The 72,089-nt window shown below is 45.9% G+C and overlaps 1 protein-coding gene across 1 annotated transcript; it reads left to right on the top strand.

Moving 5' to 3' along the window:
• The first annotated feature begins 47,635 nt into the window (after positions 1 to 47,635).
• Positions 47,636 to 70,312, top strand: ARF1 (ARF GTPase 1). Its single transcript, XM_084621732.1, has 5 exons — positions 47,636 to 47,785; positions 64,484 to 64,668; positions 65,844 to 65,954; positions 66,766 to 66,890; positions 68,811 to 70,312. The coding sequence occupies exons 2-5, from the start codon at positions 64,521 to 64,523 to the stop codon at positions 68,970 to 68,972; spliced, it is 546 nt and encodes a 181-aa protein (XP_084477858.1). The 5' UTR covers positions 47,636 to 47,785; positions 64,484 to 64,520; the 3' UTR covers positions 68,973 to 70,312.
• The last annotated feature ends 1,777 nt before the right edge of the window (positions 70,313 to 72,089 follow it).

The raw sequence follows: 72,089 nt of genomic DNA, 5'->3' as shown, positions 1-72,089 counted from the left end.
TCAGCCTAACGTCACTACCTGGAAAGCTACTGGAACAAACTATTAAACAATCAATTTGTAAGCACCTACAGGTTAATATGATTATAAGGAATAGCCAACACAGATTTGTCAAGAACAAAACATGCCAAACCAATCTAATCTTCTTCTTTGACTGGGTTACTGACCTAGTGAATGGGGGAAGCTGTAGACAAATTTGCAGATGACACTATGCTGGAAGGACAGGATTAGAATTCAAAACAACCTTGACAAATTGGAGAATTGATCTGAAATCGACAAGATGAAGTTCAATAAAGACAAGTGCAAAGTACTGTACTAAGGAAGGAAAAAATCAAATGTACAAATACAAAATAGGAGATAACTGGCTAGGCAACAGTACTGCTGAAAAGGATCAGGGTTTTACCACGGCTCACAAATTCCACATGAGTCAACAATGGGATGCAGTTGCAAAAAAAGCTAATATTATTCTGAGGTGTATTAACAGAAGTGTCATATGTAAGACACCAGAGATCATTGTCCCGCTCTACTTGGCACTGGTGAGGCCTCAGCTGGAGAACTGTGTCCAGTTCCGGGTGCCACAGGTTAGGAAACATGTGAACAAACTGGAGAGAGTTCAAAGGAAAGCAACAAAAACGATGAAAGGTTTAGAAAACCCAACCTATAAGGAAAGGTTCAAAAAATGGGGCGTGTTTAGTCTTGAGAAAAGAAGAGTGAGGGAGGACCTGATAAAAGTCTTCAAATATGGTGAAGCTTGTTATAAAAAGGATGCTCGTCAATTGTTCTCCATGTCCACTAACGATCGGACAAGGAATAATGGACTTTATCTGAAGCAAACAAGATTTAGATTAAAAGAAAAGGAGTACTTGTGGCACCTTAGAGACTAACCAATTTATTTGAGCATGAAGTGCATCCGATGAAGTGAGCTGTAGCTCACGAAAGCTTATGCTCAAATAAATTGGTTAGTCTCTAAGGTGCCACAAGTACTCCTTTTCTTTTTGCGAATACAGACTAACACGGCTGCTACTCTGAAACCCGAGATTTAGGTTGGATATTAGAAAAAAAAACTTTCTAACTATAAGGGTAGTTAATCTCTGGAATAGGCTTTCAAAGGAGGTCGTGGAATCCACATCATTGGAGGTTTCAGAGAACAGATTGGGCAAGCACCTGTCAAGGATGGTTTAGGTTTACGTGGTCCTGCCAGAGGACTGATCTGATGACATCTCAGGTCCCTTCCAGCCCTACATGTCTATGATTTTCTGTTTACCCGTGATAACTGGCTGAGCAATAACCATCTGTTTAAGGCTCCTATGGAAGGGGCTCCTAAGCACCACACAAGTCCATTTATTTTGGGCCAGATTCCTTGACATGAAGGCCCCTTTACACCACTCTGGAAGCATTTACACCCACTGTTTACCATGCTGACAAAACAAAAGGGACGTATGGTCTGTGTAAATGCTTCCAGGGAGGTGTAAAAGAGGCCTATGTGTTAATGAGAATCTGGCCCTTGGTGTTCAGCACGTCCATGTTTGATCTCAGCTGTCCAAGCTGGTTTTGTTCCCCAGCAGTCTCTCACCATCCCCATTGGAAGATGGCCACGTGGGGCGTTGTCACAGGAGAAAGCTATAGCACTGCGGTTCTCAAACCTTCAGCCCTAGTGTCCCGCATCTGACAGCCATACTTTGGTGTTCCACCTTCCCCGCAGTCATTCGAATGAACTGATTCTTTTCCGTAGAACCAACCCACACACTCGGTATCACTGTCTGAATACTGCTGCTCTTGATCTGAATATCCTGGCCTTGATGTGACAAAGATGCAGGAGGCAGATTGGGTCCTGCTCAGCTTTCAGATCCCAGGCTGAGTTTCCAGGCCTGGCTCTTAGAAAAGGCATCTGCTGCCCTGCAAACGGAGCAGGAAGACATGGACAGAGACTAAATCCACAGCTACACAATGTCACAGTCACACTCCTGCATATGAAGTAGGCAGGAGTTTGGCCATTGATTTCCTCACTGCCAAGTTGTGTCCCTATAACTACATTTTAATGCAGGCACTTTAGACCTGTGATGGGACCAACCCCATTTCCCCCCAGGAGTTCAATATGCAGCATGGAAAGGCGCAGAGGGTGCTCCTCCCCTTCTGTAATCAAGGCTCCATGAAAGAAGAGGAAAGATGGTCCAGTGCTGATGGGACGTGGGAGACTTACCACCAATTCCCTGCCCTGCCACAGACTTACTGTGTGATGTTGGGCAAGTCACTTAGTCTCTCTGCCACCCGTAACGTGGGGATAATAGCACTTCCCCACCTCCAGGGGTGCTCTCAGGACAAATCCATGACAGATTGTGAGGTGCTCAGATGCTATGGTGGTGGGAGGCATCGAAGTATCTAAGGACATGAGATAGACACAGGTAGCCCAATGCACTGCATCACGCCATTCCGATCCATTGAACCAGGGTCAGATGACATCAAGATCACTTGCTGCACATGCACAAGGCTTAAGAAGGCCCATGAGCATTTCCCCCAGGGCATTAGCTTCATGGAGGTTTAAGTGTGTCAACTCGAGGAAGGAGGCCCTAAGCCATGCATGAAAAGGGTCCCTTCAATGCTTTAATCAGGCCTTGTAATGAGACAGACACATGGCCATGCCGATTTAGGCTACAGTTTGCCAAGCTTATATAGACATTACAGCCTAATCCAAACTAGATCCCGATCATGTGGATTACCAGGGATCGCTAGTGGGTCTATTTTGTATCCTCTAAATTACAGTAACCTGGTAGGTCCTGATCCTATAATTGGATCCACACAGGCAGACCTTCATATGCCCTGATCCAGCAAAGCATTGAAGCATGCTGGTCATTCACTAATGTCAATGACTCACGTGCTTTTCTGGATCTGGGCCACAGTCGCATGGAATCCCAGCGAAGTCAGATGGGCTCCACACCCATAGGGAATTACCCACACGGCTTCACTGGGGAGCGAGAGGGAGACAAGACCTGTAGCTACTCACTATTCTGCACTGCCGAATATATTCATGCCTTGCTTGATCAATACTTTCCCTAGGTGATAGCTGTGCTTTTGTGCAAGGAGGAGGGAGGAGGGAGGCAGAAATTAAATTTACCACAAGCCTCAGCTTGTAAATAAAAGAACGATATGAACATCTACAAAAAGAACAGGAGTACTTGTGGCATCTTAGAGACTAACCAATTTATTAGAGCATGAGCTTTCGTGAGCTACAGCTCACTTCATCGGATGCATACAGTGGAATATTTGTTCATTTCTAAGGTGCCACAAGTCCTCCTTTTCTTTTTACAGATACAGACTAACACAGCTGCTACTCTGAAACATGAACATCTACAGATTCTCTGATCCCATCGTGTCCAATATGTTAAAAATCATATTAATATAAACGTTTCCTGAAAAGAAACAGTGCCTATTGTCTGTGCTTTGCCAAGAACATTTTCATATCAGGTCATGCTCCGACATCAGTTCGCTGCCGGACGATAACAGCAACTGTCTAGAAACTTAAATTAACTTCATCAGAAACAAAACTGTCCGGGAGAGGAACTCAAATGCCTTCAACTGGGATGGAGGATTGGCTCTCCTGCCTCAGCTGAATGTCTGTATTGTGTATGCACAGCCTTATCTTGAAGCTGGGACGATGTATATGAGCACACAGCCCAGGGGACACCTGCAGACTGAGGCTAAGCCTGCACCAAATAAGATTTCTCCCCTGATCTGATAAAATACTACCTGTCCGCATCTCTTCCTACTTTCAACTACTGCTGGGTGAAAGCAAACCTGCCTTAGATACTGTACCGAGCAGAGGCTCCCCCATTTTTAGTTTGGAGCAAGGCTATTGTTGGGACTAAGGAAATGGCTTGCGACTCAGAAGATCTGGGGTCAATGCTCTGCCACAGACTGCCTGGGTGACCTTGGGAAAGTTACTTCTACCTCTCCAGGCCTCAGTTCCCCCACTACAAAATGGGGATAATAATATTTCTCTCTCCCACCCTTTTTCTTGCCTGTTCAGGCTGCAAGCCCTTCCGGGACTGTCTCAGACCATGTGTGAGTCTAGAGCCTCACACAATGGGGTCCCACTCCCAGTCTCATTTGGGGGCTCCAGGCACTATCATAATTAGGGCCCTACCAAATGCATAGCCATGAAAAATGCGTCGCGGACCGTGAAATCTGGTCTTTGGTGTGCTTTTACCCTATACTATACAGATTTCACAGGGGAGACCAGCGTTTCTCAAACTGGGGGTCCTGCCCCAAAAGGGAGTTGCAGGGGAGTCACAAGGTTATTTTAAGGGGGGGGTATTGCCACCCTTACTTCTGCACTGCCTTCAGAGCTGGGCGGCTGCAGAGCGGCAGCTGCTGCCTGGGTGCCCAGCTCTGAAGGCAGCACCCTGCCAGCAGCGGTGTAGAAGTAAGGGTGGCAATACCATGCCATGCCACCCTTACTTCTGCGCTGCTGCTGGCGGGGGCTCTGCCTTCAGAGCTGGGCTCCTGGCCGGCAGCCGCCGCTCTGCAGCCGCCCAGCTCTGACGTCAGAGCCACCGCCAACAGCATTGCAGAAGTAAGGGTAGCAGTACCGCAACCCCCCCCCTACAATAACCTTGCAAACCCCTCCCACACACACACACACACACTCCCTTTTGGGTCAGGACCCCTCCAATTACAACAGCGTGAAATTTCAGATTCAATTATCTGAAATGAAATATACAATTTTTAAAATCCTACGACCGTGAAATTGACCAAAATGGACCATGGATTTGGTAGGGCCCTAATCATAATGCAAGTCGTTTTCAGAGACATTTCTACTGCCGTAGTATCTGTATTATATAAAAAGACCCTAGGCCCAAACAACAGTTCTTTGCCACCAGCCCCAGCCCTGGGTTCACTCCCTGTTGATACGGAGTGGAAGGGGAGACTCATCTAACCCTCACGGGAACCTCCCGTGTGGGGCCCCTAAATAAAACCAGTACCCACACTGGACCTCCAGCTCAGACCAATACTGCACTGCCCCAGGCCTTTTACTTCACCCCTCCCTGGGGCTTTCTACAGCCTGCCTCCTGACAAGCTCTCCTGTATGAACTCTAGCTGTCTTGACAAAGCCGCACTACCAGCCTATCCCTCCTTCCAGGGCCGGCCTTAGACCAAATGGTGCCTAAGGCGAGGAGCGTCTTCGGCATTGTCCTTCCTTTTGTTAAACTTTCGAATACCTTATATTTTATTGCATTTGTAGCCCATTTCACACCTTTGATGCACGATTTGCATTCATGATTTATCCCTGTCATAGAAGATGATAAATTTGCAGGCTAGGATCTGTAAATCTGTATGTATTCATGCCATATATGAGCAAATAAAAATAATTGTTTCCTCTGAGCTTACAGAAACTTTTTAATTTTAAGAATAATTGAAATATAGTAACATCAAGGAACTGAACTGGGCACCAACATTGGGTGGACCAGTATTAAATCAAGTTACAGTAGGTGACAGCCTCAGAATGTTAACCCCGGTCCTTTAGTTCCAAAGGGCGTTTTTCTTGACTTTGCCCTTGCGATCTGAAGCACAGTGTCAGAGAGACCCAAAGGCTGGCCAATGGCATTTTCAAGTGATAAAATAGCAAGCCATGTCAGTCTCTTGTCGGCCATCATCAATCAAAGATATGTTTTAATGAGCCTGAGCTTCGAAAAGCTACGCTCACCACTTGCGATTGTGACCTGCAGCGTGAGCAGAATCCGCAAAGCTATCCACACATTAGGAAAAGTGTCCTTCAGCTCTGCATCATGAATTGGAGAACTTCGAATGGAGAGTGCTTCCTGTGTTGCAAAATGTGATGGATGTTGTCCAATTCAACAGACGTCTTTACGTCTTTATCATTGACGCCCAAACATTCTCCATGTGTCGATGTCTGGTGAAGGTCCGTACAATTGTTCAAGGGTGTTTTCCTGTCCTCCAGCACCTTTCTAAGGTCAGACAACAACCCTCAGGTCTTTTTGTAGTGCTTCATTTGTCCAAATCTTTCTTTGATGGACACTCAAGCCATGTCAATGAACGAGCAAAAAACTCCCTCTTGAATTTTTTTTCCGAGCTTCCCATTACCTCATCTCTGCCCTCCTAACCACACTGTCTCTTCTTTCAATGAATATGAGTTTCCCTGAAGACAGGCTCAACTCCTAAGTTTTCCACCATTTCTTTTGCAGCAGTGATGGCATGTACAAATCAGTTGTCTCTATAGGCCACAACGAGATCAAATCAGCTTCTCATCTAAGCAGAAGTGGGCGTGATGTCCATCCACTGAGTTTGTAAGTCCTTGCTTAAAATGTTTCCTTGGAACAGGATATTGGGCCAAACCACAACTGAGACCAGAAATTTGAAGTCAGTGATCTGATTTGCCAGGCTTTGCACCTCGTGTCAGATTCTAGCCTCGGCTTTATTTGACTGCACCAGTTCCATCAGGGTATTGTAAACCTCAGTCACTTGGTACCTCACTGGCCTTATGCTGTTAGTGCGGCTCTCCCAGCGAGTGTCACTTAATGGCATTATGGTCAGATTTGTAACATTGTCCGTGACGATCTTCCACCTGATAGTTGATGCTGGAAACAGGATATATATCCTTTGCAGTACTCCGAAGAGAGATACTGACTCTAAAGAAGATGACTCTGCATCTGACACAGCCAGATTGACGGAATGGCAGCCACAAGGTATGAAGAAATCTCTTGGATGCAGCGCAAGGATCCTTGCCTGGACGCTGCTGTTTCTTCCCTTCGTGTTCTCCCTGTTGTCATGGCCTTGGCCACAGCAGTCCTGAAGCTTTATTTTATTCCCATTCAAAACGTTCAGAAACCGTTCTGTGAGGCCTTCTCCAGTACAGTCGTCCACAGGCCGGAACCAGATAAAGTGCTCCTCTGCTTGGAGACAGCCATCCTCGTCATCAACAAATCTTACTATAAATGACATCTTTTCACTGTGACTAATGTCGGGAGTGCAGGCCATTATTATGGCGTAGTACTTTGCTTTGCTGAGCCGCATCAATATGTTATCAGGCGCCTTCCTTGCCATAAAGTCAGTCAATTCGTTTTGAATTCTTTTGCTGCAGTGGTGGTCCACAGCTTCTTTATGAACTATTCGACATCAGTGCTCACGCATGACATTGTCATGTTTCCCAAGGAGCTCTGCCAAACTGAGGAAATTACCATTATGTTCAGTGAACAACTTATCCGATAAGCCCCGGCAAGCCACATTATTCTTTGCAAGGAAGAGGGTGATTGAGATTGGACGCCCAAGCACGTTCCTCCAATGCTGGGTTTCTACATTAATAATGCGCTGGTTTTCTGCGGCTATGCATGCATTCAACTGGAGCCCGGACTCGACCTCCATCCATTTGGAGCAGGCTGTAAAATGGCTGGGTGACTTTTTTGCTTCAGAGCATCAGCTCAGTTATGCCAGTAATTGTACCCGGACAGTGCTGGCAACGATTTGGCATCCTTGTCAAATATTTTGCAACAAAACCAGAACACTTTGTCAGTTGATTTCAAGTAATCTAGCCAATGCCGTGTCAGTGTCTCACGGATCCCGAGCACTCTTTCACAGTGTGACTTTTTAAGAAGTGTCACTTCTGCTCATTTACTGGAACCGTCATAGCCTCGATTTTTCCCAGCCCATTCCAAATTGTACAGTCAATACTGGCAGAGTTTAGGATCACCGGCCATAAAGCAGGATCTGATGTAACAATTTGTGGCGTGCAATTTTTCTCACTGCTGTTTCTGTCATCATGCGGGGCTGATTCTTCTTTATCGTTTCACTTTTTACATGACCTTTTCATGTAAACCAGATTTTTCTTTGTCATTACTCTCCTTTTTCTTGTAAGCCACATTCTCCTTTATCATCACTCCCCTTTACACCACCAGGAAAACTGGACGATCCTCCATCACTTTCCTCACATTTCCATTCCTCATCTTCAGGTATATCTGCTAATAGGACTTCCATCATTTACACTTCGCCCCTCAATTTCTTCTGCACTGGCATGATCACTACTGCTTAAAGCCCAGTCTATGTTGTTCCATTTCAGATGGATCTTGGTTCCTGTGAACACTCACGGTGCAGAGCAGATCAGGTAAGTTCCCTTGCAGAGTTTCCTTCCCATTATTCCTTTGGGAAGGTGGAACACAGGGTCTTCCTTCCCCTTCACCAAGGAATGAGCTGTGAGTCCCTGAACCCCCTCCCCAGATTCTCAACCCCCTCCCAGCCCATTTGTCCATTTCACCCACTTGTCATGTCCTCTCTGATGAACCATCGAGGGCTCTTTGTTAACTGGCTGTACAGCACCTAGCGCAATTGGATCCTACCCCCAATGGAATTCCTAGGCGCTCCCATGGTACAAAACAATAAATAACAATGGCCAGTTCTGGAATAACTTACCCATAGAAATGTCTTCCTAAGCCCTGAAGCATGAGGGTTTGCATCCCTGACAAAAATTCTCCCAACAGGCAATTTCTATGGAACTTGTCGCTAAAATGTCAGAGTGTCTCAGGGGTGGGAGCTCGTTTACATGGCAATTTAGGGGGAGCCAGCGTGTAAAATCGACAACGCACTAGCTTGCCATGCACTAAGTTGCTGTGTAGACTCTGCTACCACACACTGAAAGTTCCCATTGTGCACTTGGAAATGGCAGTCTGTCAACGTGCACTAGAGAACTCTTGCGTCTACACTGCAATGAACGACCTGCAGCCTGGCCACAGCTAGCCCGGGTCAGCTGACACAGTCTTGCGGGGCTCAGGCTGCAGGATTAAAAAGCGGTGTAGGTGATCGGGCTGGGACCGGAGGCTGGTCTCTGTGGGTATGTCTACACTGCAGTTAAACACCCCTGGCTAGCCCGTGTTGCCCAACTTGGGCTGGTGGGCTGCCGGGCTATAAAACTGCAGTGTAGACATTCCAGCTTGTGCTGCAGCCCGAGCGCCCTCCCACTTCGCAGCATCCTAGAGCCCAGGCTCCAGCCTGAGCCCAGATGTTTACACTGCAATTAAACAGCCCCACAAATGAGCCCCGGGAGCCCAGCCATGTGTTTCAATTGCAGCATAGACATACCCAGAGTGCGCAATAGCAGGGTCTACATGGCCAGAGAGTGCACGGCAAGCCCTATACCTTAGCAGCTCCCCAGTGCTGTACGTCCGTAATATTATCCCCATTTTACAGACGAGAAAGCCAAAGCACAGAAAGGTGAGGTGACCTGCCCATGGCCACACAGAATCAGAGAATACAACCCAGATCTCCTGACTCCTATTCCTGGGCCTTCAGCACAGCCTCTCATCCCTCCTCCCCTACCATTCCATCCCCCCCACCCCACACAGATCTTCTATGGTAACTCTATAGAGTGTCCTAACCCTGTCTTGGGAAGTTGGCTGGTATTTGGGGACTCTATCCGTGACCTGTGAAGGTCCATGTGAGAGCATGAGCCACACGTAGCACTGTGAAATGTCCCAGCACATGCTCTGCACTCAGACTGGACACGGCCCTAGGGCTGAGTAACTTCAGTACTGCCCCAGTGCCGTCAACACCCTCCACCATCGGGCTGAGGTGCGTTATCCTCCTCTACAACGGTGAGCAGCATTAAGGAGCCCTCTGTCAAAACACTGGCAGGTTGAAAGTAAAAGGGGCCCTGTGACACTTGCCTCCCCCTTGGGCCCTGTCCAAATTCTGCTGCTCAGTTGAGTTCTGTCACGCTAGGGGAAGGCCTGGGCACTTGAGGGAAGCACTAATTGGCTCCTAGATACTCCAGTGTTAGGTGTGATGGAGAACCAGAGATGGGGAGATGGTTCCTAAGCAAGCCACGTAAGTCAAGGCAAACCCCAGGAGAGTGTGTTATCCTACAGTCTCAGTGAGGGCAGTTATTGGTACCATAGCTCCTAAGACTGAGCAACAAAATGAGTGATTGGGCAACAAAATGGCAGATGAAATTCAATGTTGATAAATGCAAAGTAATGCACATTGGAAAACATCATCTCAACTATACATATAAAATGATGGGGTCTAAATGAGGTGTTACCACTCAAGAAAGAGATCTTGGAATCATTGTGGATAATTCTCTGAAAACATCCACTCAATGTGTAGCGGCCGACAAAAAAGCTAAGAGAATGCTGGGAACCATTAAGAAAGGGATATATAAGAAGACAGAAAATATCATATTGCCTCTATATAAATCCAGGGTATGTCCACATCTTGAATACTGCATGCAGATGTGGTCGCCCCATCTCAAAAAAGATCTATTGGAATTGGAAAAGGTTCAAAAAAGGGCAACAAAAATGATTAGGGGTATGGAACAGCTTCCTTATGAGGAGAGATTAATAAGGCTGGGACTTTTCAGCTTGGAAAAGAGACAACTAAGGGGAGATATGATAGAGGTCTATAAAATCATGGCTGGTGTGGAGAAAGTAAATATGGAAGTGTTATTTACTCCTTCTCATAACGCAAGAACTAGGGGTCACCAAATGAAATTAATAGGCATCACATTTAAAACAAACAAAAGGAAGTATTTCTTCACATAACACACAGTCAACCTGTGGAACACTTTGCCGGAGGATGTTGTGAAGGCCAAGACTATAACAGGGTTCAAAAAAAAAAGAACTAGATAAATTCATGGAGGACAAGTCCATCAATGGCTATTAGCCATGATGGGCAGGGATGGTGTCCCTAGCCTCTGCTTGCCAGAAACTGGGAATGGCTCACTTGATGATTACCTGTTCTGTTCATTCCCTCTGATGCACCTGGCATTGGCCATCGTTGGAAGACAGGCTTCTGGGCTGGATGGACCTTTGGTCTGACGCAGTGTGGCAATTCTTATGTTTTAGGAGCCACAAACATAGACCAGGACCCCGGTGTGCTAGGCTCTGTACTACGGTATGAGCAGGCAGGTTATCCTGCAGCCCCTGGTGGTGGGATGGATGATTGGTTGGTTGAAGAATGGGTTTCTTTTGGTCCTTGAGCTCCCTCCTGGGGACCAGAGACTGGGCCTCTGCCTGATTGCTGCTTGTCTCCCCTAGTTAATGTAGGTGATCCAGGGAGGAAGCAGCTTCCCCCTGAGCAGTTGTGGGAGTTAGGGAAGGAGAATCAGGACTCCAGGATTCCTCCTGGCCTCCATTCTTCAGACTCCAAGCTGGGGCTGGGCAGGCAATTGCCAGCTCAGGGATTCCCAGGCTGGCCCTGCCACTGCCCTTACCTCCACTCATGTGCTCTGGAGCCGCCAGCGGGATGGGGGTGCAGGGTTGCAGGGGCTGCATGGTGCATTCCTGGTGAGAGATGCAGAAAGGGGGCGCTCTCTAATGCCCCACTTCACCCACTGAGGCCCCTCTCCCTGTGCACAGCCACAACTCACTGCGTGGCTTACACTGTGCAAGAAACCCTAACCTAGCCCTCAGTTCCACAGTGAATTTCATCCATAGACAGTGAACTTCATTGTCATAAATGAACTATTCGCTTAGTTCTGGCACAGCATATGTCTACACTGCAATGTGAGCCCAGGGTTTGAACTCAGGCTGATCCCAAACCCCCTTTCCGTCTACACACAAATCGTGCTAAGCCAGGGCTTGGGCCCAGAGGCCCAGGACTCTGCAGAAGGTTGGACTCGGGCCCGCATAATGCAGTGTAGACAGTGGAGGCCCAGGCTGGGACCTAAGGTTCAACAATTCCTGACCTGGGGTATGTCTACACAGCAAGGAAAACCCTGTGGCTGGCCCATGCCAGCTGACTCAGGCTCATGGGGCCTGGGCTGCGGGGCTGTTTCATTGTTATGTAGACGTTCTGACTCAGGCTGGAGCCCGAGGTCTGGGGTCCCACCTTGCAGGGTCCTAGAACCTGGGCTCCAGCCCGAGCCCAGCAATGAAACAGCCCCACAGCCCGAGCCCCACAAGCCCTAGTCGACTGGCATGGGCCAGCCACTCATGTCTAGTTGTGTAGACAAACAACTAGAGGCCCGAATCAAGATCAAAGGTACTCTGTGCTAGGTGATGTACAGGTAAACATTCAGGGGCAATAATGTCCTGAAGAACTTTCAATCTAAATGGAAAAAAGGAATCAAACAAATGAATCCATAAGTAGATTCATCAGACACCTGATCACGTACACCATGATCCACTGGATCGACGGTTGCCTACAAAGAAGGAACTGAAGCACAGACAGATTAAGAGACTTTCTCAAGATCACAGAGAGAGGCATTGAACCTAGATATCCTGACTTGCACACCTGTGCCTTAACCCCAATGCTCTCCTTCCTGCCAAGGTGTAAAATGCTTAGCAAAGCTTGGCACTGCAGAGAAGGAAATCCAAAACAATTCTAAATCGGCGATCTTCCACCCTGAGATTTGTCAGTCATTTCTACTTTCAGAGTCCAGCACACGGCTCTCTCCTGGGATCTGAGTCAGGCATCCTGCACTGTCCCGACCTAGACACCTGCTGCCCTAGGAATTGTGGGCCCGATCCACAATTGGTGTAAATTAGCCTTTACTCCACTGAAGTTAATGGAGCAACATCCCCCTCCCCCAATTGAGGGTCTAAATATCCCTTTGCTCGGGCACACGCCACATTTGTGCTGGTAGCAGACAAAGGGAAGTGGCACACGGCAGGAGGGCTTCAGGCAGCAGCAAAATAGCTAGAACCAGACCTCGAGAAATGCCAGACATTTCACTGCAGCTCAGAGTCAAACCTTATGTAGCTCTTATCTGCTCCGGGCAGGGCTGCATTCAAAATCTCCTTGACTGGGGGTGAGAGGTGTGACGCCCTCCCATGCTGATGCGCTAGCCCACTGATCCTTGAGTGTCTACAAGAAAACACACCCTGGCCCTGGCCCTAGCTGATGTTTGCGGTGTAGTGGATGCTGCATGGGATTGGTTCAAATTTAACTATAGTGACCAGGCGTTATTACGGCGTGACGGCTGTTCGATCTCAGTCCAAGTACTTCCTCCAGCCGTCTCCGGGACACAAGACCACTCCCCACATCTGGCACCCTGGAGGAAGGTCTCAGCTTGCCACGGAATGACCCCCTGCAGACGCCCCTCTAAAGGTGATCAGGGTTAAAGTGCGTTGGTGGGGCTTGAAGTCTGAGTGAGGTTGAACTGTTTGTTGCACCTTGTTCTGTAGTCAGAGGAGTTGTCCTGTTTCCAGGGCTGTCAGTCCAGCGTCCTGTATACTCACCACCATTTTTTGTTAAACCCCTCATGCTTTGTCGATTTTTAAGTCGTGTAAAAACTTGGCTATGTTTCATTAAAGCCACTGTCAACAGGTGCTTCAGGTTTGCTGTAATTTGCCCTCTTAGTGACAATGGGCAATTATGTACCTGCAGAACGTCTGTGGCATCACAGTTGAGATTTGCTTGCTTCAGACTGGGCTGTCTCCCTACACAGCTGTGCTGACAGCTGGAATACCTGCCAGGTGCTGCCTTTTCAGCAACTAAAACTCATTGCTGCCCCCTGCCGGACAGAGGTGTAATCAAAATGAAAGCCTTGACGTTACTGAGCCAAAGAGCCATTGTCCAAAGAATAAAATATTTGGTTTTGTTGTTGCCACTCACAATTAGTTTCTATATGCTAAATCGGACCGTGTATATAAAATTCATTCAGAACATGGGACACTTCTCTGCTAAGGAAAGCACACTTCAGGGATCAAGGTGGTGGTTTTGTCCTTGACAAATCATTTCCAGGGCTGCTGAGAAGTGCACTGGACCCCTGAAAGCAACACAACTAATATTCTTTATCTATTCACTTCTAAAGCAAAGCTTCTTCTTATTGTCACAGATCCGGGAGGTACTGACGTAAAGGTCTAACATCGTAGGTGGAGAGGAAGGAGATGTCTCTGCTTTGGTTACACTCAGGTCATATTTTGAAGGTTTTCTCTGCCGCCATAACAGGTAGAGACTTATTTTTAAATGAAAACTGAGAGTGGAGAGGCCTGTGCATGTCACCGCATAGTTAGTCCTTCAGCACTCCCCACAGGAGTGCACCCTACACTTTGGGAAGCCTTTTGGCGCAGGTAGATGTGAGTTCTGCCCCGCTGTCCTCATGATGTTCTAAGTGACCGGGGAGTGCAGCCCAGAGATAACCATGATGAACCTGCTCTAGGAGGCCACAGATTTGTTCCAACCCTTACTCACCTGCTGCTTCACAGGCTTCATGCATTAGTATTTGCAAAGCTCTCTGAGAACCTAGGACTAAAGTTACTATAGGAGGGGCAGGCCCATCTTTTTGTTGCGTTTGTACAGCACCTAGCACCATGGAGGCCTGGTCTGTGACCCCTCAGTGCTACGATAATAGATAAAATGAAGCCACACAGTGGGCTTCAATGACCTCACCCTTGTCCAGCCCCGTTAAGAAGATCCTGCAGCGCGCATCTGCAGGCTCTCCAGGTGCTGCTCACCCTGTCCTGGAGAATAACACTAGTTCCATTGTATCCAGAGATCTCAGGGCCTACAGAAGGGCGGCTGCAAGAATTCCCCCATCAGGCAGAATAATCAATGAAATCACAAGGCAGAATTTTAAGGGTACTTTAAAATGTTTCCAAAGCTCCATAGATATGAACTGGGGAGTTGTGTGATGCCCCCATGGGGCTATCCCCATTTTAATGATCAGTCCACCAGGGAATGCAGCCAGATGCCATGTATCAAAACTGGAAGATCAGAGCACTAGCCTGGGGGCAGAGACAGAGGGAGGTGCTGGAAACTTCCATCACTCATTTTAGGCTAGCTCTGTCTGGGAGGCTATATGTTTGTCTTTAAATCTGTAGCAGGGAGCCAGGCAGACAGAAAGTTAGGAAAAGTTAGCCCCTCTCCTCCAGCCAATTCCTATCCATCTCCCCCTACCACATTTACTCTTGTTTAAAGCTGTTAAAAAAGTCACACCTTTAGTTAAACTTGTACAAGTCTGCATGGAGACTAGGCCTTAGGGTGGGCAAACTATGCGTCCGGCCCATCAGAGAAGCTGGATATGAGTCAGCAGTGTGCCCTTGTTGCCAAGAAGGCTAAGGGCATTTTGGGCTGTATAAGTAGGGGCATTGCCAGCAGATCGAGGGACGTGATCATTCTATCCTATTCGACATTGGTGAGGCCTCATCTTGAGTGCTGTGTCCAGTTTTGGGCCCCACACTACAAGAAGGATGTGGAAAAATTGGAAAGCGTCCAGTAGAGGGCAACAAAAATGATTAGGGGACTGGAACACATGATTTATGAGGAGAGGCTGAGGGAACTGGGATTATTTAGTCTGCAGAAGAAATGAAGGGGGATTTGATAGCTGCTTTCAACTACCTGAAAGGGGGTTCCAAAGAGGATGGATCTAGACTGTTCTCAGTGGTAGCTGATGACAGAACGAGGAGTAATGGTCTCAAGTTGCAGTGGGGGAGATTTAGGTTGGATATTAGGAAAAACTTTTTCGCTAGGAGGGTGGTGAAACACTGGAATGCGTTACCTAGGGAGGTGGTGGAATCTCCTTCCTTAGACGTTTTTAAGGTCAGGCTTGACAAAGCCCTGGCTGGAATGATTTAGCTGGGGATTGGTCCTGCTTTGAGCAGGGGGTTGAACTAGATGACCTCCCTTCCAACCCTGATATTCTATGATTCTATGATTCAGACTTTTTAGTCCAGCTCTCGAGCTCCATTGCCCCGCTCTGCCCGCCCAGCGCTCTCGCCAGGGAGCAGGGTCAGGGGCTTACCCCTCTCCACCTGCCTGGAGCTCCCGCCGAGGAGCGGGGTCGGGGGTTTGCCCCACTCCACCCACCCAGCGCTCCACCCAAGGAGTGAGGTTGGGGGCTTGATGAGATGGGTGGGCCTGGATGAGGGGGATGGGTCTGGCACAGCGTGTCTTTTCTGATTTTAAAAAAACACGTTGCCGTCACAGCTCTTTTGAAAACGAGGCCCTGCAAGGATGCTGCAGGAATGACGTTATTTCGTCTTTGCGGGAAGTACATATAGTGCAGTGCACTGAAAAGGTTTAGCTAACATACCATTTGCGTTCAGGCAGGAGCAAAACTGTGTCATAAAATCAACAAACAGCTCAGTAACGTAATTTTCTAACGGTGCATCATTCAACAGAATTATTTTAGTCGTGTTGATTTGGAAACAAATTTCTGCCAAAGCATATCTGAAGCTGATATCAGATCAATACCAATATCAGCTCACATCAATATCGTATCCAAGCACAGTTGCAGCTCACTGACTTACTTTGCACTGCAGGGAAATTCATTGTCCCCCTTAATAACAAACGATTCTACGTCTTATGGCAAGCTTTTATCGCCTGTTTTGCACCATAGTGCGGCAGATGACAATTGCAACCATCAGCGGGAAGTTTACCATTTTCATTCTTCAGATTGGTATGTACTATATACAGAACGATACACACCACAGTGCATTGTTGGTACCATACGAAACTACGTTCTTGAGACTGAGACCGTTCGGCACCTCGCATATGCGAGTGGAAACAGAGTCTGAAGTTTCATTTGAGCCTTCAAAAATATCGATCACACCCTTCTTAAGCCCCTTATCCTTGGTGAAATAGGTCACAGCAATGGGAAAGTATTTTAGCTTTTCCTGTTTTGATGCTTCGAGAGAGAGTGAAAAAGGTTTTCCCTCCTATATCTCCAGCATAACTGATTCTACTGCACACGGGCACGACACGGTATGCACAATTGCTTTGCTTTTTGTTCTTCCACAGTGTAAGTTCATCACAGTTTTGGAGTCTGGAAAGACCTTTATATAGAGCAGGGATCGGCAACCTTTGGCATGCAGCCCGTCAGGGAAATCCGCTGGCAGGCCGCGATGGTTTGTTTACCTGCCGCATCCACCTGTCAAATCAGCTGATGATAGATATGTCAAAACGAGACACCAGGAAGTGAATTGATGGCGATCCGGAGAAGTCCCGGATGACTGGAAAAAGGCTAATGTAGAGCCCTTCTTTAAAAAAGGGAAGAATGAGGATCCTGGGAAATACAGGCCAGCCAGTAATCAGGAACAGTCAGCATGGATTCACCAAGGGCAAGTCATGCCTGACTAATCTAATTGCCTTCTATGAGGAGATAACTGGTTCTGTGGATGAAGGGAAAGCAGTGGACGTGGTGTTCCTTGACTTTAGCAAAGCTTTTGACACAGTCTCCCACAGTATTCTTGTCAGCAAGTTAAGGAAGTATGGGCTGGATGAATGCACTATAAGGTGGGTAGAAAATTGGCTAGATTGTCAGGCTCAATGGGTAGTGATCAATGGCTCCATGTCTAGTTGGCAGCCAGTATCAAGCGGAGTGCCCCAAGGGTCGGTCCTGGGGCCGGTTTTGTTCAATATCTTCATAAATGATCTGGAGGATGGTGTGGATTGCACCCTCAGCAAGTTTGCAGACGACACTAAACTGGGAGGAGTGGTAGATACGCTGGAGGGTAGGGATAGGATACAGAGGGACCTAGACAAATTGGAGGATTGGGCCAAAAGAAATCTGATGAGGTTCAACAAGGACAAATGCAGAGTCCTGCACTTAGGATGGAAGAATCCCATGCACCGCTACAGACTAGGGACCGAATGGCTCAGCAGCAGTTCTGCAGAAAAGGACTTAGGGGTTACAGTGGACGAGAAGCTGGATATGAGTCAACAGTGTGCCCTTGTAGCCAAGAAGGCCAATGGCATTTTGGGAGGTATAAGTAGGGGCATTGCCAGCAGATAGAGAGACGTGACCGTTCCCCTCTATTCGACATTGGTGAGGCCTCATCTGGAGTACTGTGTCCAGTTTTGGGCCCCACACTACAAGAAGGGTGTGGAAAAATTGGAGAGAGTCCAGCGGAAGGCAACAAAAATGATTAGGGGACTGGAACACATGACTTATGAGGAGAGGCTGAGGGAACTGGGATTGTTTAGTCTGCAGAAGAGAAGAATGAGGGGAGATTTGATAGCTGCTTTCAACTACCTGAAAGGGGGTTCCAAAGAGGATGGCTCTAGACTGTTCTCAGTGGTAGCAGATGACAGGACAAGGAGTAATGGTCGCAAGTTGCAGTGGGGGAGATTTAGGTTGGATATTAGGTACAACTTTTTCACTAGGAGGGTGGTGAAACACTGGAATGCGTTACCTAGGAGGTGGTAGAATCTCCTTCCTTAGAAGTTTTTAAGGTCAGGCTTGACAAAGCCCTGGCTGGGATGATTTAATTGGGGATCGGTCCTGCTTTGAGCAGGGGGTTGGACTAGATGACCTCCTGAGGTCCCTTCCAACCCTGCTATTCTATGATTCTATGATAAGTGCTAGGCTTAGCTATGTGCCATTTGCAGTTCAACGAATGAACAGGGCATATTTTAACGTAAAATAGCACAAAAACATAGAATGTACATTTCAGTACTGAACAATATATTGCACTAAGCAGTAAGGTTGTTAGTGTTGCTTATGCATTTCACTTAAAACCGGACATCAGGGCTTGTCAAATGGCACCCGGACATAGATGCCAAAAACCAGACTGTCCAGGTAAAACCCGGACAGGTGGCAACCCCCCATGGGCCACTTCCTCCCTCCGAGCTCCTTATACTGCTCCCTTGAAGCCTGTGCTTGACACAGCCTCTCCTCCAGTTCCCAGGCTTCTGGCTTCCCCTCAGGGTCTCCCGGCTCCTTCTTTCCCTGGGGAAAGCCATCCCCGTAGGGCTGCCTTGCTGTGCCTGGCCCCTGTCCAGGGCCCACCACAGGGTGTAATTCCAGCCCTGTGGCCTTCTTCAGTCAGCCTCTCCCAGACCGAAGGAACTCCCTGCCTCCTCTCTCCTGGGTCTCTCCTTTGTTCTGGGCCTTCTTCATCTGGTCCCCCTTTCAGGGCTTAGCCCCCTTTTCAAAGCCCTCACCCAGTCCTGCCCTGCTGCCCAGGGACAGTTCCTTCCTCTGCAGCCCACCTTTCCTTTTCCAGAGCTACTTCTCAGGAGAGGGTCCCCAAGGCCAACCTTCCTCCTGGGCCTCCTTCTCTTCTCTGGCCTCAAGCTGTACCCTAATAGTAGCCACACTGCTCTCCCGAGCTGGGTCTCATCCCAAATTGGTCCTGACCCCTCCTCCAGGGGCAACCGGATGCACTTACTAAGCTCTCCCATGCCTCTAAACCCCTACAGTGCTGGTGTGGGATTTACAACCCATCCCAGTGCCTCAGTTCTCCATCCGCGAAGTGGGAGAGCAGCCCTGCCCTACTTCACAGGGGTGTTGTGAGGAGAAATACATGAAAGATTGTAAGCGATGAGATATTGTACCTTAGGGTGTGTCTATACTGCGATCAGAGGTGTCATTGCAGCACATGTAGACATACCCATGCTAGCCTTCATCTAGCTAGCTCGGGTACCGATAGCTATCAAGTTGTGGCAGCACGGGGGTTCAGCGAGGGCTGCACGTGCCCACCTAGAGCCCTGGGTACTTACGCAGGCGGCTAGCCCATGCTGAAGTCCGTGCTGCTGCGGCTTCCCTGCTATTGGTACCTGAGCTAGCCAGACTAACTCTAGCTCGGATCTGTCTCCCCACACTGCAGTCACACCTCCGACTGCAGTACCGATGTCCACACGGAGCTAGAGAAAGCCACTCCTGCCGCTGCTTCAGCGTGCCTCTCCTCCCTTGTCCTTACCGAAATCAGCAGGCTTGTGCTGGTGCCCCTTGACCCAGCCATGGAACAAAGAGAGACCTCTCCCCAGCAAATCTCACCTAGGGTGTGATCCAGCTTCCGCTGGGCTCACTGGCAAAACTTCCACTGAGGCAGATGCAGGCCTCAGACACTCTCCTTGTGTAGCCCACGTGTTACTTCGGCAGCTCTCAAAGATCTCTGTGGCACTGGGCCAGCTGTGACTGTCTCATCCACCTGCACAGGGATCGATTTTTGAAAACATGAAAATCACAGACTCCGGTGGTGGCCCAGGCTTCTTCGGTTGGGGGGAGGCTGTGCCATGAATGGCACAGACCCATGGTGTGTGAGACAAGGTGCAGAGCCAGAAGCCCACCCCCAGCTCATCAGTATTCCCAGTGCAAGATGGGTCAAGAGAGCAAAACTGTCAAAGACTGTCCCTGAAGATTGAGGCTGTTCAGAGCACCACAGAAGCCAAGCTCACAGGACTCCTCCAGTCCCCATTTCTCCAGGAGCTTCCCAGCCCATCCTCAAACACCAGGCATGAAATCCAGGCCCTCCTGAAGTCAATAGCAAAACTCCCCTGGATGTCAATCAGGCTGGGGTTTCACCCCCACTGTTTATTTAGGCATGGGCATTTGTTTTATACATCGCCTGCCCCAGGATCTAAATACTCGCATGGGCCTTTAAAAAGACACAAAACTAGAGAATCCCTATCCACAACACACTGCCCTACCCAACCAGACCTTGCTGCTGCAGACACAGAGCACCCACTCAGCTGACCCAGCACAACACCAATGCCTCATCACACTCCATCCACCCCCTTGGCCAAAGCCTAGGATGAGCTTCCTGGTGCACCTTGTGAAAAGGTGGGTTCTGTTGGCTCAGGGGCAGGTGAAGTCAAGGACAGACTTCTTGTCCCACTGAATTCAATGGCAAAGCTCCCACCCCCATCAATGGAGCAGGATTTCGCCCCCGAACTTGGTCCCCTCCTGTTCAAGAGACGGGCTCCATCTTACGAAGAGAGGGAAGAGCATCTTTGCCAGCAGGCTGGCTAACCTAGTGAGGAGGGCTTTAAACTAGGTTCACCGGGGGAAGGAGACCAAAGCCCTGAGGTAAGTAAGAAAGCGGGATACCAGGAGGAAGCACAGGCAGGAATGTCTGTGAGGGGAGGGCTCCTGCCTCATACTGGGAATGAGGGGCGATCAACAGGTTATCTCAAGTGCTTATATACGAATGCACAAAGCCTTGGAAACAAGCAGGGAGAACTGGAGGTCCTGGTGATGTCAAGGAACTATGACGTGATTGGAATAACAGAGACTTGGTGGGATAACTCACATGACTGGAGTACTGTCATGGATGGTTATAAACTGTTCAGGAAGGACAGGCAGGGCAGAAAAGGTGGGGGAGTAGCACTGTATGTAAGGGAGCAGTATGACTGCTCAGAGCTCCGGTACGAAACTGTAGAAAAACCTGAGTGTCTCTGGATTAAGTTTAGAAGTGTGTGCAACAAGAGTGATGTAGTGGTGGGAGTCTGCTATAGACCACCGGACCAGGGGGACGAGGTAGATGAGGCTTTCTTCCGGCAGCTCACGGAAGCTACTAGATCGCATGCCCTGATTCTCATGGGTGACTTTAATTTTCCTGATATCTGCTGAGAGAGCAATACAGCAGTACATAGACAATCCAGGAAGTTTTTGGAAAGCGTAGGGGACAATTTCCTGGCGTAAGTGCTAGAGGAGCCAACTGGGGGGGCGCTTTTCTTGACCTGCTGCTCACAAACCGGGTAGAATTAGTGGGGGAAGCAAAAGTGGATGGGAATCTGGGAGGCAGTGACCATGAGTTGGTTGAGTTCAGGATCCTGACGCAGGGAAGAAAGGTAAGCAGCAGGATACGGACCCTGGACTTCAGGAAAGCAGACTTCGACTCCCTCAGGGAACAGATAGCCAGGATCCCCTGGGGGACTAACATGAAGGGGAAAGGAGTCCAGGAGAGCTGGCTGTATTTCAAGGAATCCCTGTTGAGGTTACAGGGACAAACCATCCCGATGAGTCGAAAGAATAGTAAATATGGCAGGCGACCAGCTTGGCTTAATGGTGAAATCCTAGCGGATCTTAAACATAAAAAAGAAGCTTACAAGAAGTGGAAGGTTGGACATATGACCAGGGAAGAGTATAAAAATATTGCTCGGGCATGTAGGAATCATATCAGGAGGGCCAAATCGCACCTGGAGCTGCAGCTAGCGAGAGATGTCAAGAGTAACAAGAAGGGTTTCTTCAGGTATGTTGGCAACAAGAAGAAAGCCAAGGAAAGTGTGGGCCCCTTACTGAATGAGGGAGGCAACCTAGTGACAGAGGATGTGGAAAAAGCTAATGTACTCAATGCTTTTTTTGCCTCTGTCTTCACTAACAAGGTCAGGTCCCAGACTGCTGCGCTGGGCATCACAAAATGGGGAAGAGATGGCCAGCCCTCTGTGGAGATAGAGATGATTAGGGACTATTTAGAAAAGCTGCACAAGTCCATGGGGCCGGACGAGTTGCATCCGAGAGAGCTGAAGGAATTGGCGGCTGTGATTGCAGAGCCATTGGCCATTATCTTTGAAAACTCGTGGCGAACGGGGGAAGTCCCGGATGACTGGAAAAAGGCTAATGTAGTGCCAATCTTTAAAAAAGGGAAGAAGGAGGATCCTGGGAACTACAGGCCAGTCAGCCTCATCTCAGTCCCTGGAAAAATCATGGAGCAGGTCCTAAAAGAATCAATCCTGAAGCACTTGCATGAGAAGAAAGTGATCAGGAACAGCCAGCATGGATTCACCAAGGGAAGGTCATGCCTGACTAATCTAATCGCCTTTTATGATGAGATTACTGGTTCTGTGGATGAAGGGAAAGCAGTGGATGTATTGTTTCTTGACTTTAGCAAAGCTTTTGACACGGTCTCCCACAGTATTCTTGTCAGCAAGTTAAAGAAGTATGGGCTGGATGAATGCACTATAAGGTGGGTAGAAAGCTGGCTAGATTGTCGGGCTCAACGGGTAGTGATCAATGGCTCCATGTCTAGTTGGCAGCCGGTGTCAAGTGGAGTGCCCCAGGGGTCGGTCCTGGGGCCAGTTTTGTTCAATATCTTCATAAATGATCTGGAGGATGGTGTAGATTGCACTCTCAGCAAATTTGCGGAAGATACTAAACTGGGAGGAGTGGTAGATATGCTGGAGGGCAGGGATAGGATACAGAAGGACCTAGACAAATTGGAGGATTGGGCCAGAAGAAATCTGATGAGGTTCAGTAAGGATAAGTGCAGGGTCCTGCACTTAGGACGGAAGAATCCAATGCACCGCTACAGACTAGGGGCCGAATGGCTAGGCAGCAGTTCTGCGGAAAAGGACCTAGGGGTGACAGTGGACGAGAAGCTGGATATGAGTCAGCAGTGTGCCCTTGTTGCCAAGAAGGCCAATGGCATTTTGGGATGTACAAGTAGGGGCATAGCGAGCAGATCGAGGGACATGATCGTTCCCCTCTATTCGACATTGGTGAGGCCTCATCTGGAGTACTGTGTCCAGTTTTGGGCCCCACACTACAAGAAGGATGTGGATAAATTGGAGAGAGTCCAGCGAAGGGCAACAAAAATGATTAGGGGTCTAGAACACATGATTTATGAGTAGAGGCTGAGGGAGCTGGGATTGTTTAGTCTGCAGAAGAGAAGAATGAGGGGGGATTTGATAGCTGCTTTCAACTACCTGAAAGGGGGTTCCAAAGAGGATGGCTCTGGACTGTTCTCAATGGTAGCAGATGACAGAACGAGGAGTAATGGTCTCAAGTTGCAGTGGGGGAGGTTTCGATTGGATATTAGGAAAAACTTTTTCACTACGAGGGTGGTGAAACACTGGAATGCGTTACCTAGGGAGGTGGTAGAATCTCCTTCCTTAGAGGTTTTCAAGGTCAGGCTTGACAAAGCCCTAGCTGGGATGATTTAACTGGGAATTGGTCCTGCTTCGAGCAGGGGGTTGGACTAGATGACCTTCTGGGGTCCCTTCCAACCCTGATAATCTATGATTCTATGATTCTATGATTCAAATTCATGGGCAAACAGGTCAGGTGCCTAGCTAAGGTCAGTGGACATGATCCTCTTTTACTTGGGGAGGGGAGGCAGGCATCAGATAAGTGAGGTTTGGATAATCCTGCTTGCGCTGAATCTCACTATTGGGTGCAATGCCCCTCTCCCCCAGCCCTAGATTGCCTGGATGTGAGTAGCCAGAGTGGTCCTCGCAATTCTCCAGTGTCCCTTTATATATGGCAGCTTGGCTAAAGTTTAAAGCGGTCCCTGTGGGAAGTTTTGTCTCTGAGATTCACACACTGCAGGATTCCAGAGTTGCAAAGGCACTGGTAAGCGCCTCCTTGCCTGCAGCTAGACATAACTCAGTCTGACAAGCGCTCCGAGGCAGTGCACCTTCATTAGCTGGTTTAGAATTACAGTTTTCACACCTCCCAAGACATGGCTTCAGATGCTGGATTCTAAATTCAAGTGGGCGACCTCCAGAATTCTCCAGCACAGAATGGTTCCTGCCTGTTGCTGGCTTTGCCGTTAAGAAGCCTACAGACCGTGCCTTCCTACTACTTTATCTGAAATAAGTGAGATGCCATGGTGATGGGCACAACATAAGAACAGGTTTCAGAGTAACAGCCATGTTAGTCTGTATTCGCAAAAAGAAAAGGAGTACTTTTGGCACCTTAGAGACTAACCAATGTATCTGAGCATAAGCTTTCGTGAGCTACAGCTCACTTCATTGGATGCATACAGTGGATCCGATGAAGTGAGCTGTAGCTCACGAAAGCTTATGCTCAAATAAATTGGTTAGTCTCTAAGGTGCCACAAGTACTCCTTTTCTTTTTACAACATAAGAAATTAGATAGGCAGATCCACTGAGCCTTCAACCAGCCTCCCCATCACACAGTTTATTACAGTATCAATACAGCGGGACAGATCAAGGTACAGTCCATCTACTAGCAAATTTCCTTTGTCTTTGTCTATTTTCACCGCATAACTGCAATCACCAGGAAAGATTTTGTAAGTAAGCAGTGCATGCTCCCTGGTCTGGAGTAAAAGGACAAAGGAACAGGAGAGGGTGTAATAATTTCTAGCCCACACAAATTGAATGAGTGCATCTACATACATATTATCTGCAGGAATGTGTGTGCCTAACTCCCTCCCTGGTAAGTTTTAAAATGTTAGAGAGCTGAGTCAAAGGGTGATTCATCATATTGCCTTTGTAACCACATCACGGATCCAGATTAACTGAAATATATTTTGCTAGCATCAATCAAACCTCAACAGCCGATCTGTTTCCCCGGAGATAAGAATGTGATGCATTGGCTATAAATGTAAATGAATAATTGAAATAAATGGGAGTTTGCCTGAGTGGGGACTAAATAAAATCTGAGGATCAGATTGTATTCCTGTGCGGGCAGGGGGCAGGCCAGTTCATATGTTTCTTGTGCATTCTTCTGTTTGGAGGGATATGAGCACTACGGGAAAGTGAGCCTGGTCCAGTGATTAGGGCACTCATCTAGGCAGGGGGCGATCTGAGCCCTGCTCTGACACACACTTCATGTGTGACCTCTGGAAAGGCACTTACTTTCTCTATGCCTCAGTTCCCCAACAGCACAAGGAGGATAACAGCCCCTCATGCGGTCCTGGGAGGGGAAACGCCTTAAAGATCGTGAGGTGATCAGATACAACTGTGAGAGGGGCCATGTATGTAGTAAGGTAGATCGCCAAAGGTAATTAATTCTTTAATTCAAGCAAATACTCATAGGGGTTTTGTATTTATTTATTTTGCAGTCTCTGCTCAGCTCTCCCTGAGCCTGAACTCAATCCAACGATATCAGTGGAAAAACTCCCTATGACTTCAGTCGATTTGCATTGGGCCAGCTACAGAGACCCATGATCAGTCTTTACAGGAACGCCTTTGACTTGACTGGCTGCAGCCTGAAGCCAGTTTTGGAAGTGGCCGTATGAGGCTTTATATTCTTTGCACATTTATTATGGATACTTTTTGGTTCCACGTCTCAACATGTGTTTACCTACAACGCCTTGAAGGGTGTTCTTGCTGTTCCAGGTTTGTTCTGCATTGAAAAAAGTTCCAGGAAAAAGTTAAAAAGTGGAAAGAAGGAAAACACAGACTGGCTGATCTTTCCTGACTCACTTCAGAAGTGCTCTCCGTCTGTTCAGAACGCTTCCTGGAGCCAACCAGCCTATCCCCCAGAACTTGGCCTGAATCCAGCTTGCTTTACTCATCCACAATGTCAAGACTGCTCCCATAAGCGAAATGAGCAGGGTTTGACCCTGTCACAGATTTTATCGGGCCAGAAGGGACCACTATATGATCATCTAATCTAACCTCCTGCTTCTGGAACAGCCTCTCTGTATCTCTCCCACCTTCTCAACCTTCCTTCTCCCTTGAAATCTCAGCTAAACATGTATCTTAGTTCCCTTCCCCCATACCCTTTAACTTCTCTCTCCATCTACTTTTATTTAAGTTTTACTTTAGCAACTGTATATTGTCACATAGCTCCATGAAGCAATCGGTGAGACGGTTTACTTGTATGGAGCTAGTCAGTATAAAGCAGTATCGTAGTGGCCTATGAAGAGTTTCCAACCGATTGTATATTCAGCAAAGTAATGTGTCTAGGTTCACAGCAGCAGGACTCCATGAGCTGCAGTCAGTTTTTTTCCATCTTGCAGGTGTCCCATTAGAGTATGTGACCTGACATTGATGTTATAATTAGGCAAGGTTGCATTTTTCTCTTTGCATCTGAAACAATCAGCATCATTCTTGCGAGAGGTCAAAGTTCACTTCTAGCCAGTGACGGCTGTGACGTTGATTGGCAGGTCCCGGGTCGACTTCTGTCTTCCCCTCTTACGCAAGTTGTCAGTTCTGTGTTTATCAATTAGTAGGTTGCACGGCCTAATGAGGTTCCGATGATGGAAAATAGCAGGAATTTCATTCCCATCTAGGAAAAACGGCTGTGATGATAACCCCGATTCCCCTGGCTTTACAACCATTTATACATCAGTAGCCATGCCACCTCAGCTCTCTGAAGTTAGGCTGTGTCACTGTTCAGTGAGAATCCTCGAAGGAAAAAGCCAGGTGCTACAGGAAGCTGGCACTCTTGTCTCTGGTTCTGTACCCAACCAGTGCCCTAGCATACAGTTACAGTGCACTCTTGCTGCTGGAGGCGATGTCTTTCAGATGAGACTTTAAACTCCACAAACTAGGGAAATACATCCTAAATGGAACTACTATAAGGTGGGTGCATAACTGGTTGGAAAACCGTTCCCAGAGAGTAGTTATCAGTGGTTCACAGTCAAGCTGGACAGGCATATGAAGTGAGGTCCTACAGTTTTGGGTCCAGTTCTGTTCAATATCTTCATCAATGATTTAGATAATGGCATAGAGAGTACAATTCTAAAGTTTGCAGAGGATACCAAGCTGGGAGGGGTTGCAAGCGCTTTGGAGGATCGGATTAAAATTCAAAACGATCTGGACAAACTGGAGACATGGTCTGAAGCGAATAGGATGAAATTCAATAAGGACAAATGCAAAGTATTCCACTTAGGAAGGAATACAAAATGGAGAATGGCTGCCTAGGAAGGAGTACTGCAGAAAGGGATATGGGGATCATAGTGGATCACAAGCTAAATATGAGTCAACAGTGTAACACTGTTGCAAAAAAAGCAAACATCATTCTGGGATGTATTAGCAGGAGTGTTGTAAGCAAAACACAAGAAGTAATTCTTCCACTCTACTCCGCTCTGATTAGGCCTCAGCTGGAGTATTGTGTCCAGTTCTGGGTGCCACATTTTAGGAAAGATGTGGACAAATTGGAGAAAGTCCAGAGAAGAGCAACAAAAATGATTAAAGGTCTAGAAAACATGACCTGTGAGGGAAGATTGAAAAAACTGGGTTTGTTTAGTCTGGAGAATAGAAGACTGAGAGGGGACATGATAGCAGTTTTCAAGTACATAAAACGATCATTACAAGGGGGAGGGAGAAAAATTGTTCTTGTTTGCCTCTGAGGATAGGAAAAGAAGCAATGGGCTTAAGGTGTAGCAAGGGCAGTTTAGGTTGGACATTAGGAAAAACTTCCTATCCATCAGGGTAGTTAAGCACTGGAATAAATTGCCTAGGGAGGTTGTGGAATCTCCATCATTGGAGATTTTTAAGAGCAAGTTAGACAACCATCTCTCAAGGAGGTCTAGATAGTACTTAGTCCTGCCTTGAATGCAGATGACTGGACTAGATGATGTCTTGAGGTCCCTTCCAGGCCTTTGATTCTATGATTGTAGCTACCTGTAGTCATTAAAGATCCTATGGAACTTTGCACACAGCTGCCTACTTGGCATTCAGATACCATAATGATGGGCAATGAAAGAGAATGAGAGAGACATTCTGTAAGGGTGCTAGCTCTGATATCTTCATCAAATTACAAAGTGGGTAACATGGTTCTGCCAGGCTATATCTTCCCATGTTTTCAGTTGGGTACAGTGTTCTTCTTCCCTTCACAGATATGGATGCCTTTCCCTGATGACTGAAGTGTTTCATATGCAGCTTACAATTTACTTTGGGATCTTTTAGGATGAAAACTACTAAATACATGTCAGATCATTATCAGAAGAATTATACCTGGAGATGGTTTCCTGAGCTTCTGTTGAATGCCGTCAGCTGCTTTAACGTTATTTCAGCTGTGTATAATCAAAGGTGCAATTGATAAAGAAATTTTGTAAATCAGATGTGATTTCTACCTTGGCAATGTCCCCTTCTGCTTCTTAGAGAGGCTATTCTTCCCTGCACTTTGTCACATTCTTGATTTTCCCTCCACCCCCTGAAGATACAGGAACTCGTGGAATTAAAGATAAACCCTGCAAAAGAGTTAAAGTGCTCTTATTACACTTTCAGTACATCACTTCCACAGCAACAGCTCAAGATGGCCCTGTCAGTATCACACAGGTGTGGAGGATGGGCAGTATACTGTAGCAAGGATATGCATCTTCATGCCTTTTCACTGCACAGTTGCAAAATATACTTCACAGGCAACTCAAAACAGGGTTCAATGAGACACCAAGTGTCTAATTATCAGAGGAGAGCTTTGGTTTCCATTCCAGAATTGGCCACCGACTTCCTGTGTGACTTCGGCCAAGTCACTGCACATCTTTGTGCCTCATCTTACCAATCTGTAAAATTAGTATTATAACCATCACCAACAATACCTTTTAGAAGTGTTTTGTGAAGTTTAATTAATTCATATCTACAATGCAATTTGAAATCTTCATATACAAGTTGCACTGTAAAACATAAGTTTACTGGTGGGAAACTGCCAACAAATTTCTGTTTATGAGCAATGGATGAACAAGCTTAGTTGAAGTAAGAATCTTCCCCTGAAATTCAGAATGAATCTCAGCTAAGTGGGTGATCTAGTTTACTTTCAGGTAGGCAAGCATGGAATTACCCAAATGAGCTGTAGCTCACGAAAGCTTATGCTCAAATAAATTTGTTAGTCTCTAAGGTGCCACAAGTCCTCCTTTTCTTTTTTCCAAATTAGAAAGTAGCTAGGACAAAGGAATTAATGCCTCTATCCTTACAAAAAGGCACCAAGGGATTGTTAAGGATCACAGTACGAAAGGACAGTAAGTACTAATTCTTCTCTAAGGGTCTGATCCTACAAATACTTACTACTGTCAGTAATCCTTACTACTGTGAGTACTTGCTGTGTTTGTGACTTCTACCCTTAGAGTACCTGAAAGTAGTTTTCCTGGGAACAATGTTGCAATGCCAGCAATTCTGATTAGTAGAACTGTGCAGGAACAGGAATTTCCATTGCATGGGAAAGTCCACGATTAAAAAAAAAAATTGTTCAAACTGAAATAAAAACACAGAATTTTGAAAAACTAAATGTTTCAGTCTTATCAGAAAGGGTTGTTGTTGGGTTTTGGGTTTTTTTCATTTTTTCTTTTCCTAAACAACATTTTGTTGAAATTGACGTGTTCCTGCAGGAAGCTTTGGTTTACCCCAAACGGTATTTTCTGATGGAATACCTTTCCACTGGAAAAATTTCAGCCAGCTCTACTGATTAGCTACCACTGTGGTGAAGTACCCTTCAATGGGACTTCTCCTAAGAGAAAGCAATACACTTAGAAGTAAGTGTTTGCAGAGACCTTTCACAGCACTGCACCCGAAAATGCTCAGATCCAGATTCTGTACTGCTCAATTCTTGCACTTGATGCAGGAATAAATGGAGGGGGATGTAGATGCAAAGTTGTCTTTAAGCCAGCTTTGCACTTCCCTAAATCTAGGCCATATGAGAGGCTTACTCAGCCCACAGCACAAATCAGAGCAGCCTCAGGGCTGCTGTAAATTGTGCTCCTTTGTAACAGTCATCTATCCACCACTGTCTTCAGCAGAGCTACAGGCGAGATGAGTTTGGCTCATAATGTTTAAAACTACATGCATTTAGCTGGGAATTAATTTAAAAGTTATGGCAATTTGTACATATACCACAGATGTTTCACAGAAACCTGTTTCTGCTATCCGTGTTAGTTCCTGAATCCTATCAGTGTTAATTGAAGCCAGCATTAACGCCTCTATATTTAAATTGCACAACAGCCGTCTCAGCTCGCAGGGCTGCGAACTGCTCTCGTCAAAAAAAATTGAAAAAAATTGATGAGCTTTTTTACAGATGAAGCACATCCCAGAAGACAATGTTAAGGCCAAATACTAAGATCCTTAATCAGTGTTTACTCAAGGAAATAGCTATTGACTTGAGTGGGCAAGGAAAATTCTCACTGATATTACCAGCAGTTTGTCTGAGTAAGGGCAGAGTAAAGCCCTACTTGGCCCTTAACTATGTTCCACAAATACAAACGAGCACTTGAAAGATCTTCAAGGGTACTACTGCGGGGCATCTTCCTCAGGGCCGGATTTCCCAGTAGGCACAGCAGACATATGCCTAGGGGCGCCAGCATTCTAGGGGCGCCTAAAAATTCAAATTTTGCCACTCCCGGGTCCCAGCAGGGGGAAGGGCTGGCTGAGGGGGAGACGGCCCCACACAGCCCTGCTGGAGAGCTCCTGGCTCTGCCCTGCAGACAGTCTCACCTCCCAGCGGGACCAGTGAGTACGGCTGGGGGGACAGGATGCAGGACAGTGGGTCTCTGTGGGGGGACATGGGGGACTTCTGGGCTGTGAGGGGATGGGGAGCACTGGGCAGTGGTGGGTTTGGGGGGGCACTGGGCAGTGGGGGTGGGGGAGGTCTGTGTGTGTTGGGACACTGGGCAGTGGGGGGTCTGTGTGGGGCACTGGGAAGTTGTGGTGGGGCTGTGTGGGGGCACTGGGCAGTGGGAGGGTTTGGGGGGCAGTGTGGGGGTCTGTGTGGGGCACTGGGAAGTTGTGGTGGGGCTGTGCGGGGCCACTGGGCAGCGGGAGGTCTGTGAGCAGAGGGGCGCTGCAGAAGGTCAGCTGTAGGCAGTGGGGAGCTGAAGATGCTGTGCCTAGGGGCACATAAGGTGTAAACCCGGCCCAGATCTTCCTGCTACTCCTGCAACTGAGAGATCTGCTGAGGGGTGTTGCAAGTGGTCAGTTTCCCACAGGAACAGAAATCAGTGACATGGAGTCTGGGTATTTTTCTTGGTGTAACTTGTTTCATTTACACTCTATGCATTAGTTCTGGAACAGAGATGGTCAGAAATGACATGTAGGCACACCCCTCTTTCAGAAATCTCAGCCCAGACACCGGTGTCTGGTATCCGGGAAGCAACTCCGCCTCAAGAATAGACTGTAGGTAGAAAGATTAAGGCAAGCTCTAGGGCTGTTTGCAACAACCCCACCACCACCAAAATCATACAGCAAAAACAAATGACAATACAGATATTTCTTCAAAGACTTGCACCCTGGACAAAAAGTGCAAGATGATGTGACACAGCACTATCTGGTGGCTCCCACCAAAACGTTCAAGATGAACGAATGAGTTCAGCTCAAATAATAAATATAACATAGGAATTGCCATATTGGATCAGTGGTATCACTGAGTTCAGTAAGATAGCTTGTGGAGTGAGGTACTACCCAACGTAAGGAGGGCAGATACTCAGACTGAGGCTCGCCGGCCCCGAGCGGCTCTGTAATGTGTCTCCTGTGGCTCTTTGCAGCTCATGATATTAAAAGGCTGTGTGATTTAATTATTAACCCATCTAAATTATTAACCAAGCAGGATGCTTTTACTAGGTTACTCATCAATTGTAGAATACTTGGTCAGTCATTTTGCTGTGAGAATAATATATAGTATTATATATATAGAGAGAGAGCTATATATATAGCAAATGAAACAATGAATTCACACGCCTGTGGCTCTTTTGGGTCATGTTGATCACTAAGCTGGCTCCTGAACCACTGAGGTCCAAGTGTCACTGTTGTAGTCCAATATAAAAGCACTTGCACAGCAGGTGTAGTTAGAGATTCTTCTACCAGTGTGTTAATAACAGCCAAAAACCATAATAATCCCTTCAGATCCATTTTAAAATACGTTGCCTACAGGAAATTAAAATTCAGGTGTCACTGTGTCACATGGCATGCATCCTCTGATGCCCACGGATCCATCAGCTAGAGCTGCCTTACATCATGAACAAGGCAATCTGTGAATCAGTCAGGGAACCACAATGCACACATACCACACAGAGCTTATCACGGTGCAGGAGAGAATCTAGCTCTTAAAAGTGAGTGGGTCTTTCAAGCCAGTGGAGTTCTTGCTGATTTGCACTGGGCTAATTGAGCAGACATTGCTGGGTAACATCTTCTTCCTTTCCTTTTATTAACAGGAAGATGAAACTCAGGATTCAAAACCAAGTTTATTGTCTCCCTCCAGCCCCTCATTCACCAAGGTACTTAAGCATGTGCCTAGCTTTAAGTAGGTGAGTAGCCCCACATGGTACCATTTTGGTGCATTGATATAATTAACCTCATAATGTTAAACTTGATGAATTGGGGCCTTAATGTCCAACTTCAGGCTGTAATGAAATTCATTATTTTGATAGCAGTGAAACTCACAGACAACAACCCCCTTGCTAGCGGATAGCAACACAACCTTTCATATCCTTGACACATAGAGTTTGAAGGAAATGTCACCCGATCCACCTCTGAAACAAAATGTAACTAACTCAAATGAGAAACACAAAAATGACCCAACACTGACCCTTGACAGATGAATTCTAGATGGACAGCTAACACAAACAGCCCAGGCACCTCCAAGCACTAACACAGATTGGGATCACAGAGAATTGTTGGATATGATTACTACAGCAGAAAGGACACTGGGCCTTATTCTCCATCGCCCTCCACCTTGTGCAGTTGGTAATATTAGAAAATTATACAGGTAGTATGAATACAACATGCAAAACCTGATGTATATTCTTTCAGGGGCAGATTTTTAAATGCATCCAACTCCCATAGACTTTCAGTGGGAGTTGAGCACCTCACTCTCATTTGTGGTTTTGAAAGTCTCCCTCTGTTATCTTAGATAGGATCAAAGTCTACCTTGGAAAAGACCCATTAATCCATAGAATCCATCCACCTGCAAGGGCAGAATATAGACGCCACAGTATGAGTCTGTATCAGAGATACTGCACTGGGTCTTAGCCAAAGCAGGCTGCAGATGAGTGCATTGTGCATAATGCTGCATGTTTACTTAGCCTGTACATTCTTTGGGGCCGGGATTGTCCTTTTGTTCTGTGTTTGTACAGCGCCTAGCACAATGGGGTCCTGGTCCATGACAAAGGCTCCTAGATGCTACGTCAATACAAATAATAATAATAACCCAGTGCAATGACACAGTGTCATACAAGCTGGTATCATGCCTGATGCTGACAGTTCTTCAGGAGTAACTTTGCCACCACTGAAATGCAAGTGTTTGTATTTTGAATAATTTTAGAAGTGATATTAAACAGACATCAAAGAAAACACATGTGAGAAGCACTGTCAGTAGCAAGAACATGAGGCATTGGATCAAGGAATCTCCACCGTTAACAATAGAAGGGATTAAGAGTTTGTAGACAAGTATCTTATTAGAATGTATTACTTATCAACTCCGAAGTAAGAAGATATATGTGCTCAGACATCAATCCCATAAATACAAATTCCCCCGAGATTACATTTTGAAATAATATGGAGCGATTCCTTCTCAAAGAAAACTCTTTGCCTGCTCCTCACAACACACATGCTCAGTCTGGCATTTTGGTGCATTTATATAATTAACCTCATAATGTTAAACTTGTAGTAAAGTACTGGATGGCTCTGGTGAATGGTAGACACACCTTTCAAGTCCAGAATGCTGTTTTAAAGGCAGGCCAGGTTGTAAGTGACTAAATCACTAAAACTTATTATTAAGTGATGGATGTTCACAGACCAGGTTAGCTCCCAGACTGCTGCACTGGGCAGCACAGTATGGGGAGGAGGTGAGCAGCCCTCAGTAGTGAAGGAACAGATTAAGGACTATTTAGAAAAGCTGGACATGCAAAAGTGCAGCGATCTGGATCTAATGCATCCGAGGGTGCTGAGGGAGTTGGCTGATGTGATTACAGACCCATTGACCATTATCTTTGAAAACTTGTGGCGATCAGAGGAGGTCCCAGAGGACTGGGAAAAGGCAAATATAGTGCTCATATTTAAAAAAGAGAAGAACGAGAATCCGGGGAACTACAGACCAGTCAGCCTCACCTCAATCCCTGGAAAAATCATGGAGCAGGTCCTCAAGGAATCCATTCTGAAGCACTTAGAGAGAGGAAGGTGATCAGGAACAGTCAACATGGATTCACCAAGGGCAAGTCATGCCTGACCAACTTTATTGCCTTCTCTGATGAGATAACTGGCTCTGTGGATATGGGGAAAGCAGTGGACATGATATATCTTGACTTTAGCAAAGCTTTTGATACGGTCTCCTGCAGTATTCTTGCCAGCAAGTTAAAAAAGTATGGATTGAATTAATGGACTATAAGGTGCATAGAAAGCTGGCTAGATCATCGGGCTCAACAGGTAGTGATTAACGGCTCGATGTCTAGTTGGCAGCCAGTATCAAGCAGAGTGCCCCAGGGGTCTGTCCTGGGGACGGTTTTGTTCAACATCTTCATTAATGATCTGGATGATGGGATGGATTGCACTCTCAGCAAGTTCATGGGTGACACTAAGCTGGGGGGAGAGGTAGATGTGATAGAGGGTAGGGATAGGGTCCAGAATGACCAAGACAAATTGAAGGACTGGGCCAAAAGAAATCTGATGATGTTCAACAAGGACCAGTGCAAAGTCCTGCACTTAGGACAGAAGAATCCCATGCACCGCTATAGGCTGGGGACCGACTGGCTAAGCAGCAGTTCTGCAGAAAAGGACCTGGGGATTACAGTGGACAAGAAGCTGGATTTGAGTCAACAGTGTGCCCTCATTGCCAAGAAGGCTAACGACATATTGGGCTGCATTAGTAGGAGCATTGCCAGCAGATCGAGGGAAGTGATTATTCCCCTCTATTCGGCACTGGTGAGGTCACATCTGGAGTATTGTGTCCAGTTTTGGGCCACCCACTACAGAAAGGATGTGGACAAATTGGAAAGAGTCCAGCAGAGGGCAACAAAAATGATTAGGGAGCTGGGACACATGACGTATGAGGAGAGGCTGAGGGAACTGGGATTATTTGGTCTGCAGAAGAGAAGAGTGAGGGGGGATTTGATAGCATCTTTCAACTACCTGAACGGGGATTCCAAAGAGGATGGAGCTCGGCTGTTCTCAGTGGTGGCAGATGACAGAACAAGAAGCAATGGTCTCAAGTTGCAGTGGGGGAGGTCTAGGTTAGATATTCGGAAATACTATTTCACTAGGAGGGTGGTGAAGCACGGGAATGGGTTACCTAGGGAGGTGGTAGAATCTCCATCCTTAGAGGTTTTTAAGGGCCAGCTTGACAAAGCCCTGGCTGGGATGATTTAGTTGAGGTTGGTCCTACTTTGAGCAGACGGCTGGACTAGATGACCTCCTGAGGTCTCTTCCAACGCTAATCTTCTATGTTCAGTCACCTATGAAGGGAATGGAATGGCTACAGTTCCTAACAGACAGGTTTCCAAAACACTGGTACTAACTGACATCTCTCTCAGCCGTCAATCTCAGCATGGGGGGCTAAGAACTGAAAGGACATGAAAACCAAGCTACCTTCTCAGTCCTAGGAGTTGTCCCACCCAGTTACATCACTGGGGCAGCGTGGAGTCGCTTCCGCTTCTGGTCACCATTATAGCATCTGTTCTGCAGGTAAAGGACTTCACTCTCCAAATCTGTTAAGCCAGCATTTTCACTTGCACTAAATTACATTATAAAAAACATATTTCCTGCTGCAGTTTCTTCTACACACAACAGAGCTGGGGGGCTTGCAGAGGGGCAGGTTCTAGCTTCATGATTGATGGCAGTTCCTGGGAACTGCCATAAAGTACCCACATTGGCTATGGCCCTCAAGGGGTTGTTTGCCAGCAGAGAATAACCAAAGTGCATAGTGCTGTGACCATTTCCCAAAACACCTCCTACCCCAGGGCTGCATGGAGGCCATAAGAACTAGATACAGTGGTTTTACAATGGCTGCAGACTTCCCCAAGCCATAGCAATTCCCAGCTAGGAAGACCCAGGTATTTCCTAGCCCATATTCATTATCCAAATCCCTTTAGATGTCAAGAAGCAATAGAGAATCTAGCCTGAGACTTTTTCCGTGTTATTGGTCAAAAGTGAGAAGAGTTCCTCAAGCAAGAGCTGCTATCCTGTAATAATTTTTAAAACCTCAGAAAATAGTGAATTGTGGGAGTGACTTTTTTCATAAGTCAAATACAAAAGAATGCTATTCAGCACGAAGATTTGTCACACGAATCTCCCCAAGGGAAAGCAATACCAAAGGGAATGTACTGTGGAAAGATTTGCAGAAATCATTATAGATCCTGTTGCACTAGCATTATGTATTTGCTTCAGGTCCACACAAAACTGCCCCTGGAGGAATTCATTTTAATTTGATGTGACTCAAATCCTGAAACTTAACAGAAAAGAAATCAAACATATCATTCCGTCACTCTACCCGCAGAAAGAGGGGCTGTCTCTTTGCATATATATTCCTGAGTCACCAGGCAAAACTTTCAACTTGCGTCACTCCACCAGTCGTCAGTGGCTCAGATTGACAAGAGGACAACTCTGTATAGGCTTTCGCTGTGCAAAACCTGATTGATTCACTGATGTTGGTCTCTTTTGGGGTACTTGGAAGCAGTGTGGTCTGGTGGGCTGAGCACCGGACTAGGAGCTAGGAACCCTTGCTTTCTAATCCCAGCACTGATAGTGACTTGCTCTGCTCTCTGTTTCCCCTCTGTTAAATGGGAATAATAATACTTACCTATACATTTATAAGACCATGAGGAGGATTCATTAGTTAATGACTATACAGGATTATACTTGTGCTATTAAACAAGGCTCTGTGTGCTTTGAAGTGAGCTGGATCTAAATTCTGCAGCCACCTCCTTAGATTCTGACACACTCTGTAGCAGAAGTTTGGAAGCTCTGCAACTGCTTCACTTAAAGTAAAATGGGGGATAATTAATTAATTAATTATAAACATGTATAACAGCCTATGTATTATTTAGTTTACATATCTATTTTTACGCAGCCCTCAGAGTTTCAGTTTTTAGCCTGCCACAGATTTTTGCAGGGATAATGCATATCTGCGCCATAGAAACTGTCAGTTGGGAAGCTGGAGGTTTTGCCAGCTGGTTATTGAATAGCTTGAGGATTTTAATACCTGAGAAGATGTGGAAGGTAATTTGGGAATGTGAGATAAACATGTTAGCTGGATGTTTTTGTTTTTGATCAGGAGTTAAATAGTTATGTTTTCATGTATGTTACCATCCTAAGGTTTCAGAGTTAACATTGCCACGGTGCGAGTGCAGAATTCACACCTCTGAGCCTTTGTTTCCGGATGCCCGCAAATACTAGAGAACAGCACTGTGTCAGTTTACACTCAGTTAACATATTTTAGGTTAGCCCAAGCCTGTGTGAAGTGAATTTGCGGATCTCAGTCTAGTTGCCAGTGGAAGAATATTCTCTTCACAAAACCTAGGCCAGTCATCTGTCATCAGGCCCTTTGTTAGCAATACAGAAGACTTTCTCAACCCATACAAATAGCACCTCCAGAGTAGAGCTTAGGCTCATTGCCGAGGATGATGGGGAAGTTTGCACCAATGGGAAGCAGTGAGGTCTAGTGGATTGAGCACTGGATGGGAGTCTGGAGAGCTGGGTACTATTTCCAGCTCTGCCCCTGACCTGCTGTGTGACCTTGGGCAAGTCACTCTGTGCCCCTATTTCCCCTCCCTCTTTTTGTTTACATTACCTATTTAGACTGCGAGCTCACTGGGACAGGGATTGTCTCTTCTTGTGTGTTTGTCCAGGGCTTAGCACAGTGGTACCCTGATCACAAGGCACCACTGAAATGAATAAGGACTGTATCTGGACTACAGTTATTAGGTGGCTAAGACAATAAGAGTGGCTAAGCACAGAAATGATAAACAGTTGCCTAACTAAGGAATTCCCTCCTCCTTTCTTATTTTGCTCTCTGCCCTGAAGCATACCAAACCTGATAGCAGAAGTGCAAGCAGCATCTCAGTGCAAGCTGTCACCAGCAGGCGTCACCTACATGAGTTTACACCACCACAATCAAAAAACAAAGGGGAATCTCTGCAGAATATAAATAAACAGCACTGTCTGAATGGCATCTCTTCACCCTTCATTATATATAGAAGGTCTCCTGTGACAGTCTCTGCCTGCTGTAATAAAAGTGCTCCCCTGAACTGTTTAAATTAAACTGAGCGCCACAAACCGCGAGTGAGCAGTTTCGGGTGTCACCACGCAAAAGTACTTTATAACATCAGGAAGAGATCGGTGGGGATATCATATCAATACTAAAGCTGTACAAATTTTCAGTTCCATTTCTTATGGAGTTGGCTGAGCTCGAAAGTTTCACACTGCATTCTAGGTTCAAAGCACCATGTCACTGGGAGAGTCAAAACTGAAACATGATCTCAATAGGAATTATTCCCACTTACACCAAACCTGAATTTGAACTTCTAACCTTTGTTCTGATTCCAGAAACTTGGGGCTTTTAGCCCAATGGAGATGGTGGGGTTTTTTTTTCAATGAAACTCACATTTCAACTTCCAGCCTTATTGGTAACATGCAAAATACATGACTCTTAAACTCTGTTTCTCCAAACACAAAGCCATCAGATAGATCAGACAGTTCTCCCCTCAAAGAATAATTCTGGAATGCCCATGCCCAAGCTGAGTACAATATTTATACAAATACTGTATAACACATAGAGACGGACAGCTGAAAGCCCAGTAGTTTTCACACCACGTCTCTCATCACTGTGAATTGTGAAACAATCTGTTCATGGCAACAGTTGCTTTGTTATTCTGTTCTTTAAGTCTCTCGAAAAGACCCATTTTTCCCATGCTGTCTGTAGTGGATCTGTATTTTTAAAAAATCCATATTTGTTTTTCCCCTTTCCCTAACCTCTGTCTATATGTCTATGTGTCTTAACACTCTGAGGTCCCCAAGGCAGTGGCTGTCCCTCCTTGAATGACTGGAAAGTGCTAGTTAACTGTGGGTGCTACTATAAATAAAATAATTTCTACTAGACGGTCATTTACAGCGGTGGTGCCCAATCTTTCTTTTCTCTGAGGGATTGGAGGATGGATCCTTTTCCTCCCCAGATCCCTTCTAACCAAGTACTCCATGTCTCAGTAGTCACTCTCCTTTTTTCTATCAATTTTCTCTTTCCTGCCCTTTTCATTCTCTTTTGTTTTAATCCTGTGTTGTTGTGGGAGATATTTTGTTTTCCGTTTGTTGTTTTTCTCTTTTCCTTGATGTGTTGGTGGCTGCAAGGTCCTGGATGCATCTGCTCTTGTGGCTTTGAGTGCCCAACGAATAGACCTAAGAGGAGTTTGGGCCAGCAGGCAGGGCTGCCTGAGAATATAACCATGCCCATGTGAGTTGCTCCCACCACCAGTTATGCTGAGGGATACCATAAGAATGCCAAGGGAAGGTGGGTGGCTTTCAAGAAGCCAGCCACCGCTTTAGTAGAGCAGCAAGAGCATGTTTGCAACATGAGGAGTGGTGGATCCAAGACCATAGAGTTTTCATCACCTCTCCACTCCTATCCTTTGCCTCATGCCCTCCCCATGCCCCCAAATCTACTTCCATATCCATGGCCCGGGCTGGAAAACTATTAAACTATTAATTGATTTCAATGTAAAATAAAACAATATAAAAATACTATTTAAAAATGTCTTTCCCGGATTATTTAATAACATTTTTGGTTGCTAAAGAGAGTCTTAGAAGTCAAATTTTGCTTTCCTCTAGTTCTGCAATTTGCAAACTTGTTTGCACTTCATTCACCACAGACAGTGAAACTATAGACTGATCTGTTTTCAGAGTAGCTGCCATGTTAGTCTGTATTCGCAAAAAGAAAAGGAGTACTTGTGGCACCTTAGAGACAAACAAATTTATTTGAGCATAAGCTTTTGTGAGCTACAGCTCACTTCATCGGATGCATTCAGTGGAAAATACAGTGGGGAGATTTATATACACAGAGAACATGAAACAATGGGTGTTACCATACAGACTGTAACCAGAATGATCACTTAAGGTGAGCTATTACCAGCAGGAGAGTGGGGGAGGGGGGAGGTAACCTTTTGCAGTGATAATCAAGGTGGGCCATTTCCAGCAGTTGACAAGAATGTCTGAGGAAGAGTGGCGGGGTGGGAGGGGGAATAAACATGAGGAAATAGGTTTCAGAGTAACAGCCGTGTTAGTCTGTATTCGCAAAAAGAAAAGGAGTACTTGTGGCACCTTAGAGACTAACCAATTTATTTGAGCACAAGCTTTCGTGAGCTACAGCTCACTTCATCAGATGCCGATGAAATAGTTTTACTTTGTGTAATGACCCATCCACTTCCAGTCTCTATTCAAACCTAAGTTAATTGTATCCAGTTTGCAAATTAATTCCAATTCAACAGTCTCTCGCTGGAGTGTGTTTCTGAAGGTTTTTTGTTGAAGTATTGCCACTTTTAGGTCTGTAATCGAGTGACCAAAGAGATTGAAGTGTTCTCCAACTGGTTTTTGAATGTTATAATTATTGACGTCTGATTTGTGTCCATTTATTCTTTTACGTAGAGGCTGTCCAGTTTGACCAATGTACATGGCAGAGCGGCATTGCTGGCACATGATGGCATATATCACATTGGTAGATGTGCAGGTGAATGAGCCTCTGATATTGTGGCTGATGTGATTAGGCCCTATGATGGTGTCCCCTGATTAGATATGTGGACAGAGTTGGCAACGGGCTTTGTTGCAAGGATAGGTTCCTGAGTTAGTGGTTCTGTTGTGTAGTGTGTGTTGCTGGTGAGTATTTGCTTCAGGTTGGGGGGTGTCTGTAAGCAAGGACTGGCCTGTCTCCCAAGATCTGTGAGAGTGATGGGTCGTCCTTCAGGATAGGTTGTAGATCCTTGATGATGCATTAGAGGAGAGGAAAGTGATCAGGAACAGTAAGCATGGAATCACCAAGGGCAAGTCATGCCTGACTAATCTAATTGCCTTCTATGACGAGATAACTGGCTCTGTGGATGAGGGAAAGCGGTGGATGTGTTGTTCCTTGACTTTAGCAAAGCTTTTGACATGGTCTCCCACAGTATTCTTGCCAGCAAGTTAAAGAAGTATGGGCTGGATGAATGGACTATAAGGTGGATAGAAAGTTGGCTAGATTGTCGGGCTCAACGGGTAGCGATCAATGGCTCCATGTCTAGTTGGCAGCCGGTATCAAGTGGAGTGCCCCAAGGGTCGGTCCTCGGGCCGGTTTTGTTCAATATCTTCATAAATGATCTGGAGGATGGTGTGGATTGCACCCTCAGCAAGTTTGCAGATGACACTAAACTGGGAGGAGAGGTAGATACGCTGGAGGATAGGGATAGGATACAGAGGGACCTAAACAAATTAGAGGATTGGGCCAAAAGAAATCTGATGAGGTTCAACAAGGACAAATGCAGAGTCCTGCACTAGGGACGGAAGAATCCCATGCACCGCTACAGACTAGGGATCGAATGGCTCGGCAGCAGTTCTGCAGAAAAGGACCTAGGGGTTACAGTGGACGAGAAGCTGGATATGAGTCAACAGTGGGCCCTTGTTGCCAAGAAGGCCAATGGCATTTTGGGAGGTATATGTAGGGGCATTGCCAGCAGATCGAGGGACGTGATCGTTCCCCTCTATTCGACATTGGTGACGCCTCATCTGGAGTACTGTGTCCAGTTTTGGGCCCCACACTACAAGAAGGATGTGGAAAAATTCGAAAGAGTCCAGCAGAGGGCAACAAAAATGATTAGGGACTGGAACACATGAGGAGAGGCTGAGGGAACTTGGATTGTTTAGTCTGCGGAAGAGAAGAATGAGGGGGGATTTGATAGCTGCTTTCAACTACCTGAAAGGGGGTTCCAAAGAGGATGGATCTAGACTGTTCTCAGTGGTAGCTGATGACAGAACAAGGAGTAATAGTCTCAAGTTGCAGTGGGGGAGGTTTAGGGTTGGATATTAGGAAAAACTTTTTCACTAGGAGGGTGGTGAAACACTGGAATGCGTTACCTAGGGAGGTGGTGGAATCTCCTTCCTTAGAAGTTTTTAAGGTCAGGCTTGACAAAGCCCTGGCTGGGATGATTTAGTTGGGGATTGGTCCTGCTTTGAACAGGGGTTGGACTAGATGACCTCCTGAGGTCCCTTCCAACCCTGATATTCTATGATTCTATGATTCTATGATATGGAGAGGTTTTAGATAGGGGCTGAAGATGATGGCTAGTGGCATTCTGTTATTTTCTTTGTTGGGCCTGTCCTGTAGTAGGTGACTTCTGGGTACTCTTCTGGCTCTGTCAATCTGTTTCTTCACTTCAGCAGGTGGGTATTGTAGTTGTAAGAATGCTTGATAGAGTTCTTGTAGGTGTTTGTCTCTGTCTGAGGGCTTGGAGCAAATGCGGTTGTATCGTAGAGCTTGGCTGTAGACAATGGATCGTGTGGTGTGGTCTGGATGAAAGCTGGAGGCATGTAGGTAGGAATAGCGGTTAGCAGGTTTCCGGTACAGGGTGGTGTTTATGTGACCATCACTTATTAGCACCGCAGTGTCCAGGAAGTGGATCTCTTGTGTGGACTGGTCCAGGCTGAGGTTGATGGTGGGATGGAAATTGTTGAAATCATGGTGGAATTCCTCAAGGGTTTCTTTTCCATGGGTCCAGATGTTTCACACTCTGTTTAATAACACTTTCCAGTGTTGCCAACGCTCATGTTTTTATGGAGAATCTCATAATCATGAGCCCCAGTTACTGGAGTTATGTGAGTACATCAGAATCTCAGCTTTCATTTGTTAAAAAATAAGTTTCTAGCCTTCACAGTGGCAGATAAAAGCTTAAAAATGTGACCCCTGTGTACCTTAAGGCCATCAAATCAGAAGACAAAGAAAAATAAACCTCAAGTTTTTTTTTTTAATTTCATTATTTTTAAGCCAGTCTCATGAGCTTCATGTCACTGTGAGAGTCAAAACTGAAACATGATCTCAACAGGAATTATTCCCACTTCTGCCAAACCTGAATTTGAATCACTAACTTTTTGTAACATTTGGAGTTGGCGATACTGCTTTACACGTGTACATAGCACCTTCCCTCTCAAGCTCTTAAATTACTTTAGATTTTCATATAATTTGAGGTGAGAAAGGTAAGTATTATTATCCTCCAGATGGGGAAATTGAGGCACAGGAAGGTGAAGCAACTTTGCCCCAAGTTCACACACAGACGATGTGGCAAAGGTAAGAACAGAACCTAAATCTCATGGCTTCCAGTCTTCCGCCTTTCTCCATGTGTTTAGTCATTATAACTGGAACTGTGGTGACAGCTTAGTTAAGGGGCTGTCTAACCCAGGCCTTCTCAAACTTTAACATAGAATGGGTGGACCATATTTTAATAGAGAACTACCTCCCCTGCCACCTCATATCTCCGCTCCCATTCACAACCACATAACATCCCTATAGCAACTCTAGACAATGTTTACTTAAAAGAGGAATATTAGGAAAGTATGTCCCCTTTGCTTCCTCTACCCCACACGTGTTTCTCTGCTGCTTGGTTCTTCCATGATTCCCCTGGATATACTCCCCAACCTCAGTCTCTTTTCCCTCTACTCCCCCGCACTTGTTGCTCAGTTTCCTGACACCACTCTCCCCTGCTCCTCGGGATGTTGCATTCTGGTGACTAGCAGCTCCAGTCCCACTGGTGGTTCCCATGCCTGATGGTGGTCCTGTTTTTTCTCCTTTTCTGCAGCTGCAGCTTCTAGTAGAGGCACCTAGGCTGACTCCTCATTGTTTTTATCCGCTTTTACAGGCCATTTTTGCAATTGGCAAGCCTGGATGCTTGTGGCAGCCGCTAGAAACAAGGAATGCCATCATGTGATTCAGTACACATCAACAGCAAATGCTCTGTGGACCACTGGCCTAAATATTTCCATTCTAATTACCCTTTGTAAGCTGTTCAGACATTTCTAAAATGTTCACCTTTCAGCCTGAATTTTCTACCTGAAAATGTTTTTGGAGGGTTTTTAAGTTTGAGCAAAACCAGTTCAATGAACAAAGCGTACTATTTCCACTAAAAAAAAAAATTGCAACATTTTTAGAACTGCGCTAGTGCTGAAAAGGTGAGGGCAAGAAGTTGAAATCCGGCAAGGAAATAGCTCTGACGAAGGAGAAGTAACTGCCTTTCATTGTCCTGATGAAAATCTGTTTTGATTTCACCAAATGGTGAAAGTTTGAAAACCATAGTCTGTGGATGCACATTCATCTTCTAACAACTAAGCCTTTTCCAGCTGCCTCCCAACATTCTAAATATGAAAGAGGGGTGTGCTTTGCATGGACGGCATTGATAAATTGGTATGGCAGTAAAACACGTGGTGAGCCCTTCCTCATTCAATGCAAGAGTTCAGGTACTAAAGGAAGATCAAGAACATTAAGCTCTTTGGGGTAGGGAAGGTCGTTTTGTACAGCACCTAGAATAACGGTGTCCTGGCCCACGATCTAGGGCTCCTAGGCTCTACAGTTGTATCATATATACCTTGATGAATTGGGGCCCTAATCTAGGTTTGAATAACAACGTAGCCCCAGGCATGCTCCTAATACACAATGAGAAGCTTGAGCTATTGTGACAGATCCCAACGGTGCTTTGGGAAAACCTCATTGTGCTCCATCATTAGCATCAACAGACAGTAATGTGAAACATCACAAAGAGACACCAGCGCATGAAAACAAAACCATGCCACGGTGCCGCAATACATCACCCCACTACATGAAAAAGTCACTGTGACACATCAAAATATCACAGTGACAGCACACCAAAACGTCACATTTGTGCTTCAGTGCACAAATACTTCACATCACCACTGTCAGTGACCAAGTCGTGGGTGGTCTGGCCTAATGACTGTAGCGACAATCTACCCTTCTAGTTAAAGTTGACTCCAGTCGGGGTGGGGTCCTGGAGCAAAGTCAAAGTCAAACACAGCTTCTGACTGTGTTCATTAAGTTGCCAAGTGACTGGCTCTGCCACAAGCTGGCCCCTGCGATCCACAAAGCATAGTTTTATCTTCACAAGGCATGAAGGTCTCCCTGAGGTGTGACCATTTCACAAGAAGGGTGTGAGGCATAAACAAGGCATGAATGACTATACGGTGGCTCAAGTGTGAAAAGATGACCACATGGCATGAACTTGTACATGGGGCAGTGCAAAGCATGAATGTGACAGTGCAGCAACATGGGGCTTAAATGTGTCACCATGAGGCACAAAGTACGTCCGTGTCTTCATGAAGCATGTGCATGTCACCAGTGTGATGTGTCACCACGTGTGTGTCACCATGAAGCAGGCCCATCATCACGAGGGGTGTATGTTTCACCACAAGGCATGATGTGTGCCGATGTCACCACAGGGCACGTGCTTGTCACCACAGAACATGATGTGTTCCCATGTCTCCACAAGGTGTGTGCTCTCACCACAAGATGTGTGCGTGTCACAAGCGTGTGTCACAAGATGTGTGCAAGTCCTACAAGGCATGAAGCATTCCCATGTCACAAAAGATGTGTGTCACAAGGTGTGTGCATGTCACCATGATGCGTACAGCATGCCCATGTCACCAAGAGGTGTGTGCTATCTCCACGAGGTGTTTGTGTGTCACTGCAAGGCATGGAGTATGCCCGTGTGACCACAAGGCATGTGCTGTCACCACAAGGTGCGTAGCATGCCCATGTCACAAGACGGACGCTGTCACCATGAGGTGTAAAGCGTGCCTGTGCCACCACAAGGCGGGTGCATGTCACCATGAAACGCATGTGTCACCATGTGGTGTGAAGCATGCCCATGTCACCAAAAGGCATGTGCTATCACCAAGAGGCATGTGCATGTCACGGCTACCGCTCTGAAACCTGTCACCAGGGGTGTGCGACTCACAAGTCATGTGTGTGTGTCACCACAAGGGGTGTGCTATCACCACAAGGCAAGTATGTCACCACAAGCCATGTGCGTGTCACCCCAAGGGGTGTGCTGTCACCAGCCATGTGCGTGTCACCACAAGGGGTGTGGTATCACCACAAGGGAAGTATGTCACCACAAGCCATGTGCGTGTCACCCCAAGGGGTGTGCTGTCACCACTAGCCCTGTGTGTGTCACCACAAGCCATGTGCGTGTCACCCCAAGGGGTGTGGTATCACTACAATACAAGTATGTCACCACAAGCCATGTGCGTGTCACCACAAGTGGTGTGCTTTCATCACAACGGAAGTATGTCACCACTAGCCATGTGCGTCACCCCAAGGGGTGTGCTGTCACCACTAGCCATGTGCGTGTCATCCCAAGGGGTGTGCTGTCACAAGCCATGTGCGTGTCACAAGGGGTGTGGTATCACCACAAGGGAAGTATGTCACCATTAGCCCTGTGCGTGTCACCACAAGGGGTGTGCTGTCACAAGCCATGTGCGTGTCACCACAAGGGGTGTGGTATCACCACAAGGGAAGTATGTCACCATTAGCCCTGTGCGTGTCACCACAAGGGGTGTGCTGTCACAAGCCATGTGCGTGTCACCACAAGGGGTGTGCTATCACCACAAGGCAAGTATGTCACCACAAGCCATGTGCGTGTCACCCCAAGGGGTGTGCTGTCACAAGCCATGTGCGTGTCACCCCAAGGGGTGTGCTGTCACAAGCCATGTGCGTGTCACCACAAGGGGTGTGCTATCACCACAAGGGAAGTATGTCACCACAAGCCATGTGCGTGTCACCCCAAGGGGTGTGCTGTCACAAGCCATGTGCGTGTCACCACAAGGGGTGTGGTATCACCACAAGGGAAGTATGTCACCATTAGCCCTGTGCGTGTCACCACAAGGGGTGTGCTATCACCACAAGGGGTGTGCTGTCACCACTAGCCCTGTGCGTGTCACCACAAGGGACGTATGTCACCACAAGCCCTGTGCGTGTCACCCCAAGGGGTGTGCTGTCACCAGCCATGTGCGTGTCACCACAAGGCGTGCAAGGTGCTCGTGTAAACCCAGAGGCGAGGCGTGCGCGTGTCGCCAGGCGCCGGAGGCTTCGCCAGCAGGACGCACCGGCCCGCTCTGCCCCGGGGCCGCCCCCGCCGGTCCCATCCCGCCCCCCTCACCGCCGCCGGCCGGCGGGCAAAGGTCGAAGGCAGGGGACACAACCACCGTCCCCTCCCAGGCCCCGCCCCCGGCGCGCGCCTCCCTGAGGCCCTCGGCTCCGCCCCCTCGGCGCGCGCCACGGCGACACCGCGAGCCCGCCCCCTCGGCGCGCGCCACCTCCTCGCTCCTGCCCCCGCCCCCTCCCCTTTCCGCACGCCGAGCCGGGGCGCCGCGGGAGCCCCGCCCACCGCTTCCCTCCTCGGTTACCCGTCGTGCTCCGCGCGGCCCTGGCACTGACGTGGCTGCCCGCAGCCGCCATCTTGTGAGCCTGGGCGGGGAGCGGGAGAGAAGCGCAGGAGGGAACCGGCCCCGAGCGAGAGCCCGAACGAGACCCAGAGCCCGGGGCAGCCAGCGCCGGGTAAGCGGCGACATCCCCCTCGCGCCGCCGGCCCAATGTCCTCCCGCCCCGCGCGGCGGCCTGGGGCCCTTCGGCGCCGGCGGCCGGGCTGCGCCCCGGGCCTGGGGGTGGAGGCCGCTGGGTGGGGGAGCGGCGGGGCCCGGCCTGCCGGGAGCGGCGGGGGCGGACCGGCGTGTTGCCCAGGAGGGGAGGCACCAGTAGGCCGCGGCGCGGGCCGCCCCTCCCGGGGGAGCGTGGGGCGGCCGGGGAGCGGCGAGAAGGGGTCCGGGGAGCGGTTCAAACGGTCGCTGCCCGCGTGGGGTTCCAGTCCCGCCTCCCTGACCCGGCCTAGGGACCCGACCCCGGGACCCCCCGCCACCGCCCCAGCCTGGGCCCGGCCTAGGCACCCGACCTGCCTGCCCCTTTTCTTCCCCCCCCCCCCCCGCAGCCTGGGCCCGGCCTAGGCACCCGACCTGCCTGCCCCCTTTTCTTCTCCTCACCCGCAGCCTGGGCCCGGCCTAGGCACCCGACCTGCCTGCCCCCTTTTCTTCCCCCCCCCCCCCCCCCCCCCGCAGCCTGGGCCTGGCCTAGGCACCCGACCTGCCTGTCCCCTCTTCTTTCCCCCCCCCCTGCAGCCTGGGCCTGGCCTAGGCACCCGACCTGCCTGCCCCCTTTTCTTCTCCTCACCCGCAGCCTGGGCCCGGCCTTGGCACTCGACCTGCCTGCCCCCTCTTTTCTCTCCCCCCCCCCGCCTGCAGCCTGGGCCTGGCCTAGGCACCCGACTTCGGCCCAGCCAGTTTTAGGGACTCAGTCCGGAATCTCCCACCTTGGCCTGGCTAGCTCTACAGACCTAACTCCACAACCTTGGCCATGTCAGGTCTACAGATCCAACATCCTCCCCCTGCCGCGCCCCCCCTCCACCCCCGTGGGGGAGTTGGATGGGGGCGGTCAGGTCAAATCTCTCTCTCTGAGTAACTTGGAGCTGGCCCAGGGCATATGGATTTTTCTTTCTTGGACCGTTGGCTAGCTTTAGGTATTTAATAACTGTCCAGTCCTGGGAGCGTGATCTGGGATGTGTGCGCCTTCATTAAAGGTTTGAGGGTATAATTGCTTAATTCTTGTAGAGCTTGGGTTGGGTTGTGTGATGGGATGAAATGGTGAAGAGTACAGTTGCTGTCTTTACCCTGGAACAGATTTCTTTCCAGTCTCAACTGCTTGGGTGAGTGACCCAGGAAGTCAGCCTTCCACTACTCTGCATGCAAGGCTTCCTTATAACAGATTAGCTCTTGGCCTACAAAATCCCATCTGCCTTTTATCTGTGGCCCATATATGACACTCCAGGAAGGTAACCCTCTCCCACAATTCATCTCACCAGTAGTATAGAATTCATTGGTCATGAGGCATGATTGGATTTACCCCATCTTAGTATAATTAAAACTTTTGTCACAAAATCATCCAGTCACAGTATTTGACTTTGTCACTCTGGCACTTGGTACCTACCAAAGCAAATTCTTCAGGTTGACTGAGTGTATGCGGAAGTTTTATTTTGAATCCATCAGCTTAATCTATAGCTGAAATGTTAACTATTCGGGTAATATTTTGAATTTTGCTGTGCAACCACTGAGCCTCACAACACCTCTTTGAAGAGCATTATTATCCCTGTTGTACAGATGAGAAATTGAAAGCTTAAAGTTGAGGGATTTGTCCAAGGTCATTTAGCAGAACAGTTCTATTACTGTTTTTGCCACTCTAATAACCCAAAAGGTTTTTATCTGAATTTGGGTATTTCCTGTCATAACTTTCCTTTAAGGGAGTTAAATTTTCCTCCAAATATTCTTTATTTCTTTGTGGACTTTCTACTCAAAGCGGTACCATTATATATACTATTAAGCTTGTAGGTATGGAAGGAAAGAGATTTTCTGAAAATGTACTTAGAGGGTTGGTTTGATGCCATTATTTCCTCTACTGGACACCCATAATTGCTGCAAAGCTTGGGAGCTGACTACTTCCCCCAAGCCATTATTGTAATGGTAGCCCTGGATGAAAAGGTGAAGAAACTTACCTGACTTGAAGCTCTTAATTTGGCTGGCTTGATTGTCTTCATTTGCGATACTTACTGATACTTCTGCGCTGGCAGAGCAGCAAAGCCAAGAGATGGTTTAAACAAATGTCACTTCTACCTGCTCAGCAGCTTTGGGTGCTACAGCAATGGACACTGGTTAAGAAACACCTTTAAAAATCAGGTGCAGGGTAAGTTGTACCCATAAATAGGTAGCTTGACTGATCATGGTGTCCACTTATTTGCTGTGGGTTCCTAATTCAATAACCTTAAATTGGATATAGTGTCTGTTACTAAACTCAACATCAGTCTGTATCAGCAAATCCCTTTGTATAAAGTTATCAAAGTTTTTTTAAAAAAAATTCTTATCTGAAAAGGGACTATAAAAGTGGTACATTCTTACTCAATAGATCTTTGTGTAGGTCTGAGTCATACTTGTTGAGTCTGTTGACAAAATGGAGCGTTTCTTAGGCTTTGAAGCTAGCAGAGTTAGGAATGGACAGGATTCTGTTCCTTTTTGTGACTCAGCAGAATTGTTCACTGTGTTTGTTACCCCTGTGTAAAACTGTCCCTAGGTACTAGAATTGCATGGGTACAACTAAGGGCATAATTACCATGCAGAACCCTTATTACATAAATTGGTGGAAGAAGGAAGGAAACCCATCTTGATGACAAGATTGGTTGAGTTTGGAATGATGGGAGTTAAGTAAAATGACTTTTTTTCTATCAAAGCTGCTCAGTAGAAAATCACTGAGATGACAATATTTACATTTCAGAGTAGAACCACACTTTAGTTTCATCATCTGTTATGAAATATTTTATCAAGTAGGTCATTCTCATGAGTATTGTAGTGTTCTGGATTCTTTACAGTGGGTATATTTGGTCAGCATAGTCTATGGCTACACTATAGCTTAAGTCGAGATACGTTACATTGCTCAGTGGTGTGAATTGGCAACCCCCCTGAGCAACATAACTCGTGCCTAGTTAAGCACCAATGTGGACAGCACTATGGCAGCAGGAGAGTTCCTGCTGACGTAGTCACTGCTACTCATTGGAGGTGGATTAGTTAAGTGGACAGGAGACTCCTGTCTGCTTAGAGCAGTTACATAAAAGCAGACGTCTCCAAACTTTTTGAATCATGAACCCCCAGGGCCAGCTCTGGGGAAGCGCAAAAAAAAAAAAAAAAGCGGCCGCCGGCGTGCCTCCGAAGACGGAGCGGCGAGAGCCGAGCGGCCGCCGGCGTGCCTCCGAAGACGGAGCGGCGAGAGCCGAGCGGCCGCCGGCGTGCCTCCGAAGACGGAGCGGCGAGAGCCGAGCGGCCGCCGGCGTGCCTCCGAAGACGGAGCGGCGAGAGCCGAGCGGCCGCCGGCGTGCCTCCGAAGACGGAGCGGCGAGAGCCGAGCGGCCGCCGGCGTGCCTCCGAAGACGGAGCGGCGAGAGCCGAGCGGCCGCCGGCGTGCCTCCGAAGACGGAGCGGCGAGAGCCGAGCGGCCGCCGGCGTGCCTCCGAAGACGGAGCGGCGAGAGCCGAGCGGCCGCCGGCGTGCCTCCGAAGACGGAGCGGCGAGAGCCGAGCGGCCGCCGGCGTGCCTCCGAAGACGGAGCGGCGAGAGCCGAGCGGCCGCCGGCGTGCCTCCGAAGACGGAGCGGCGAGAGCCGAGCGGCCGCCGGCGTGCCTCCGAAGACGGAGCGGCGAGAGCCGAGCGGCCGCCGGCGTGCCTCCGAAGACGGAGCGGCGAGAGCCGAGCGGCCGCCGGCGTGCCTCCGAAGACGGAGCGGCGAGAGCCGAGCGGCCGCCGGCGTGCCTCCGAAGACGGAGCGGCGAGAGCCGAGCGGCCGCCGGCGTGCCTCCGAAGACGGAGCGGCGAGAGCCGAGCGGCCGCCGGCGTGCCTCCGAAGACGGAGCGGCGAGAGCCGAGCGGCCGCCGGCGTGCCTCCGAAGACGGAGCGGCGAGAGCCGAGCGGCCGCCGGCGTGCCTCCGAAGACGGAGCGGCGAGAGCCGAGCGGCCGCCGGCGTGCCTCCGAAGACGGAGCGGCGAGAGCCGAGCGGCCGCCGGCGTGCCTCCGAAGACGGAGCGGCGAGAGCCGAGCGGCCGCCGGCGTGCCTCCGAAGACGGAGCGGCGAGAGCCGAGCGGCCGCCGGCGTGCCTCCGAAGACGGAGCGGCGAGAGCCGAGCGGCCGCCGGCGTGCCTCCGAAGACGGAGCGGCGAGAGCCGAGCGGCCGCCGGCGTGCCTCCGAAGACGGAGCGGCGAGAGCCGAGCGGCCGCCGGCGTGCCTCCGAAGACGGAGCGGCGAGAGCCGAGCGGCCGCCGGCGTGCCTCCGAAGACGGAGCGGCGAGAGCCGAGCGGCCGCCGGCGTGCCTCCGAAGACGGAGCGGCGAGAGCCGAGCGGCCGCCGGCGTGCCTCCGAAGACGGAGCGGCGAGAGCCGAGCGGCCGCCGGCGTGCCTCCGAAGACGGAGCGGCGAGAGCCGAGCGGCCGCCGGCGTGCCTCCGAAGACGGAGCGGCGAGAGCCGAGCGGCCGCCGGCGTGCTGCTGAGGAATCAAAGGTCCAGGAGTGCTGCTGCCGCTGTGCTGCCGGCTCTCCTCCTGCTGCACACCCCCAGGGATGGTCTTGCGCGCACCCCACTTTGGAGACCACTGCATTAGAGAGCTTACAGTGGCGCAGCTCCTTGGTGCAGTTGTGGTGCTGTAAGCTCTCTCTCACATAGCCATTTCCTTTCTCTCCTCCCCCTGCCCCGTCTGGTAAAGGCCTTGTTCTTGTGGAGACTGTAGAACTAGTGATGCAGCTACCACTAGCCCCAGCTATCATTCTCTTCCTTGTCCTGATGGGCAAAAGTTTTGAATCAGCTTCCTGCTACAACAGCTGTTTTTCTGCATTATTCAGCAGTTTTTCTTGCTGCTTGCAAGTATCTAATTTCATTTTTGTTTCTAATACATGAAAACATTGTGAATATATGGTATTACTTTTGCTGATGTCTCAATTCTAATATAATTCCTATTCATATGCTGATCTTGATCCAAACAGTCAGTTGAGCATTGGCTCTTGGATTTGGTCAAATGTCAGCCACCAATCTTGTTTCATTTATTCTTTAACTTGAATTTATTCACAGTATCTAGGGTGAGTGTAGTCATAGTGTTGAACTCGTATAGTGAATGGGGATGGGGTAGTATGTCAGACATAGTTTAAAACTTGAGCAGTTTTAACTTACATAAGTATTTTGCTATTGTAAGTCTGAGCCACATTCTGTTTAAGTGGAAGTAGTTAACCCTTTCTGCTGGTTAGACTGAGCACAGTGTTCTTAGGTTTCATCATTTTTGAAAGCAGATGAAGCTGTAATCAAATTACTTTAGATATGCCTTGACTGGGTAGGAGACTACACTTAACTCTGACATCCTCTTTCAGGCAATTGGGGGCATCCAGAAGGAAAAAATAGAATAGCCTTCTGCTTCTGCCCAGAAATCTCATGATTGTAGTCTAACTCCTTCCAGTAGAGTGAATTCCTTTCCATTTTTTGCCAACCTTTTTTTAAAGGAAGATACAGAAGTAATGATCCAAATGAGCCTCTCTAAACTTAATATCTCTTTGCAAAAATGTGGGCTGCCAAAAGCTGAGAGCCCACTGGATTACTATGGAATATGTTAAATTGTTTGCCTGTTTTTTTAGATAAACAATATTGGGTTATCCCTGTTCTTTGTCTTGATACACAAACTGTTCATAATATTTTAACGTGGTTCAGGGTTTTATTTTTGAAACTTAGAAGTGCATCACTACTTCTCGTGCATTAGGTTTAACTTGAAAACAAGAACCCCAGACTAATGTGGCTTTTGAATAAAATGTTAAATGGTCCACCTTTTGTCTCCATGGGTTCTAGAACATTGTGCAGTCTACTTCTGTTCCCATTACTGCAGGAATAACTAAATCTTTCGTGCACTAGGGCAGTATTTAACTGTTCATGTCCCACCTATTTCTATTACAGTAGCACATAGGGGCCCCATTATGCTAAGCGCCATACGAACACACAGTGTGAAGAAGGTCTCGCCCCAGAACTTACTTTCACCTGCCTACTTAAATTGTAACCGACAGAAGAGATGTGATGGAATTTAGGTGAACTCGTGTTCCTTAGGAGTCATGTTTCATTCTTGTGCAGAAGCAATTGAGAAGCTGTGGCCAAAGTCGCAAGTAAGATCTGCCGTCAATGAAGAACATCATCTTGATTTGAAGACATGCCAAGCTGTGTTCAGCACCTGCAACATTGCATTTATTTGGTCCTGATATTTAGCTGCTCTTGTATGGTAGTTTGGCAGAGAAGTTGTTGTGGCGCTCAACATTTTTTTTAAAAGGCTTAGCTGCGACTCTTGGTTGAAAATAACTTACAGTATACATGTTTTCATCCAGCCCATCTGGGGACTGGCATTGTCTGCTCTGCATGACTCTTCATCTAGTTTCGTAGAGTGCCCTGTTCATCAAGTCTTGGAGAGCATGAAAGCCACATTTAGATCAATCTTCAGTTATGCTTAGCAAGAAAAGAATACATTTTGATGGCTCTTGTGGTACCATGAAGAAGAATCACTTCAAATGGGCACAGAGGGGAATTCTTAAAGCTGAACTGTGAAGCAGAGACAGAATTCCCTTTACTGTACCATGTCTTTATAGACAGCTTTTTATTGGCTTTTTCCAGAAGGAATGGTTTATTTTATGTTAGAAACATCAGGAATGTCAGGTCTCTGCTTTCCTTGTGTTGGTTGGTAAGTAACCAAGATACTGTAACTTTTTAACTGTTTTTCCTTTCTTTTCCAAACTCAGCATCCCACCCCTTTCAGTTGGAGATAGGGAAAGTTGCCGCTCTGGTTATGGCATTATGTGCAATCAACCATTTAAGATGCACAACAGATCTTACCAAATACCTCCATTAAGGAGAACAGAGGGCTTAATATATTGTAACAAGTTGTTGGTGGAAGGGCAGAGGAGGAGTGTAGAGGTAGTCTTAATACATCATGGTGAGAGTATTAAATACCATCTCTTGTTTTGCAGCTCATCTTTAAATACTCTGTACATGACTCATCTTTAATTCTAAGACTTCATAGAAAGTTAGATTGCCGATGATGATACATACTTAGACTAAAAATTCTGAAAATTAACATGACTTCTATATCTAAAACTTATGCTTAATTTTAGTCCTGTAAATAATATCTTGAAAGTAGTAGTCTTGATTTCAGTAGAAGAAATTAGAAATCCAAAACTATTCCAGCTTCAAAGAATTCGTTGGGTTGGCTACAACTACTTGCTATTTAGCCATCTTTCATCCTTTGCTTCATAGGTGAAAGGCCAGTAAACAACTTCTACAAATAGTTAGGTATAACTGTTGAATAGTCATGTGTTTAGTTACATAGTTGACAGTATTCTGATCAGGAGCTATTTTTAAAATTTGCTGCAGTAGAACATTTTAAGCTAAAGGAAACATTCTTCAAGTACGAAAGCATGAAGGTTTGTTTAATTGGCTATATATCCATTTCAGGTGTGAAATACTATGCTGCTAGATTACGTTGGCACTAAAACTTCTAAGATGGTTTATCCCTGTGAAAGTTAGAAATGACCCAACATCTAAACAGTACTTTACAGGTCAAAGGCACACCAAGGAAAACTAAAGAGGTTGGGTAAAACTGTTCTTCTTTACTCTGTGCATTTGTTAGCATGTCGTATAAGTCCATGCAAATATAAATTTTACTTAGTCTTCAATGAGGAAGAGTGCCTTTGATATGTTGGGGGGGGGCGGAAATTGGTCCATAAACCTGTCATTCGTGCCCATTAAGCATTTAAGTAGCTGGCAAAACATTTGGACACAAGAAGCAGTTTCTAGAATTACATTTTGGTTATACTGTTGACAAGAAAGCTAACATAGGCGGTTGGGGATGGAGAAAAGGACTGCTGTGAAAAATATTTTAAATACATATCTGAAATCACAAGTTTAATATTACATTTCAGACCGATAGTGCTTTGGCTTCAATATGGTCAATCTTTTATACAAAGGAGGCATTTTAACTAGTTATATTGTAAATAGCATGTTATGGTGCACAAGAATGTGTGTACATTAATGATACTCTTTACCAGTTGTAGCTATTGGAAGAAAAAGCTAAAGGAAAAATAGCTGAAACTGCTAGTGCTGGCTAAGGGTTTAGCAAGTCTTTAGAATGCCTTCCTTACAGCTGCTTTCTCTTTAACAGACATGGCATGTTTGTACTCTGAAGTAGGGAATTAAGCTTTTCTGCAGTCAGTCTTATTTGCTAGCAGTGCCTTTCCATCTTTTCTATGTTGGTCATCATCAGTAGTAGAAGACAGTTTGTGAGCAAGATGCTTATACTCCTGCCCAGTAGCTTTTCTTGCCATGGTTTGAAACAGTGGACATGTGTAACACCAGTTTAATTACTGCTGAAGCTCCATGTGAGTGTGGTTATGGAGGAGCACAGATGTAAATATTTTGGTTTTGCATTTAACATTCTACTACTCAAATTGTGAAAATGGCAGAAGGATGTTGGATATCCAGGTTTTTCCCCACCCTATTGCCTTAACACAGTGGTTTTCAAACTTTTGTACTGGTGACCCCTTTCACATAGCAAGCCTCTGAGTGCGACCGCCCCCTAATAAATTAAAAACACATTTTTACATATTTAACGCCATTATAAATGCTGGAGGCAAAGTGGGGTTTGGGGTGGAGGTTGACCGCTTGCGACCCCCCATGTAATAACCTTGGCACCCCCCAGTTTGAGAACCCCTGCCTTAACGCATTCTACAATATCTTTTCGTTAAAACAGTGTGAAATTACAGGAAATGGCGACTTACATCACAATTGCTTTTTTATTTAGTCAATAAAGTTGAATCAGTTGTACATGGCCAAATGGAACTGTGCCATGAAAGACTAAAAGACTGCATTCCAGTTTTCAAAGATCTTAAATCCCAGTTAAAACATCAGTAAAAATACACACTTTTCTTGGCAGATTATTTACAGCATAGTTTGAATTAAAATTAGTAGACTGGCTTTATTCAACAACTATTGGATAGCATATAAGCAGCAAAAGGAGGAACATACTGAATTTCTAAAGGCACGCAAGTAAAATAAAATGCTATTAAAACTGGTATGGATGCTAAAGTATAGAACACTACTAAACGTACCTTTTAGTCATGTCCCTTTTATTTTCGATAATGTAATGCTTAAAGGTTAACATTTGTCAGTGGTGCCATATACCACTTGAGCAAACTTCTAAAATGAATTCTGCATAGTAAAAGCATTACTATAAGACTCAGTCACTCTAATTTTAACTTTGCTATGACTTTACCTAACATACATCACTTGCTAGAAATGTACCTGAAGTTTGAGATATATTGTGCTTCCTGGTATAAATTTGCAGTCTTACCCAGAAATGAGTCTTTGTTCCTCTTACTGCTTACCAGTGACACGCAACATCTTAACTGAACCTGAATAACAGGTTTCTGCCACTGTGCAAACCTTATGGGAGGTGCTATAGAATGCAACATCAGAGTAAGGGTGTGCTCTGTAGTGTTCAGGGCGCGTCTACACTTACAACGATGCAGCTGCCCCGGTAGCACTTAGTGAAGACTCTACCTACGACACAGAAGAGCATCTCTTTTTCGGTGTAGGTATGCCACTTCCCTGAGTGGCAATAGCTAAGTTGACGGGAGGAGCCCTCCCATTGACATAATTTTGTCTACACCAGGGGTTTAGTCCGTATAACTACATCACTCGGGTGTGGATTTTCACCTAAGGGATGGAGTTATACCAACATAAGTTTGAATGTAGTCCAGGACTGGGCCTAATGAGCAGCAAAACAGGAGTAAGGGTAGCAAAGGCATATTCAGAGCTGGTGAATGGTACTAGGTTTCAGCCTCCATGGATGTCAGTCATGTCTACAAAATGCGGTTGGCACATTTAGCAGCAGCTCAATCTGTAAAAGCAACCCTGACCTGGAGGGCCGTACCTTACAGGCGATAGAACAACAGAATCTGTTAATTCTCTTGCACCTCTTCTGAGGATGCTAGCTGGGGACTTGCCTATGTACAAAACCTGCCTATTGCTGACAGCGGGTGGTGCTGAGTGTGGTTTGGCTGCATTTGAAGACAAGGGTAAACCACATTAAGGTAACTTCTGTCGTGAAGACAAGCCCTGGATGAACTACTTGGGGAGGTTACACCCGTGCAGTGGGAACTAGGCAGAGGCCACCGAACTAGCTTCGCACGGACTGTCAAACTGTTAACAGAGCTAATATTTGGGGTCTCTGCTAGAGTTGGGGAAAAGGAAACCGGAGTAAAGCAAGATTCTTTACTTAAGAATAGGCCATATATTGGGTAGTTAAGACTCACTTTAGTATAGTTTGCCTTTTCTCAGGTAAGACACGTAATGGCACACATCCAGACATCTGGAAGAGGCAAGAGAATGAGAAGACACTGGTATGTCTGCACAGTATACATGCGTGGCTGGCCCGTGTCAGCTGACTGACTCAAGGAGCTCCGGCTGCAGGGCTGTTTAATTGCAGTGCAGACATCTGGGCTCCAGCCCAGTCATCTATACTGAAGTTAAACTGCCCAGTGAGCCCTAGTCAGCTGACATGGGCCAGCCATGGATATTTAGTTGCAATGTAAACATACTTTTCATGGGCCTTTTTGGGTAAGGGTCTCGCCATATGGGGTGGAGAATAGCTATTCAGAAATTGTCAGTGTTAATAGTTAGGCTGGTGGTCTTCATAAGTAGATGTGCCAGGGGAAAGAACTAGAAGACAGTTTATATTACTGTAGTGCAAGATGCCCCAGTCACAATTACGTCCCTGTTATACTTTGCGCTATACAGACACATGAAGATACAGAAGGCATGACTGAATCTCTTCCATTAACAATAATATGTAAAAATAGCACTAAAGCCTGTCTTTAAAAAAAAAAAAAAAAGAGAGAGAGATTATAGGGTGGTGAGAGAATGGAAGTTATGCTGATTGATACAAACTGGAAGATGAGTTAGTGGAAGGAGACAAAAGAGGAACTGGAGACTGGAAGAGGCGTAAAATAATAGAAGCTTCCCTCCTTCCAGCAGCCATGGTAGGGGGTAAGTTTATCTGACATCTAGCCAGAGGCAAATACAAAAGAAACCCCAAGCAGGAATAGCACCAGGAATTGCATAATTAACGCAGGTTTGTAGCTGGGTTTCTCTATAGAGCATTGCTACTGGTAAGTCTTGCTTCTGTCTAATGGGTGCCTAGTAAATGTTTCAAGTTCTGACTTTTACACAGATGAAAACTAGATTGGTAAATATTTTTATGCCATTAAAAGGACTACAGCTATATGCTCACGTATTGTGTACAGTTTGGGTGCTGCTATAGAGAATATTGGACAAGACACAGAACTGGGTAACAATTGTGGTAAAGCATACATTGTATCCAAGGAGAGAGAGGAGCTAAGTTTATATTCACTAGAAAAGATCATTTAAAATGGAGACATAGTGAAAAGTGTAAAAATCTGAAGTTTAATAGAAAGGTGGATGTCATAAAACTACTGAGGAGGATGATAGTTCTAATTTAGGCTTAAATGGGGAGCACAAACTTATCTGCCACCAAAAGAATTCAAGGAAAATCCTCCTGTCTCCATAGTTTGTGGAGGGGAAGTAGCAATGGAATTTAAATGTAAACATAGCCCTGGTCTACACGGGGGCGGGGGGTCGACCTAAGATGCACAACTTCAGCTACACAAATAGCATAGCTGAAGTCGGTGTATCTTAGGTCAACTTACCCGGCCGTGAGGATGGTGGCGAGTCGACTGCTGCCGCTCCCCTGTCAACTCCGTTTCCCCCTCTCGCGAGCTGGAGTTCCGGAGTTGACAGGGAGCGCGTTTGGGGATCGATTTGTCACGTCTAGATGAGATGCGATAAATTGATTCCCCAGTAGATCAATCACTACCCGCCGGATCAGCGGGTAGTGAAGTCCTGCCCATAGAAACTTGTTACTGTAAGACAACCACAGATTGTATGCCTCTTTTGAGGCATGGGAAGACATTAAGAATCTCAACTACATGTTAACTGAGTATCCAATTTTAAATGGCTGCCGTCAAGATAGTCATAACCTAAATTCAGTTATGTCTTTAAACATGTAAAATATTTTTTAAAAATTTACTCCACTTCTTTACAGGGCTTGTAAAGTAGCCTAATGGTGGTGGTACTCAGCCCTCCAGCAGGGGTGTAGTTATAAATGCCTATGTAACAAAATAAAGTCCAAATCTCTTTTTTTTTTTTTTTTTTAGTCTGGTATAGGGATCTGCTGTGGAGGCAGCACACTCCTGCCCAGTGGAATGCTTCCTGTCATTCACTGCCCTCACCAAATAAGGATTGACATTGTCTGCTGCGAAAGGAGGCATCTCCTGTTCTTGTCTGGAAGACTGGTGACAGTGTTTTGAGGAAATGGGGGCTCTAGAAAGAAGGAAATGCATTCCTTTGCAAATGAGTCATGCCATAATCTTTCTGTGTGATACAACATTCATAAGTTGAACTACAGTTCTCTCCAGTAGCTCAATATTTTGGCTTTATAGGAATATGAAAGCATTAAGGTTTCTTAAGAGAAAGCATCTCTTTTTAACTATGACAATAAAACAAATTTTAACTGGAAGTAAACCTAACACTAAAGACAGTTTCCACGCCACATCTTATTAAACTTAAGTGAATTAAATGTTGGTGAAAGATTCCAGAATGACAGCCCTCGAGACTGAAAACAAACATGGACAGTGGTGCAACAGAAGCATCCCACTCTGCCGATCCTAAACTTTAGTCTATCTCTGTGTGAAAGAGTGTGATAGCTTCTTGATCATTCTGAGACTAAATAAGGATCCCTTTGACAGAGGGCACTGGGATGCGCAAATCTTTTTTGGGCGCTACACTGAGTCATATTTAGTCTAACTTCAGATATTTATATATTGGCTTCAGTAATATTCAGTAATTCCACAATTATTTTTAAAACTTTGGTTAAAAATGTATCGACTAGAACATCATTTTTAAGAACATAATTGCTGAGAACCTTCAGTGAGTTTTGCAGCGAAACTATACTATTCTTAACACATTGCTAAACAACTCAAGGTAGATTCTGGTCTCTTTGCATTACTCATTGCTAAGTATTTTGGGGGTGGGGAAGTGTAATAACTGACATGTTTTAGTCATCAAAAGGAAATTGAGTTTTGTGACATGGACTATCTTAAGAGTTTCTTAAATTCGAGGGACAGTCTTAAGTCTCCCTTGCTTACTGCACATGTGCAGTAAACTTTCAGATGACCGATTCATTGGTAATGTGTTAACAGAGTACACATCATATTATATAAAGAATTTGGCTTATTGTAGTAAACAGAAATCCTCTAAAAATCATGCCGTTTATGACTATATATTCCTGCTGCCTTTTTTGTTCGAAAATGTATACCTTAATTTTAAGTTAACTTTTCCATTCGTGATGGTCATCTCTGCATATATCAATGTACATTTGAGACCTCAGTTTCCAGGCAAAACAGTAACAAAGTGAATTATGTCACCAGTTCAATGTAATGCAGTGTCACCATCTACTAGTTAAGGAACATAAAAATGTTAAGCTTTTGTTTTTAAATTTAAAGTTCTTACCCTTTCTCTCTGGTAAAATTTGTCTTGGATGCTGTTTTCAGTTGAATGCAACATACAGTGATATTAGAAAAGAATAATTTTTTGTTGCCATAAACGGCAATAATTCCTATCCCTAGAATGACATGGTAATATCTTTTATTGGACCAACTTCTGTTGTTGAGGGAGACAAGGTTGGTCCGATAAAAGATAATACTTCACCCACCTTGTCTCGCCAATATCCTGGGACCCACACAGCTACAACACTGCATATCCTTAGAGTATAGTACTGAATTTGCTGATAGCAACATAATGTACCTTTTAATGGAAATATAGCGGTGTGTCAGTTACATAGGTGAACTGCAAAGCTTTTGCTGAAAATGTAACCCTGTGGGTCAGGACTTAAAAGTAGAAAAGCAGATATTTGTTAAAACTGTCTTATATTTTAACAGTTTCAGAGCACTAGTTTCCTCAAATCCTAAAGAATCATATTCTGAGCTCTTTTTTTGGTCTTCCGCTTTCATCGCAACTTCAGTGCTCACTTGTAGATAGGATTAGAGTAGAATGATTAACACCACCACCATTTTCTCATATTGTCCTTTTGACTGATACTTTTGCGTACCCAATCTTGACCAACAGTCAATGATATCTCCTAGGAAGTTTCAATAAAACCAGTTGATCTACTTTTGAGAAGATTGTCTGTCTCAAAGATGCGGGTTTGGTGTTTAGCAAAGCCTCAACCAATATGTTCACACTGCAAATTGGCTTCCTCGTATAAATCAATCCGCTGGTGAGGAGGGAAGCAACTGTTAAAGAGCAGGGAAGCATGGTGGGCTGTGTCGGGGATTTGTCACTTCCCATGTCTTTGTTTAGTGAACAGAGTAGTGTTTGTGTTTTTTAAAAAAAAAAAAAAAGGCAGCCCAGGTCTTAACATCTTTTAGTCAGCTTAGAGTGAATGATATATTTATCATTTTGAGGTAATATATGTGCTATGAGTAACCCACACAAAGCGTTGAGGCACGATGAAGTAGTCAAGTGTGGTGTTCATGTTGATAAATCACGTACACTTTAATGTTTTCTTTCACTAAAAATTAATACTTAGCTTTTGTATAACTTTTCAGCATTGGAAAAGGATGGTGATGCTGAGTATGTCAGTAATTGAAAGATATAGCATAAGCACACTAACAAAAGATTCAGGACTACTTATGGTAGCTATCTTATAATTAGGACTACCTTTTCCCCCATTTGTCAAAGTCCTTGCATTTTCCGTAGTTAGGCAAAACAGTTTAAAAAAACCACTAATCTGTATCCAGTGCATTTTTAAAATCCTGAAAAGACCATGAGCTCCTGACAGCTTTTGTTAGAATTTGTGTTCAGCTGCTAGTCTATAGCTGTTCTTAGCCCATGTTACTATGAAGAATGTTGTCAGTAGTTATACATGCAGTAACTTGTACATAAGACCAGATGGTATTCACCCAAGAGTTCTGAAGAAACTCAAATATGAAATTGCAGAACTACTAATTGTGGTATGTAACCTTTTGCATAAATCAGCCTCTGTACCAGATGACTGCAGGATACTAACACAGTCCTGGCAATTACAAGGCGGTCAGCCTAACTTCAGTACCAGTCAAATGGGTTGAAAATAGAGTAAAGAACAAAATTGTCAGACACATAAATGGACTCAGTATGCTGGAGAAGAGTCTGTGTGGCTTGTATAATGGGAAATTATGTCTCACCAATCTGTTAGAGTTCTTTGAGGGTGTCTGCAAATGTATCAAGGGTGAGCCAGTGAATATGGTGTACTGGGACTTTTAGAAAGCTTTTGACAAAGTCAGTCTCCATGGCTTTTAAGCAAAGTAAGCACTCATGGGATAAGAGGAAAGGTCTTCTAATGGATCAGTAGCTGGTTAAAAATAGGAAACAAAGGTTAGGAATAAATGGTTTTCACAGTGGAGAGAGGTAAATGGCAGAGTCCCCCAAGGATCTGTACATGAACCAGTGCTGTTCAATACATAAACTTTCTGGAAAGAGAAACAGTGAGGTGGCAAAGATTTACAGACAATAAAAATTACTCAAGATAGCTAAGTCAAAAGCTGACTGGGAAGATTTACAAAAGGATCTCACAAAACTTAGTGACTGGGCAACAAAATGGAAGGTGAAATTCAGTGTTAATAAATGCAAAGTAATGCACTTTGGAAAACATCTCAACTGTACATATAAAATGGGGTTTTAATTAGCTGTTACCACTCAAAGATCTTGGAGTCATCCTAGGTTGAAAACATCTGTTCCATGTGTGACGATAGTCAAAAAAGCGAACAATATTAGGAACCATTAGGAGAAGGATAGGTAATAAGACAGAAAATGTCATAATGCCACTAGATGAATCCATGGTACGCCCACACCATGAATACTGCATGCAGTTCTGGTCACCCTGTTTCAAAAAAGATAGAGAAGGGCAACAAAAATTATTAGTTTCTATGTGAGGAGAGATTAAAAGACTGGGACCCTTCAGTTTAGAAGAGATGACTAAGGAGGTTATGATAGAGGCTTATACAATCATGACTGGTGTGGAGAAAATGAATTAGGAAGTGCTAGTTACCCCTTCACAGAACACAAGAATCAGGGATCACCCACTGACATTAATATGCTGCAAGTTTAAAAAAAACATAAGGCAGTACTACTTCACACGGTGCATAGTTAACCTGTGGAACTCATTGCTGGGGATGTTGTGGAGGCCAAAAGTATAACTGGGTTCCAGAAAGAACTGAATAAGTTGACAGAGGATTGGTCCATCAATGGCTACTAGCTGAGATTGTCAGGGACACAACCCCGTGTTCTGGGTGTCCCTAAGCCTCCGACTGGCAGAATCTGGGGCTGAACAACAGGGGATTGATCACTCAATTACTGCCCTGTTCTGTTCATTTCCTGTGAAGCCACTGTTAGAAGACAGGATATTGAGCCAAATGGACCATTGGTCTGACCCAATATAACCATTCTTATGTTTTAATTGTCTTGAATTTCTTCTCTCTAGATTTCATTGGCCAGTGCGGGAACACCATATTTCAAGCATGGGAAATATTTTTGCTAACCTCTTCAAAGGCCTTTTTGGCAAAAAAGAAATGCGTATTCTTATGGTTGGTCTGGATGCTGCAGGAAAGACCACTATTTTGTACAAACTTAAACTTGGTGAAATAGTAACTACTATCCCTACTATAGGTAAGATATTTACATTTTGCTTGCTTTTTTAACCTTTTTGAGATTCTGATCCCTGTGGCACATTGTTCACATACTTCGGTGTCTTGAGTCCGTCATGTGCTTTGCTGGTTTCGTGGCTCGGTTGCAGTGCTGCATCCTGACTTGGCTCTAGTGACACTTCACCTCTGAAGGGTTGGGGTGGAAGCAGTTACCTCTTTAGGCCTGGGAGGAGAAGAGAACCTATGACCAATGTTCCCTCTAATTTTTTACATCCATGTGCGGAATGAATTTTGTTGTGTGCACCAATATGGAGGTGATGTGTGGCGGGGGTGGGGCCCAGTGGTTCAGAGTGTGGGAGGGGGCAGAGGGTTGGGATGCAGTGGGGAGAGGGCTGGGGGTTGGGGTGCAGGTTGCAGAGGGTTGAGGTGTGGAACAGGGCTCAGGTCTGGGGCAGGGAGTTGGGGTGCAGGGGGGCTCTGGCTAGGGATGAGGGGGTTGGGGTGCAGGCTGCGGTGGAGGGGAAGGACCTTTCTTTCCCTCTCCCCCCCCATGCCCTATCTTGCTGCAGCAGGCCTGGGGAGAGGCACCTTTTCCCGGCCGCGGCAGCTCCGGGGCTAGGGCCCCTGTGGTTGCACACTTGCATGGCCCTTGATAGCCTGCCATGTGGCCGCACAGTTTACAGAGAACTTAGCATATGACTGCTTTTAATTCCATTCCTTCCTTCTGGCCAGTGTGTGGAGCAACTTTTAATAGGCTGGGGAAGTTTGTCTAACTTTTCTATGCTAAGGGCACCACAAACATAAATCATTTGGGGGGGTGGGGGTAGGGGTGGAAAAACAGAGTGGCTCTTCTGGGGAGATGGAATGGTCAGAGGTTAGAATCAAATCAATAAAATCTGAAGGTAAGGTAGGAAGGAATATATTTAAAAGTCCTTTTAGTTCCTCTTACAGTTCCAGCCGCAGAAGTTTCAGTTGCGGAGCCATTCATACACACTCATTACTGTCTATTTTTAGGGGACTTCAGAAGGTAAGAGAAACAGCTCTTAACCATGTTGAGGTCTTGAGAGGAAAAGTGTGAAAGCATCTAAATTCAACTTCATATACTTGTCTTTTATGGTTACTTCTGAGCATGAATTGGAGACAGTAGTATATATTTTCCTGCTTGATCAATTTTTTTTGTCACCATTTCTATTTCAGGTTTCAATGTAGAAACAGTAGAATACAAGAACATTAGTTTCACAGTGTGGGATGTAGGTGGTCAGGATAAGATCAGACCTCTCTGGCGCCATTATTTCCAGAATACACAAGGTGGGTCCTCAGTTAAATGACTATCTATAGTAAAGAAACTTGTGTGTTAAACTTTTTTTTTTCCTGAATTGCTTACTACATGAAAACATAAGCCAAAGCATCAAAAAACTGTCCATTCAAGGGTTTGGTAAGTGGGTACCAATCCAAAACTTCAGTGTGTTTGTTTCAGTTCCCAAATTAGATTAACGTAGATGTAAAAATGACAACAGTTGCTCCTTTAAAACACTTGAGAATCAGCTGTTTTGCTTGCCTGTCAAAACCAGGGTTCAGAATTCTTTCCTCTGGAAGAGTTGAAAATCTGCTTTTAAACTAATGGAGAAAATATGCTCCTTTTTAAGTACTTGTCATCTACTACAGAGCTAACATAAAACCAGGCGTGAAGGACATGAGATAACTAGAGGAATTGATGTTAAAGCATGTAAAATACAAGTCTTGTAGCAACTCTCCTGCCCTATAACAATTCTTTAAGAGAACTTACACTGTGTGAAAATATTTTTGTAGTTTTAGTTCTGTGTGTAATTTGAAATCTGTTCTTGGTCCAAAATTGGGAGAAAATCTATGCATAGTCAGCATTTGCTGGGATTTGTCGTTATCTCAGACAAAAGACGTTCTAGTACCTAGAGACACACAAAGTGGTACGTACGTATCAATAAGCTGTTTGCTTTATCTTCTGTTAAACCTTCAAAATACTTGATTGTTCCCCAACCCTTCCCCCCCACCCCGACCTGAAAAAAACTAGGATTTTTTTAAAAGGAGAATTTCTGGTGTGCAGCTAGTTGGGTTTTTTGTAATGATTGTTTTTGTTTTATAGGTTTGATTTTCGTGGTTGACAGTAATGACAGAGAACGAGTGAATGAGGCCAGAGAAGAGCTTATGAGAATGTTGGCAGAAGATGAGCTGAGAGATGCTGTCTTACTAGTGTTTGCTAACAAACAGGTATGAGTTAAAGGCTTCTATTTAAAAAAAAAAATTCTGAAGTCATGAAATAGTTGGGTAAAAATGTTTGGTACACTGCGATATGGCAGTCTTCAACGTTCCTTAGTGAGAGACTGAAAGGGCACTCAGTAGAATACCATATTGACACTGATCTGTAGCTCCACAGGCTTCAGCTGAATTTAAAGTGTGGGTCCTTCTCTGAAAACTGACTCCATCAAAGTGACATCATAAATCTTCATATTTTTGTCACACTAATTTCCATACCAAATTCTCAGCTTGCTAGTAAAGAATGCTGCCAACTTAACTTAAGTTAATTTAAAAGTATTCTGCTATTGCACCTGTCTGAATTTCCCCATGCAATCAGGAAACTGACTATAAATAAATACTGCCAAAGCATACAGTAACCTGAAGATAGGTTATCTAATTCATTAGTTATGGTAAATTTTGGTGTCCCTTGTAATAGATACAAAAATTCTGTCAGTTGACTGCCTTTGTGGTATCCCTTTAAAAAAAAAAAAATTGAATGGCAAGCTCTGCAAACTCTCCATAGACTCAGTCTAGCTGGGTTTTCTGTCTCATGCATCACCACCAGTAGTGCATGGCTTGGTCTAGATTAGGGCCTCCTTAAAACTCATGTAACTGTATTGCAAATTTGAACACATGCAACTAATTAACTTTTCTGTGTGTAAGAATAGAATTCAGTTGACTCAGTTTTATTGGCTACAGCCATTAAAAGCAATAAGTAGTCATTGTTAGTCTTCAGGCAAGACTGAAGGTAGGCAGGGAGCAGAGCTGTTAAGGGTGCTATTAATGTACCTGCTCGTCAGAACTGCACTTCAAGTTTTTTCAGAAAAATCCCGTTTCCTCAGCTGTGAAGAGAACCTCGTGACTAAATGGGAGCTGACATTGTGAGGTCTCCCAGATGGCCTGAAACAATAGCCCTGAAGTGTGAGCTGTCTTATCTCAGTACATGTTAATTCTGAATCTTAGGGCTTGTCTAGCTACTCGCTGGATTGGCGGGCAGCGATCAATCCACCGGCAGTCGATTTATCGCATCTAGTCTAGATGCGATAAATCGACTGCTGAGCACTGTCCTGTCAACTCCGGTACTCCACCAGAACAAGGAGCGCAAGCGGAGTTGACAGGAGAGTGTCAGCTATTGACTTACCGCAGTGAAGACACCGTGGTAAGTAGATCTAAGTACATGGACTTCAGCTATACTATTCACATAGCTGAAGTTGCATATCTTAGATCAACCCTGCGTGGTAGTGTAGACAAGCCCTTAGTGAGTTTAAATGTCAGCATTAACCATTTTGCTGCTGATCTCTTAGCAGAAGCATCCAGCAATTACAGAATTGTAGACAGCTTGAATAGAGTTCCACCCCTTTTTCTAATTTGATCCGACTGTAAGATTCTCTTTTTTAAAAAGCACATTACCAAAGTTAAAAGATTAAACAGAAAGCTGTTACTTTTAATCTACAGCTGAGAGAAAGCAGAATCTTAACCGGAGAGCAGAGATTTTCAAAGGTGTAATTTAAATTCTTTAAAATTACTAAATTAAAATGTAACTGCTAATTTAATTAAAAAGGTAAATCTTTAGATATCCTTGCTTTTCCATTTAATAAAATGAATTCTGCATTTCAGTTCTGCATCACCAGCTTCCTTTTTCTTATACAATACAGTACTTTGGGGCAGTTTCATTCATAGGATGAAATAAATACTTTTCATTGACTTGTGTTAAATTTTTCTGAAAACTCACATTGAGTTAGGATAGTTACATACTAAGGTGTTATGCAAATACTTCTGGTGTTCATTGAAGTATTACTTGGTTTCGTACCTTCTCATATGTGAACACTTGAACTGAAATATGTAAAGGATTTTTCTAAGTGGAAAATGACTTTCTTGTTTTCCCACATTCAGGACCTCCCTAATGCAATGAATGCAGCAGAAATTACAGACAAACTTGGACTCCATTCTCTTCGCCACAGGAGCTGGTATATCCAGGCAACCTGTGCCACGAGTGGAGATGGTCTCTATGAAGGACTGGACTGGTTGTCCAATCAGCTCCGAAACCAGAAATGAAACCATAAAACTTCCTCTTCCCTCTTTTTCCTCCCCTCCCTTTTATTTCCTCCTCTTCGCCCTTCGCTTTACTCTAATGTGGCAAACTGTGCTACTTTGTGGTATTGAGTGCCGGAAGCTGTTTTCATTACTTTTGTCACAGTGTGTATTGCACCATGCTGTAAATGTGGCAAATACAAGCCTGAAAACAGTTAGGTTTCTTATTTAATGTAAATAGTTTTTGTTTCCAATGAGGCAGTTTCTGGTACTCCTATGCAATATTACTCAGCTTTTTTTATTGTAAAGAATCAACTCACTGTTTAGTACTGGGAAGGGATTTAAGCGGATTAACATATGGGTTGCCAGTAGTCAATGTGCAATAGAGCTGAATACTGTCCCTGTTGGGTTGTGAGATCTGTGTTGAGATCCATTTTGGTGGTTGGTTTTTAACCTGAATGCTCTATTTTTTAAAAAGCTACAGAAAAGTAAAACACTTGAGCACATAAGTAGTATGTTGGACATAATTTCTGTGATTCCAGTTTGAATACCAGTGATTTTTAATTCCTTTGACATGGCCATGCAGAAATGAAACCAAGCTTCATCTGATTAAAATACAGATCCATGTAACTGCTAGATCTCTGGATCTTTCTGTAGTTCATAGCATGTGTGTTCAAAGGTTTGTTTGAACTGGTTTAGAGCAGTTTGAAAATTTGTTCATACAGCTTAAACCTCTGTGTTTTGCTTCAGATAAGGTTGATATTGTGATCTTCCATCAGACTTGAATAATTTCTGGGAGGGTCACATTTTTAACCTCTTACATCCTATGTGAAGTGTTTTGTACTTTTCTTGTGTGTAAACCACTCCAGAAGGCAAAACCTTTCCACAGAAAGCACAGCCTACGTCAGTCCTAAGCTCTATAGTCGGAAAGTACTGTACGTAAATAAGAAATGCCATGAACAATTCACCAAACATCTAGGTATAGTGTCTAGAAAAAAGCATGAGAGTCTGGAGAATCATTCCATTCTAGAAGTATTCAATCCCATTTTGGAACAATCCCATATCTGTATATGTGTGAAAACCCTGGGCATCCCTCATACTGCAAGGTTCAGATTTGCCATCAGAAAAAGATCTCTTTACTTTTTTCTTTTGTATTTTGATAAACACTGAAGAAGCTGGAGCTGTTGAAAACATTAAACTTGGGGAACTATCAGAACTGGTTTGTTTAGTGTTGCGGAAACCTTTATGCTTTCAATACACAATTAGTAATCAAACTGTTTTGTATACTTGTTTCAGTTTTCATTTTGACAAACAAGCACTGTAATTAAAGCTATTAGAATAAAATCTCTTAACTATTTCATGTTTTTATGTCTTGCTGTTTATTTGATCACCTTCGTAGAATCATAAAGAAATACTTGTCGAATAAAATGTTTCCTGAAACTTGCACTAGTATTAGTCATAGATCCCAATGATCCCTTCCAGCCTTGGAATCCCCTTGTCTGGCCTCCTGTATAATGCATGCCATAGAACTCCCCAAAATAATTCCTACAGCAGGTCTACTAGAAAAACATCTACTCTTGATTTAAAGATTCAGTGATTTGTGGTATGCCGAGTTGCATCACTGCCTGACCTGTAACTATGGGTCACCTTTCTGCCAGAGCAGTAAAGAATCCTCTCAGGGAGGTGTTAGGCCTTAAATTTGCTGATATCCAGTAGGGGTTGCTCACTGGATTTTAATCTCCCCCTTGTCATACTTCTAAGCAGTAACTTAATGTGAGATCTGAAAATAAGCCTTATCACTTAGTTTGAACAAGGTGGTTAATAAAATCTCAGCATCCCAACAGTGTCTCCTTCTGGAGTTTGGTTGAGTCCTGGGGTGAAATCCCACTAAAAATGTCCCACCTGTCAGCCACATGTTACAGCGTAGCTGCTGTAATTGTTCCTAGGGGACTGCAGTGAACCTGGCTGTGGGCTGGAGCAAAGCCCATATCCTCCAGAAATACTGCAGCACATTGGCTTCTAATAGTAGACAGAGCAGATGCGGAGCAGGCAAAACAATGCCTCTGAGGAGCTGATTTCAGATTAGTTCCTGTGGGTACTGGGGTCTTCTGCACTGCAATTGCTTCCTGCTTCAACAGAGAGGGAAGGGAAGTCTGAGCTTGAGAAAAATCCAGTGAGCTGAGGGGATTCAGAGCAAGGGAGGAGACTAGTACGCAGCCTGGGGGCTGGAGCAATTTCTAAGATGGGGCAGTATTCTGATCTGGGAGGGGTTGGCTGACTTGCACAAGTGGAGTGGGAGAATTGATTGTGGATGGACTTGTAGGTGAGGTGGTTGGGCTGGGGGAAAACAGGAGAAGGAAATGGGAGCACAAGCATTGGATTCGAGGGCATATGGAAAACAGGTCTGTGGGCAGGAGAAAACCGCACAGGAATTGGGGCCATGTTAAAAATATCCCCCTTATCTCTGAACTCTAAACCAAACCCCACCTTCAGGTGACTTCACTTCTGCAACAACAGAACAGTCCTGCCCTGCCGTGGTGTCAGTTTAATGACCGAAGACTCTTCCTTTTGCCATTGTGAATTATGATCAAAGAAAGATGGGGAAAGAAGAAAATGAGCACCATCTGGCACTGCTACCTATTCAGCCATAGCTGACACAAGCAAGTTCTTACTCTGCTTGTGAGCACTCTGGAGGAGATACTGGGGCCTGACCTGGATTCACTTTGGTTTTGTTTCATTGTGGTAAGGGTGTTTTTCCCCCACAATTGCCTGGAAAGGATTAATGCAGAGAGAGCAGGGGGCTAATTAACTCCACAGGCCACAGCTGAGGGAGATCAGGTGGCTAAGCAATCCCCTGACAGTGAGGGAGCCCAGCTCAGGAGGAAGGAGCTGGGCTGGATTTATAAAGACAGGAAATTGGAAGCAGAAGGGGACTGATGGGAAAGTGCAGTCACTCCTTGGGAAGAGAGGTATGTTTGGGCTGGGGCACAAGGAAGGTAGGATGAGGCTCAGGGAAAGGCAGTAATGTCTAGAAGGAAACAGGCCTTGACCACTGGCTAGAGGGCCCCTGAGCTGGAACCCAGAGTAGAGGATGGGCCCAGGTTAGGGAGTGGCACTACGAGGTAGTTACTGGGAAGAATG

The sequence above is a fragment of the Lepidochelys olivacea genome (assembly GCF_965140295.1).
Source record: "Lepidochelys olivacea isolate rLepOli2 genome assembly, chromosome: 2".
Taxonomy (NCBI): Eukaryota; Metazoa; Chordata; order Testudines; family Cheloniidae; genus Lepidochelys; species Lepidochelys olivacea.
This window is presented reverse-complemented; position numbering and strand designations above follow the sequence as displayed.

Bases quoted from the DNA above. Each gene is read 5' to 3' on its own strand.
- ARF1 (XM_084621732.1), top strand. From the start codon at position 64,521: ATGGGAAATATTTTTGCTAACCTCTTCAAAGGCCTTTTTGGCAAAAAA. The intron at 64,669-65,843 runs GTAAGATATTTA...TTTCTATTTCAG, and splicing joins AACTACTATCCCTACTATAG to GTTTCAATGTAGAAACAGTA. The intron at 66,891-68,810 runs GTATGAGTTAAA...TCCCACATTCAG, and splicing joins TAGTGTTTGCTAACAAACAG to GACCTCCCTAATGCAATGAA.